Source organism: Emydura macquarii, unplaced genomic scaffold (genome assembly GCF_026122565.2).
Source record: "Emydura macquarii macquarii isolate MOO-44397 ecotype Brisbane River unplaced genomic scaffold, CSIRO-AGI_Emac_v2 contig_3390, whole genome shotgun sequence".
Lineage (NCBI taxonomy): Eukaryota > Metazoa > Chordata > Testudines > Chelidae > Emydura > Emydura macquarii.
The window spans coordinates 1147124-1219038 of NW_027133527.1; the positions used below are offsets into that span (position 1 = coordinate 1147124).

At 49.8% G+C, this 71915-nt stretch overlaps 1 protein-coding gene across 1 annotated transcript; it reads right to left on the bottom strand.

Moving 5' to 3' along the window:
- Window positions 1-10860: 10860 nt before the first annotated feature.
- LOC137144006 (ATP-sensitive inward rectifier potassium channel 12) lies at window positions 10861-13064 on the bottom strand. Its single transcript, XM_067534090.1, has one exon. It carries the CDS (start codon window positions 13062-13064, stop codon window positions 11754-11756), a length of 1311 nt encoding a protein of 436 aa, XP_067390191.1. The 3' UTR covers window positions 10861-11753.
- Between the last annotated feature and the right edge of the window lie 58851 nt (window positions 13065-71915).

Consider the following 71915-nt stretch of genomic DNA (forward strand, 5'->3'; position numbering starts at 1 on the left):
AATTAAAGCAGTCAGCATTTTATTATCATTGTAAAGAATTCTAATCACCTGCTTTGCATCTTAAATATGCCAATGCAAAACTGGAGTAACAGGAGAGTTATGCCAGAGTAAAACTAGCGTAAGGAACTGGAAACTCAAACCCCAGCTGTTTTGCTTGCCTTTAGTAGTGCAGGGAGAAGGGGAGGAGAGAGAGAGAGAAAAAAGAAAGACAGAGAGGTTCCACCTTAATGCAAGATGAAAAACAAAATTGACAGTAGAAGCAGAGAGAAGCTGATGATGCGTTACTATGGTTACCTCATGTGAGCCATGCCATGAACATCCCAAAGGTATCGTCCCCTAGGCAGGGTACAAAGATCCTCACACAACAGGTTGTCCGGCCTTCCCAGAAGGCATTGCAAATGCATAAACAAATAGGGCTGGGGCAAAAAGGAAAGCTCTGCTTTGTGTTCTCCTTGAAATGACTGTGCCCAGGAAATGAGAAACTTTTAACCCTTCTCCAGGCTGGACAGAGGGAGCAGATCTCAAGACAGGGAGAAATTTCATAAACCTCATTCCCTGGTCCTGCACCCCCACCCAAAGTGCAATGTTACTAATTATATTATTATTATTATTTAACTCAGGACCCTTTTGTCAGCGAAATGCTGTTGATCATATTGCACCATTCTGTGTGCCTGGGGGTTAGGCCAGATTCTCATCTCAGTCACACACTGGTGCACCAGAGGCATTCCCATGCGTGTCAGGGAGTCACACCAGGGTGACTGAGAGAAGCATCTGGCTCTTGCATCAGCTCCAACACCAGCTTCTCTTCTGTGAGGATGGGTGGTGGGAATTCAGTCATGGATTTCCCTAGTGGGGTTCCTCGCCCCCCCGCCTCCCTCCCCCAGTGACCTTGGACTAGCTGGAGACATTTCCTGGATGACTTTGGCTAGCACATTAACTCCAAGAGCCCCAGTACTGGCTTTGATTATCATTCACCCAGAAATGAGCAATTGGTTACAAAAACACAGGTTAAAGCAAAAAAATCTTCTCCCCTTGTTGCTGGACTCTGCCATCCTGCCCTACAGTTAACCATAGGATACCAAGCTCTCTTTGGTCATCCTGTTCACTTTAAACACAGCCACTTCTGCTGTCTAAGTCTTTCAGGAAAGTAGGCGTGAGAAAGAAGCACGTCAAGATCTGCTGCAGTTTATCCCTGCCCATGCCAGCCCCTGGTGTAAACCCAGGACCATAGGATAGGGACATGTCCTTGGGATGTGGGGACTGATCCTGGTGTCACATGAGTATCTTTCACTGGACCTAACCCTTCTGTCCTGGGAGTAATAGAAAATCCAGGGACTGAAATGCTTGGGAAAAAAAATACCAACTGCAGTTACAATATATTAGCAAGTAATGTCTGCCGGCCTGTCAGCCCTGCTATCTGAACTCCAGCCTGTCGAAAGCTGCCTGGGGATGAACTCAGTGGAAGACTCCCATCTCTGTAGCAGGGCCCTGGGATCCTCTGCTCTTATCTGCATCAAGAGCGGAGCATGGATAAAGAGCGCTAGACACTTGAAGCCGTGCTGTGATCTAGGTAGGAAGATATTTGGGCAGGGTAGTCGTTAACAGAAAATGAATAAAACTTCTCTGCCTAGTCAGCGTTAAAGCCGCCAGAGAAGCCTTGATTGCTAAAAAGTGTTTTCGTGCTGTAATAAATAGCCCCAAATGCCTCTACCTGCCATGTAACATTCATTTATAATTTGATCAGCAATGTAATTAGATTCGTAACCCTCAAAACTTGTTGAGAGTTCACTGGGTTGGACACAGATGCTGCCTATTAGCATATTTAAGACACCACAATATTTATAACGGTTAATTGACATTTAATTACTTGCTGGGGCCATGGCGCAGGGCACCTCGCAAGTTGGATGTGGTGATAGAAGCTCTTTTGGTCTATTAACTCATGGGTGACAATAGCAGACACAGGTTGTCTCCTACTGAACAAGGACCCAATCCTTCTTCAAAGGCTCAATCTCTTCCTTTCACCCATAGTCTCTGACATAGGCCATCTGGTCTCCCAGGAGTATCCGCTAACAGCTGTACTGAGAAAACAAAAAAGGACCAAACAAAAACTCAATGGATGTTGCTGCAAAAGATGCTTTGCATGGATTATTGTGGGTGTGACGCTGAACCTGTCACACGCACAATAACCCATGTGCCAAATGCACAGGCATACCCTGTCTGCTGGGGAAATTTGCAGCTGAACATGCAAAGCAGACGCCTCTCCAGTTGAACTAACTTCCCTGCCTTCTAGAATTCTAAACGAGTGGCTAGATGTGCAGCTACCCAGCGTTTGCAGCGGCTATAGGCACCTTCATTTTTTGACTGGTGCATCCTCCTTGGAAAAATGGGGTCTGTGTTTAACCCACCAGGATCCAGAAATGTAGAGTTAAAGTTAAATGCAACGTATGTCTTTGCAGCATATTTACTTCAATAAGGAAGTCACCTCCATGCTGCAGAAACACCTGCCACAACCAGACGCAAGGGGATGAGTTGCTTGCAAAGTGTGGGCTTTCTCTGAGGCTTTCCTGGCTTCTGTGCTATTAAGTCCGGTACTTACATATTAGGAGTTATGTTTTTATAGTGCAAGCCCCTTCGTTATTCCTTATTATTAAATAGAAAAACAAACGCCCAGAACACGGGCACAAGAGCTCTTTGGAGTGGCTGTTGGTGTTGTTGAAAGTTGCCAGATCAGAGGCTGAAGTCGTCTGTTTATCCACAACACAGGGACAGAACTGCCAAGAGCTCTACGAGTGTCTTCCCTTGGGGGCCATCGCCATTTCATCTACACAGATTCATTCATAGAGTTGAAGGCCAGAAGGGAGCATTAGATCATCAAGTCCGACCTCCTGTTATATTACAGGGCACTAAATTTCACCCATGTATTGAACCCAATAATTTGTCCTTAGCTAAAGCCTCTCTTCCAGAAAGGCATTCAGTCTTGAGGCAAAGACATCAAGAGATGGGACAAACTGGCCCCACTGATTAATCACCCCCACTGTTAAAAATGTTAAAAAATTTCTAGTTTGAATGTGTCTGGCTTCAACGTCCAGCCCTTGGTTCTCATTATGCTTTTTTCCACTAAATTAAAGAACCTTTTCGTATCCCGTATTTTCTCCCTATGACGTTCGTTAAACACTGTAATCAAGTCAACTCTCAGTCTTCTTTTTAATATGCCAAACAGTGTGAGTGCTTTAAGTCTCTCACTGCAAGGAATTTTCTCCAGCCCTTTGTGTTCTTGGTCTTTCTGCTGCGGTCATTGAAAGGATTGCTGATTAGAGCCAGCTGTTAGCCACAGGTTTTGTGATGCTGAGAGCTCTCTGCTAAGGAACGGGGCTGAAATCACCAGGCTACCAAAAAGCCATCTAAGGATGGCGACTTTTGGACACTACCAACCTGGCCTGGATTCAGATCTATGACGTATTTGTGAAAGGCTCCGGATCAGCTGAGCAACCCCTGAGCCATCCGGCCCCAAAACACTCATGTACAAGAGTTGAGAGGAAAACACACAATGGCTGACCGGGTGTCTTTGTGCCCAACGTGTAATAAATCTCTATGTAGATCTATGTATTGTTTACTTTCTAGCATATTTCCCATCTGTTGCTAAAAGATCTTTGGAGCTTTCCTATGAGTTCAAATCTATGCACAGTGTCATCTAACATCCTTTTGTGGCAACAGTGCACTATGAAAACAGTTTCCACTGGAATTCAATGGCATTTCGGACAAATGGTCCCTTGATGCTGCTATGTGGGACAGTGAATATTGTTGCTCTGGAGAAACTTTTGAATAGTGCCTTGGATTCAGCCATCTTCACTAAGCTATTTGTGTCCTCGCTCAATACACATTTCCTAGTCTCCTCTCTGCTTCCACACCTTTTCCTGTTAGTACAAGACCCAGTCTATTATAGGTTCTGTCCCGTGTGTTTCAACAGCGTCCCTTTGTTGGCATTGTGCTGCCCTTCTCGACTCTACGGATTCTTCCTGAGACCCCTTCCCTGTGTCTGCTGAAAGTGAGGGAGGTTTTTGCTGAACCTCCTTTCCCTATTGTTTTGTAGGGCCTGATGCTGATCTCACTTCACTTCTACAATGGTGTAATCTCATTGATGTCAATGAAGTTGCTCCTGATTTACACCAGCATAAATGAGATGATAATTGGCTCCTGTGACTCTAAAGGTACCTTAAGCAATGTCCTATTTGAATAGTCCTAAGAAGGTTTAAAAACATAGACACCAACCCCCCAAATATCTCAGTTTCCTGTCGTCAAAGCTTAACAACACTCCCCTCCACCCCAAACCTAGCCTCTTTAAACTCTGCTGTCTCAATCAAGCCAGCAAATGGCTAGATCTGTTCAGCTTGCGGGGAGTTCGTGTGTGTTTTGTTAGCACAAGCAAGCTTCTTTTAATCACTTAGCTGCTCCCCCATGTCGATCACCTCTAAATGCCAACTTTCCACTGAGAGCTCAGGTCTTCAGCATTCATCAGGCTTTCTACCACTACAGAGAGGATGCAGGGAAACCTAGCCACGAAGGGGTCGAGATATTTGCTTCCTTCTTTCCTCTACCTGGCTTGATGCTCTTTGTGTTAATGCCCTGCTGATCAGCATAGCTTGCCCAGATCTTTGCTCAATGTCTGATAAAGTTTGCTGCACATTTAAATTATATATGTGACAAATGACAATGTAATAAAATATATTTAAAATACAATACAACCAGACAATTTTTTTATGATCTTTAAAATATACAGCATGACTCAATATATTTTAAATAGATCAAAATACATTTATTACATATTTTAATTATTTGCTCTATTCTATTTATAGCTTTTGGATACTTTCATATTTATATATATTTAAAATAACATGAAAATTGGCCAGTTATATGTGCCATGAAACACATAACAAACAGTGGTGGTGGAAATGATACATATATGCCCAGAACACCCGTCAACTTCTCTACCCACTGTATGTGAAAACAATCCCCAAGAATGGACTCTGTCGCCACTTCATTTTGTTTTCCAGGAAGCCAATGCTCTCTGGCAACTGACCTGCCTGAGTATACAGTAACTGATTCTCTAGTACCTGGCACCTTGTCTACTTAGGGCCTGTCTACACAGTGCAACACTAAGCACTGCAGAGGTGTGAATTCTAAAGCGCACCAATGTGCTGCACACTAAGTGGCCTGTGTAGACGTTCTGGTGCGCACTGAAGGTTCCCTAGTGCGCATTACTAGAGTACTGTTGAAACTGTACTATCTTACTGTGACTTATGGAAGGTTTTACCGCGTGCCAGCAGGGTCCACACGGGCTAGCTAGTGCATAAACACGGTGGTGCTCTTTACAATTCAGATCCCTCTACTGTGGACAAGTCCCTGCACCTGCGCACAGTGAGCATTAAGTGCACCCAAGTCAGAATGGTGGGGTGGTTCACTCACTTTGCACAAGTGAGAGTGACTCCATAAGGTTCAAATGTGAATCAGGGCCCTGGAGAATCAGTTCCAGGTTCCGTTGTCAACTGGGAACCATTGAAGCACCAGCCAAAGGAATCGAGGTCTGAAGAAAACTTCCATTTTGCTTTTCCATGTACGCACACAGGCACACGCCCAGTGCAGCGGAGATACAGAGAGAGACAGAGAAGCCAAAGACAGCACAGCTCTTTTGAGAACAGAGAAGCATGAACGTCAACGAATTCTCTCTGTGCATTACCATCTGCTAACTGCACTCTTTATCCAAGTGAAACCTCCACAGAGAGGAGGAAAATGGTTCACGATGGACCAAATCAGGAAGTTCCTTACTCATTCCTTCCTCAAGCAATGCTCCCATGGGGGTCAGCTGGAGTTGGTATGAGTAAGGGCTTCAGGAGTTGGCCCTATGGCTCTGATCCGCCATAGCACTTACGCACATGCTTATCTTTAACCAGAGGATCAAGTCCCTCCCTGCTCAGCAAAGCACTTTAGCATGCATCTAACTTTTAGCATGCACTAAAGTGCTTTGCTGAACCTGGGACTCAGAGAGGATTCTGCACTAATGGTAGATATTAGAAGATGGGCCTAAAACGAATATCCAGATCTAAATACACCTTACATTCTGGAGAGTTTGGACTTCCCTAGATCCAAAGCCCAAACCATGTTTCACGGCTGGGCTTTAATTCTACCACCGGACGAGCCAAACCCCAGATCCCAGCATCCCTGAATTGTGAGAGGTCTGAGAGGTGGCACAAGATTGGAACTGTGAGGATTAGACCTCTCTATCCGTGCTCGATAAACTCGCCCCTCCAATCAGCTCTCCCTTGTGAAGTGCAAGGAAAAGAGGAGCAACTCTTTTGGTCTTCAGCACAAGTGAAAAGAAAAGAGCAGGAGAGTTTAAAAATAAACACATTTGTTCTGCCTTATTAAAGATAGAAAAGGTGGCTTTGGATTTCCTCTCCTACAAAAGGTTTGAAGGTCAAGCAGGCACCGAATCTCAAAAGGTTACAGGTAAGTGATTGTCCAGCCCTAAACACTAAGTGCACTAGAGTAAATAAGACGAGGCTAAGGCTTATCACGACAGTTTCCACTCCCTGTATGCGAGCAACAGCTGGATTATACTTTATACCCAATCATTTGGCGAGAGATGGGCTAAGAGTCACTCAGAAACTACCCAGGGAGGGAAGGGAGACCTTCTGCCAACCCCTGCACTTCGATTTCCCCAGTGCAGGTTGAGCAGCTGTTCTTTTGCAAAGCATCAGCGTGTATCTGTATTCAAGGAAGCAGGGATATGCTCTTGAACTAGGGATCTTAGAATAGAGACCAGTGTCTGCTTTCACTTATGCAACTTGATTGACTTCATAGCAGAAATGAGAACAGGATCTGGCCCAACAAAGTCCCAGCCCGCCAATCAAACTGATTCCTTTCAAAAGCAGCTGTTACTTATGTAGGTTTGCTTGCGCCCTGACTAAGGGAAATTTCGTTGTATACAGATGGGATGGCAGAGAGGATTTGGTGGGTCTTTTCCATCTGTGACATCAAAGATTCTCTGAGGACCAAGTGTGACGCCAGGGCGTTAACAAGATATAAACAGGGTTTTAAGCTTATAGGAGACGGCTGGCAGATGTTCAGACTAGCCACCACTTCATGTGCACTGCTCCAAAAGCCCTTTTCAGAAAGGTGTTGGTCTCCAGTTGGCTGTGAAGGTCTCCCACTTATATCTGAACTCAGGAAATTAAATGCAAACAAACAAACAATCCCACACACCGAACAAAGAAACACAAAGAGCTTGGCAGAGATTGGACAAAACTTTGTCCAGTCACACTGGCCTGCCTGGGAGAATCCTGTCTTGCTTGGCCTGCCAGGAAATCCCTGAGTCGGGCTGAGATTTGGGTGGAGTCTAGGGTGAAGACACCGGGACCGACGTTGTTAGAGTATTTCTTTACATTGTAAATTCTGCTCTAGTTACACCCGTGTAAATCCAGAGTAACTCCAACCAGTGACTCCTGACCTACTCCTCTTCAGCCCTTTGTTGTGGTGTCACATCCCTTTCGGAAGGCCACGCCTGTTAAAGACAAACCCCCCATTCATTAATGGCTCGGCCAGAGCCACCACCATCCCCAGGGCCACCCCTTTGAAAAGCAAAACACGTTTTCGTGCCTGGCTTGTCAAGAAGTACAACGTACACGAAGAGCGCTCTCAGCGTGCCTTGTTGTGGCCTGCTCATTGCATCGCAGGCTTCGGGACAGGTGGGAGATGGTCCTCTTTACAGACGTCAAATACACAGACTTTTTTGGCTTATTTTTGTTTTGATGCAATAATACTATTTGTTAGCCTAGAGGAAACTGTAGGGACATCCTTATATAGCTCCCTGATAGTTGTAAGAAGACTGATCAACTATAGCACTCACAGTTAGGCAAAAAACAAAACAAAACAACCCCCCCCCCCAAAAAAAAACCCCTATACATTATGTAACAGCATGTTCCATTTCTAGAACTATACATTATATATAACATGACTCTCCAGAGCTAGCTCTTCACTAGCGAGATGTTTGGGGTAGGGAGCATGTGAACAAGACCGAGGAAAAGTCTTTGAAATGCAATTCACTAAGTCTGCATGGGTTTTCCACACGCTAGTTCACAGACTCCTATGCAGTAGTTTAAAAATACATATGTATATATTATTCTATTCTCCCAGCTGGGACTGTACAATTATATACCTTTTTTTTTTTTAAAACCAATAATTTACTTAAAGACATCTCTATTTTTTTCTCTCTTTTCAGTTTTATATACAAATATTTACCGCGCTCTCCACTAAGAAACGGAACCCGACAGCAGCAAAGTTGTGCATCTTTTTCCAAAAGAACCTAAAACCACTGAAAAGCATTTTAGAAAACAATAAAAATAAATAAATAATACCCGCAAGAAATATCCTTGCCTGCCCTCCCCCCACAACTGTTGTTCAAGAAGCAGGCACCAAAACTGTCCCTCGAATCAAGGAAAGGAAGTTGTGGTGGTTGAGCTGGGACTGGGCGGGGAAACGGGGGTGGGATCACAGCGGCCTTTTCTGCCTTAGAAACACAAAAGAGTTATGCCTGTGCCATGGGGATTCGCAGGGCAGGTGCGACTACATTCAATGCAGCCATGCCCAGCTCTGATTGTGGGAACACGTGCACCGGTTACACAGGAAACAAATCCTTAGCTCTTAACCTTTTCGGGACACTGTGCACGCATCGCCCATCCTGCACGGCCACATACCGACGCAGAGTTCCCTTGACATCAGTGAATCGCAACGCAGGGGTTGCCAGGCCTCCAGGATTGTCGTGGGGTCTCCAGGAATTAAAGATTAACCTTTAATTAAAGATTACGTCATGCGATGAAACCTCCAGGAATACGGAACGAGGGAGACGTGTTAAGAGAGTTGCCCAAGGCCACGTGTCAAATCCTCTGCAGAGCTGGGATTAGAATTCAGGAGGCCCATGTGCTAGGCCAGCCAAAAATAGCCCCAGCCATGCTGACATTTGTCAAGGAGAAGCAGATGCTTTCTTCCCCCATCCCCCACAGAGCGGGACTGCACATCATTTAGAGGAAGCCAAAAATAAAGCAGCCCCTTGAATGAGCCGTGTGGAGTTTTCAGTTACTGATGGAAAGGCTAAAGGATGCTGGAAATGGTACCAAGACACCAGAGGGGGAACTCCCTGGAGAGGTAACCTCTGTAGATTGGTGACCCCTCCTGTTCTTTAGAGCTAATTGTTACCATCCAAGCTGCACTTTCCAGTCAGTGCTTACAACACCACGGTACAGGCGGGCAGGTGCAGCACTCTGGTTGGCAAAGAGGGTCTGCCGAGGAAAAGGTGGGAGCTCTCTCAAGAGACACAGGTGGTCTGAGCATAGGACTAATCCTATCTCTGACACCACCTCCCTCTATGGCCTTGAGCAAGTCATTTAACCTCTTGGCACCACAGGGGGATGACAAGACTTAACTCCCCCCCCCATGCATTTGAGGAGGAGATGTCCATTACTGTTTGCAATGCACTGGAAAGATAACAAGAGCCGAGTGTGGGTAATAAATGATTTGGGTGATGGCCACATCTCAGGGCGCCCAATTTCATTCCCTCTTTCACTGAGCTGGATGCTACAGTAAATGAACCGGTGCCCCACTCTCCTCTGTTGGGTAGAATAAAAGTTACGCGACTGCGTGTCATGGGCACTACGCTCCCGATAGATACTCGCATTTCTCCTTTAGCTGAAATGGCAGAAGTCTGTGTTTTTACAGCAGGCGTTTCTGAGCTCGACTAGAGCTGTCACTGAGAAGTTTAGAGTAGCTACGGGATGTAGGAAAGTGACAAATGGCCACATGAATCTTAGGCCACTGGGACACAACGATAGTCCCGGTAATGATTTCATCCTGATTTTAAATGGATCCTTTCTCTGCGCAGTGCCAGAGAGCACCTGATGTCCTTTCCCCATGGGAGCAAAAGCTCCCACGCAAGTACTGGCATGATCTTTTGTGCCTTTTGGAATAACAATCAATAATTGCCTGTAATGTGTGCAGTGTGGGCCCTGTTTATTGCATATGCTCTGTTCTGTGCTTTTGCTGCATGGCTGCTCCCATATGGAGTGACACATGACACGCCGTAAGGCTGAAGGAAGAGCGCTTGACTAGGAAACAACTCAGAGCAGGGATTCTGGCGCTGGGGGAGAGCTGTGGACAGCTGAACAATTTTGCATCTCTAAGGCATGGCCCCCCCGGTTTTGTGAGTAGAGGAGGTTTGAATCAGGGAAATGGTTGGTTTTCTTTTTTTGGCATTGGCACGTAGGGCTGTCCAGTGACGGGGCAACTCATCAGTTACAAACTTGCTCAAGAATAGAATAAACATGGGAGGTCAGCAAACTCCTTGTGAATTTCGCTCCGTGCAAAAATATCCCCCCCCCCAAAGTATTGCACATAGGTTTTCACGTTTAAAACAATGGAATTGTTCAAGGGGTGGGGAAGGGGGTTCACTGGAAAATGGACAATACTTGACTTCTAGCGCGTCCATTCAATTCTTTACCAAAAAATAAATACATTTTTTTTGAATGGTCCCACTGAAGATACAGAGCCAGATCTACAGCTGGTGTAAATCTGAAGTCAGGGAATGGATGGCAGCTCCATTTACACCATGAAAGGCTGGCCTATCAGGCCTAATTTGAGTCTCAGTAACAAACCCATTGACTGCAGTGTGACTTAGAAGAGAGTGCTAACTCCTTAGCTGCTCACTGGAGCAAAGCGGATTTACTCCAAATGAGAACCTGGCTCATTTTAGCCAAATGTGCAAAAGAAAAAAAATATCAGCGCTCAACTCAGTCCCACCCCAAAAATAAATATCTCCAGAGACACGTTAATTATTATTGTTATTAATTGTTTGTCTAGCACAGAGTCTAGCACTGTGCTGCCTGGAATTGGGCTCCTTGCTTTTGCTGTCCCTGGGATTCAGCCATTGAATGCTGCGTCCTGATTACAAAGCTTCGCCAGCCAGAAACCAGGAGGCAGTCCTGACTTCTGCGCGCCCGGGGAGTCATCCCTAAAACCAGCTCCTGCGGCTTCTTCCTGGCCTTGTTCGTTTTGAAAAAATATCGAATCGCATTTTCAATGTATTATTATTATATTATGATGAGGATCGGTAAACAACCTCCCGAGGACGAAGCTGACAAATTAAAACCTCATTGCCCTTCCCCCGAATTAAAAAGGAGTACTTTGCGTTGCGTGTTTTCGAGGGTTGTTCTTGTGGAACTGAATCACAGGTCCTGCCAGAAATATATATAATTTTTTGTGTTCAGTTAGGGGGAAAAAAAAAAAAAAAGGATTTGTTTCCTGATATTTCCTCCTTTTGAATCTCACAGAGCTCAGCTCCATGAAAACGCTTTCATTTTCACAGAGTGAAAGAAAACAAAACCGCCATCTCTCTGCGTGCAAGGAAGATACTCCCGCATTCACCACCCACAGCGTTCTCCCTTATCTGTGCCGCCATATTGAATCTGCCTCCAGTACATTTCCTAATAACTTTATCAACACTGGAAGTTCAAAACACTCTGTGGCCTGCTCTGGTTTCCTATCGCAGACCGCTCAGTGGTTATTGCAATGAAACTTAAAACTACAAACAATACTAATTTCTCAAGCATTCCTATGGCACTTGCATTGTTCTGCATAATTTGAGCGGGTGGTAGGGGAAGAGATGAGAGGAAAAATACCCTCAGAACAGTTAGTGAAGGGGCCATGGGTCATATTTCTGACTCCCTTCTATATGACCTCTGATCCAATGCTATTGTGGCCTGAAGCCTGTCAAATTCATGCCTGTTGTCCGGGTTCAAGTCATCCAGACCTCTGCTGTCATCGTCCTCCTCCTCCTCCTCCTCGTCGCGGCTCATGAAGGCAAGCTCATTCTCGTAGCAGAAGGAGTTGGTGCTAGGGAGTAGGAATTTGTTCTCCACCAAGTCTTTAGCACTGCAGCGCGGGGTCGATGGCACCTCGTAGGTTTTGTGAAAGTGCGAATAATCTACTTTGTACTGGTTTTTCTCCTCAAACAAGACGGGCTCAAAGCGGTGGCCCCACAGGATCTCGCTGGCCAAGTAGGAGCTTCGCGCTTGTGTCGTCATGGCCGTGGCTTCAACCATCCCTTCGAGGATCACCACAATTTCAAAGTCGTCGGTTTCCAGGTCCTGGTGGCTAATTCCAAACAGCGGGCTCTCCTCATTGATCTCATGAAGAATAGTGATTGGAGACACCAAGAAGATACGGTCCAAGCCTTTGTCAAACCCAACGTCAATATCTATTTGATCGAGGGGTATATACTCTCCCTCCTCGGTGATTCTAGGCTTAATTAATTGAGCTCTCACGTGGGCTTCCACTATGTGGCTCTTTCGAAGATTCCCAACCCTCCACATCAGGCAGAGTTTCCCATCTCTCATGGCCACTACAGCATTATGGCTGAAAAGTAACGTTTGGGCCCTTTTCTTGGGCCTCGCCATCTTTGCCATGATTGCACCAATCATGAATGAATCTATTATACACCCCACGATGGACTGCACAACCACCATGAAGACGGCCAGGGGGCATTCCTCCGTCACGCAGCGGAATCCATAGCCGATAGTCGTTTGGGTTTCGATGGAGAACAGAAATGCAGCCACAAAGCCGTTCACTTGAAGAACGCAAGGCTTGAAGTTGTCATCCCCCACTGGGTTTTCTAGGTCTCCATGGACAAGTGCAATGAGCCAGAAAATCAGCCCAAATAATAACCAGGAGACCAGAAAGGCAAGGCAGAAGAGCAACAACATGTACCGCCAGCGGATGTCGACGCAGGTTGTGAACATGTCCGCGATGTATCTCTGCGGCTTGTCGTCCATGTTGGTGAACTCGACGTTGCACTGGCCGTTCTTCCTCACGAACCGGTTCCGGCATTTCCTCCTGGTGTGGATCTTGCCATTCCCAAAGCCGTTGACTCCTGGCATGGTGGTCAACCTCAACCCGTCTTCCTCAGAGGACACTATGCTGTAAGGGTTGACTCTGCCTGTGCTCATCCCGGAGTCAAGCATGTAAAGAATGTGAAGGGTCTCCCGACTCCGTCTGATTTTCCCCTAGCCCTCCCTTGGCCCCCTCCCCCCAAATACTGCTGTCGGGGAAGAGAAGTCCAAGGATGCAAAGGCTTTGCTGCTTACTTCACCAAACAGATCCAATGAGAGACTCTGCAATGAGAAAACAAAGAGACGTGTTACCTTTCAGACACAGAACCCGAACGTGGCAAAATGGGAGCAAATATGCGTTCTGCCGTGTCGCTGTACCAAACAGCTGTGGGCTCCTCCCAAGAGGTGCTGCATTTCAGTGGTGGGTGATGTGATCAACCTCTTTATTTCCCTAGCTCTGCCTCCTAGGGCATTCTGGGCCTTGCCTAGTGAATTAAAAGAGAGAAATTAAGAGATCCAAAGGGCCGCTGCTTTGTACTGTATAAGTGAGCACTATAACTGGGAAGACTTTTGAGAACATAAGCCATGCAAACGGACAAAGACCTGTCAGCATGCACACAGGGTCAGGAGGACGGCTCTTTCAAAACTGCCTCTTCCCTCTGCTCTAATGCCCTCTGTTTTCACACAGGGCCCTTTGGGGGTTGGATACTGGAGAGAGGAAGAGGAGAGGGACGAACGAAGGCCAGCATGCATTCCTCCGTCAGTGCACACAGATATTAATAAATAATAACATCTCGCTCTTACATAATGCTGTTGATCAGTAGAGCTCAAAGTGCTCCAGAAAGGAGGTCAGGGTCATTCTCTCTATTTTACAGATGGGGAAACTGAGGCACAGGGTGGTGAAGCAACTTGCCCCAGGTCACCCAGCGGGACAGAGCCATGGGTAGACCCCAGATCTCCTGAGTCCTAATCTAGCGCACAAGACTCTGGACCATACTGCCTTCCCGAGGGGAGTCTGAAAAGCAATCCATCCATTCCCATCTCCTGTGCCAGACAGCTCTCTGCCCAGGCACGGCACAACAACAAAGCACCTGGCTTCACAAGCGTCATCTCTCTTGCGGTCAAAAGAATCCGCAGGGAGCTGTTGACTCCTGCCCCACTGTCCCAGCAATTGGAGAGGGAGGGTTTGCTGCCCACCGCGAACGTGCAAGTGGTTTGAGAAGGCCGGAGTGAGTCGGTGGGTCTCGGCGCTACGGAGCAAGGTCTAATCCTGCAAGAGGCTGAGCGCCTCAAGCACCCAGAAGCTCCCGGGGGAGGCAGTGACCGGCTCACACCCGGCAGAAGCTTGCAGAGGGTTAGTGTTCCCAACTCATCCACGGGGCATGTTAAAAATCAGAGAGGCAGCTGGCGACGGGGCAGCACCGTTCACATAATCCCTGGGTGTGCTATTTTGCAATCCTGCTACTCAACAACATGGATTTGCCATTTTGCATCAGATCATTGAGCCACCTGGCCCAGGACAGAGGAAGGGGATGATCCTGGTGGGGCATTAGCCTGCTGTGCAATACTGTGCATGGACAGAGGCGGAGGGGGGGAATCCTTCCTGACCCCTCCACTCCGTCCAGACACACCAGTGCTCAGCTGATGCTTGAGACATGACCAATGCCGTGCTGCTCAGCTGGCAAAGCTGTCTGTGCTAGTGTTTATCTCACAGGGCCAGCGAGAGCAATCCATCCAGTCGATTCCTGCAATCAGTGCTGGGGCCCGGGGATACAATGCAACAAGCACGCCCTTTTCCATCGCTTTGTAGGCTGGGGATTGGCTGGCTGGCCCGGCATCATAGCTAGAGGAGCAGTGCCAGGCACAAGCTGCCTGTGGCTAAATCAACCCATCGAACAATGATCCGATGATGGCCTTCGAAATGCATTCTGCGGGGTCCCGTTTTGGACCCCAACTTGGCCAAAGAAGCACGGCACCACTCATCTGCAAACTGCAGATCCTCAGCTGCACCCTCAGGGAATCCACTTGGGCTTTTCGGGTGTTGGGAGCAATTCAGAAATCAAAAGTGCCAATGAGAACCCTTGCAATGCAGACAGAGATAGACACGGAGTGTCAGCAAGATGCTTTAAAAAAAAAAAAGAAAGAAATCCTCCACCTAAACAACAACTAGAATTTTTCATCTTTGCAAACTTTAATGAATCCTTCCAGCAGGCCTGTTACATCACTATTATTATACCTTTGTACCACTGGGGAAACTGAGGCATCCAAGCCAAAGTCACAAAGGGAGCCTATGTCAGTGGCGGGGATTAAAGCTCAGGTTCTCCTGGTCTCCCATGTCTTACACTTATAACACACCGCTTCTAAGAGAAGAGGAAATCTGACTATACCACTAAAATAATTCCATACAATATAACAAGTGCCATTCTCCTCTCACTTATACCACTGTATCTCCATGGACTTGGCTGTAAATCCTGAGCTCTGATATAGCACTTTCCTTCCAGCCATCTCAAAACACTTTACCAAATATCATGCTCACCAGTTTACAGATGGGGAAAGTGAGAAGAGAAGAGAACTAACCAAGCGGCAAATCAGTGGACAAGCTGGGGCTAGAAGCCAGGTTTCCAACTCCCAGTCTAGCGTCCCATCCGCTGAATCGCAGAAGACAATGTGGCCATGTAACTGAGTGAAGAATCAGGCCCAATATTTTCCTCTCCCTCTTTCACACACTAAAATGCCACATTCCAGCTTCCATCAGACAGGGAACATATAATCCCACTTGCTATCTCCCTTCCCATCTATGCATTGGGCATGGTCTATGGAAAACTCTAGGGCTAGGAATGCCTAGTCAAGAATCCCTGTGTAGGGTCAGGTTAGTTACAGAGACAAGAGTGTTGCTTCCTGACAGATAAAGATATTTAATTACATTGTTACTGAAAAAGTCAATAGAGTGAGCCAGCATTTCCCAACCTTTTGAAAGCTGAGCCCCCAGCCAGGAAAATGAAACCCTTCACCTCCCCACAACATGCACCTTTAGCACCTGCATGTGTGGGTAAAGGCCTACCCCAATGGAGTGATCACTCATAGTCAATTGTGTAGATCTTCCTACTCTGAGCTGTCTTCTCCTTGCTTCCATGCGGTGATGAGCAGTGAAACAGTTAACAACGCTGACGTTTCAAGCAGCATCATTGGTATCTAAGTCAGTGCCCATTGAAATGAACATGGCAGATCACACGGCAGAGCTACTGTTTCAGGCTCTCTGCAGACTCAGGCAGACGTTGGGTCACGTTTTCAAATTTTTCTTCTCAACCATAATGGCTAGAGACTTTCTTTTTCCTAAATGAAAGCTGAGACCCCTGAGAACAAAGGAGAGGCTTGTTGGTGCCTCCCCTCCAACTAATCCGATACACCTCCTCCCCAGTGGGATGTTCCCCACACTTTAGGAAATGCTGGAGTAAATATTTTTCATATTAGGCAATAAAGATTTTTACCTAAAAGGAATGTCAGTTAGGCCACTACATTTCGCTCTTGCTGCTCTATTTACTAATTATTTATATATTTCAGAAGCTATTAAAATAATAGAAAAACTCCATGCTAAGACTAATAAAGAATAGTTAATTACATTTCAGAATGTGAGCCTGGTTCTCCACTGCTGGTTTTATGACAGTGTAACTATTCCATGGAAGTCCTGCAATGGAAAATCAGACCCTGTCTGTTGTCAGATTATTCTCAGAAAGAGAAATGGCCTCAAGACAAGCAGGGATAAGCCATTAAAAAATTAGTCAAAGATTCTCATAAAGGGAGGAAAAAACAACATCAGGCTGAACAATACCAAGCCTTCAGTACTGCATCTAGTGGTATTATTAAACCACAGCTAAATAAAGGAAAGGAAAATGGCTCTGAATTGGATTTATCATACAAAGTGCCCCACAATTTTGATTATCTGCGGTTAGTACTTTATTTAGCTTTGTTTTTTGTGTAAAGAAGATTGAACAAAATGTCACTGGAAAGTGGATCCCTTTTTACATTTTAACATGGGAGTCATAAATGAACATAAGAACAGTCAGACTGGGTCAGGCCAATGGTCCATCTAGCCCAGTATCCTGTCTTCCGACAGTGGCCAATGTCAGGTGCTTCAGAGGGAATGAACAGAACAGGTTATCATCAAGTGATTCATCCTGTTGGCCATTCCCAGCCTCTGGTAAACAGCCATCCCTGCCTATCCTGACTAATAGCCATTAATTGGTCCATCCTCCATGAACTTACAGAATCTAGTTCTTTTTTGAACCCTGTTATAGTCTTGGCCTTCACAATATCCTGTGGCAAGGAGTTCCACAGGAACTGTGGACTGTATGTTGTGTGCAAAAATACTTCCTTTTATTAGTTTTAAACCTGTTGCCTATTAATTTCATTTGGTGACTCCTAGTTCTTGTGTTATGAAAAGGAGTAAATAACACTTTCTTATTTACTTTCCCCACCTGTCATGATTTTATAGCCCTCTATCATATCCCCCGTTAGTCGTCTCTTTTCCAAGCTGAAAAGTCTCAGTCTTATTAATTTCTCCTCATATGGAAGCTTTTCCATACCCCTAATAATTTTTGTTGCCCTTTTCTGTACCTTTTCCAATTCAAATATATCTTTTTTGAGATAGGGCGACCAGATCTGCATGCGGCATTCAAGATATGGGTGTACCATGGACTTATAAAGAGACAATATGATATTTTCTGTCTTATTCTCTATCCCTTTCCTAATGATTCCCAACATTCTGTTAGCTTTTTTCAACTGCCGCTGCACATTGAGTGGCTGTTTTCAGAGAACTATCCACAGTGACACCAAGGGTCTCTTTCTTGAGTGGTAACAGCTAACTTAGATCCCATCCCATCCCATATGTCTAGTTGGGATGATGTTTTCCAGTGAGCATTACTTTGCATTTATCAACATTGAATTTCATCTGCCATTTTGTTGCCTAGTCACCCAGTTTTGTGAGATCACTTTGTAACCCTTCACAGTCTTCTTTGGACTGAACTATCTTGAGCAGTTTTGGATCATCTGCAAATTTTGCCACCTCACTGTTTACCCCTTTTTCCAGATCATTTATGAATATGTTGAATGGTACAAACCCGTGTGGGACACTATTTATCTCTCTCCATTCTAAAAACTGATCATTTAGTCCTATCCTTTGATTCTTATCTTTTAACCAGTTACTGATCCAGGAGAGGACCTTCCCTCTAATCCATGACAGCTTACTTTGCTTAAGAGCCTTTGGTGATGGACCTTGTCAAAGGCTTTCTGAAAAGCTAAGTACACTATATCCACTGGACCACCCTTGTCCACTTGCTTGTTGACCCACTCAAAGAATTCTAGTAGATTGGTGAGGCATGATTTCCCTTTACAAAAACCATCATATTCAAATCATATTCATCTATGTGTCTGATAATTCTGTTATTTACTATATTTTCAACCAATTTGCCTGGTACTGAAGTTAGGCTTACTGGCCTGTAATTGCCAGGATTGCCTCTGGAGTCTTTTTTAAAAATTGACGTCACATTAGCTATCCTCCAGTCATCTGATATGGAAGCTGATTTAAATGATAGGTTACATACCACAGACAGTAGTTCTGCAATTTCAATTTGAATTCCTTCAGAACTCTTGGATGGATGCCATCTGGTCCTGGTGACTTATTATTGTTTATCAATTTATTGCAAAACCTCCTCTAATGACACCTCAGACTGGGACAGTTCCTCAGCTTTGTCGCCAAAAAAGAATGGCTCAGGTCTGGGAATCTCCCTCACATCCTCAGCCATGACTGATGCAAATTCACTTAGATTCTCTACAATAGCATTATCTTCCTTGAGTGCTCCTTTAGCATCCTGATTGTCTGGTGGCCCCACTGGTTGTTTAGCAGGCTTCCTGCTTCTGACGAACTTAAACATTTTTTGCTGTTACTTTTTGAGTCTTTGGCTATCTGTTCTTCAGATTCTTTTTTGGCCTTCCTTAATTATATTTTTTCACTTCACTTACCAGAGTTTATGCTCCTTTCTATTTTCCTCAATAGGATTTAACTTCCACTTTTTAAAGGATGCCTTTTTGCCTCTAACTGCTTCTTTTACTTTGTTGGTTAGCCACGGTGGCACTTTTTTGGTCCTCTGACTGTTTTTTTAATTTGGGCTATGCATTTAAATTGAGCCTCTATTATGGTGTTTTAAAAAAGTTTCCATGCAGCTTGCAGGGATTTCTGTGCTTGTGCACACAGCTCAGAAAGGGAAATTGATTCTGGCCAGCATTTTTCTAAACAGCTCAATGCCTGCAATCAGGGCCAGGTGTTCAAATCAGCTCAGGCCATCAGAGACTGGTCTCTTTTGAAAATCTGGCCACAAATGTTACACTGGGAGCTGCTGGGTGCTGAACATGTTTGAAATCTGGCCACGTATTTTGGTGCCTAATTGGAAGCTGAATCACTAGGTTGCCACCTCTGTGGTGTAAAAAAAAAACAACCCAGGATACCCGGGATGATCCTGAGCCCATAAAACTGGACAGCTGGCAGTGTGTACTGAGCACCCTCGTAGATTTCCTGGGACAGCTACCTGAAAAAAGGATGAGCCTGGGAAAACCAGGACAGGTGGCAGCCTTAACTGTGTGTGATAAGTACCTGAAAATCTAGTCCTGATTTCTTTGGAAAATTTGCCCCTATAAGCAGAAAGTGAAACTGACCAGGTCTAGTTTCAAGCTAAGTAACGTGCAAAAACAGTCAGCCACGCACACGATGGGTGAAAAGCAAAACAGATTTCTCCAACTCTTGCCAGGGCTACCAATCAGAGGTGTCCTTATTTGGGTGGGCAAGGGAAGAGCATTTGCTGTGTTACTATTCTGAGACTGTCCCTTTAAGTGAAGCAAAGTTTGACCCTTGAAATGGAATATTGCTTCCTTCCTGGCCAGGCATTTCCAGGAGCATTCTGAACAATCCTGCCCATCTGCACCCATGTGAGCCCTGCGGGGCATGGGGGGCTCACGTCCCGTGTGTCGGATGGATGTGCTGGGGATGGGTGAATATGTGCCAAGCAGCAGGAATCTCATGCTTTTGGGGGAGCTGACTGTGGGATTTCCGAGTTGAATAAACTCACTGGATAAAACCCTAGTCGCTGGGCGGCACCTCAGTGTGCAATGCCAACAACGGGGACAGGGGCCTCTCCTGAGAAAGCAGGTAGCCTTCTGCCCAGATGATGTCATGACACGGAGGAGCGGCAGGATGTGAGCCTTACCACGCTGCTTCCCAACTACAGAAAAAGGGGAGCAGGCCAGCTGACCCCCGGTGTAGAGCCCTGTGATGGGAACGTGTGGGTTGGCAACCCCTAGAATGTAACTTGGTGGAAGGGGTAACAAGGGACCCAGGCAGGTAAGAGAGTAGGGGCCTGGGTTTGGTTGGGGAGATCGTTCAGGGGGACAAGGCATGAGCGGGTCTCTGATTTGGATGATATTTGTAGCTTTAGTGGATTGGACTGAAGTGCCCAGCACCTTGCAAGATCAATGCAATAGGAGACGCTAGTCACGTCTCTTTTGGTCAAAGCCCCATTCAGCCTGGTGCTGGCCACCGTTTTCCTTGAGGTGAAACCCAACATTTCCACTAGTAACTAGCAGTCATGTAGGACCTGACCCCACTAATCGTACGCTCGTGCTTAATTGTACTGCCACCAAGGGTGCCGCTGACTTCAGTGGGATTACTCTTGGGAGTAAAGGTAAGCAAATGAGCAGGTATTCGCAGGATCGGGGCCTTTGACTGTAAATTCCTCGAGGCAGGATCTTTTGCGCACTGCCAGCACTCAGGAAATAAAACAGAATCATAACATTAGTACCAAGAGAGAATTAGCATTAGCTCCCTCCCAGGGCTATTGATGTTGAATGCAGAAATGTTTGCTTACAGGCTTAAATCACGTTATAAACCTACCTTAAAGCTAATGACACCTGTCACTTTGTACCAAGCAAACCCCCCATGGCTGAGCTGTTTCCCACAGTGGATCAAAGTGTCTCAACCAACCTGCCACCTGTACTGCTAATTTTATATTTTTTTTAAACAGGCGTAAGTGTTACAATATATTGAACGCCCAGCATGCTACAGGAGAATGTGTTCGGTGCAGAGGAGGTCATTAGGTATAATTGGCTGAGCCTGCCTACAGGATTTACTGCCGTACCATGCACTGCATCTACGGGGAGTATCAAAGTGTTTCTACCTTTCTGAGGGCTGGGAGTTGGGAACCCTACGGTGAATTTGGCTTTTGCTGGGGACATGCTAGCCCTGAGTCTCCTCTCGCTGACGCAGATGAACAGTAAATCAGAGGAAACGCTGCTGCATCCAGTGATGCATAACTGACTCGCCATCCCAGTGCACCCCCTCTTGGCATGACACGGGGATGCAGCAGCTCTGCCTCAGTTTCCCCACATTCTCTTTAGCCCCCCTGAGCCATAGATGTAACTTAGTTCTTTGGCCAAGACACTTTAAGGAGGCCAATCAGGCTCAGCTTTCAGCCCCTTTCCTTACCAGCCAGCCCCCAGCTGCAGCAGTCTGTGTCAACATCCAACTACAGGTTTCTGGGCTTCAACCAAACCAACAATCCGGCCGGACTGGGCTGGGCCCAGCCTCCTACAAAGGGCATGGGCAGGCCCCCAGCCCCAGCCCAGCTCTGGCCCCACACAGGAACAGTCTGTCTGCTCTGCTCCCCAGTCAGCCCTGCCTTCCTTTCAAGTCCACCTCCCAGCCCAGGCCTCATCATCCAGCACTGCTGTCGCAGGATGGAGCTAACGGAGCCTGTGTTTGCTTCTTAACCCCTTCCTGTCCAGTATGGGGTGTGTACATCCTATCACATTGACGTAAACCTAGCGTAGGCAAGAATCGGGCCCATGGAGTGACCTTGATAATGTCACTTAACCCCCACCAGGTGCCTCATTTTCCTCATCTGTACAATAGGGATAACAAAGTGCCCCTTTTTTAAAGAGCTCTGAGTTCTACACATGAAGCATATGAGGTTGCGGAAGATGGAAAGTGCTGGTACTAAATCAACACGTCCTGCAGAAGAGTCCTTAATGCTGCAGCTCACAACAGTGACGCTGGGGGGGTCTAGTTTTGACGCACAGTCTAGGACATGGGAGATGCGCCTTATTTTAGACGTTCCCACAGAACCCTCATCCAGAGAGAGGGAAAGAAGAGCTGGAGACCGTCACCAGATGTTAGCACAGCTGCACAAGCAACGCAAATTCTGCCAGTGGACCAGTGCGGATGGTTGGTCTCATTAGCATGTCGATGAGAAAGGAGCTTTGATTGGACGGTTCATCTGCCCTTCATCTAACGCGCCCTATAGCAGTCCTAGGTAAAAGTCAGCTGAGCGCATGGAAACTCTTCCCGCAAATCCTCTCCCGGCCAGCCAGAAAAGTGCACTTGCCACTGGATTTTCAGCAGCAAAACAGCGCTCTCTCCTGGCCAGTGTAGCTAACCCAAAGGATGGCTTTTCCCATGGGGATTTCCCAGATGTATTTAGATTGTGAACTCTGGGCAGGGGCTGTCTCTTTGTTCCATGTCTGTGCAGCGCCTAACACAGTGGGGCCACTAGTCCATGAATGGGGCTGCTAGATCTCAGGACAGCGTGAGACAAAGAGCATTCATTTGCACCTCCGTTACGACGGTGCCCAGCCCAACTCTTTAGTGTCTCCGCACGGCCTAGTACTTCGATCACTCCTGGTGCCCAGCTGTCTGCGCTAAGTTCAACTCGACACCCCCGGGAGCCAAATCACTCCACCTCCTCCAGCCCATTCAGCCTAGGGCGCAAATCAGGGCCGTGGCCCGAAGCCGACGTGGAGTCTGAGTGGAGCTTTCCTGAGTCACTAAATGCGGGGAAGGGATGGAAGCCCCCAAACCACCCACGGACGGACGGGTGGAAGCAGAGGAGCTGAGAGACAGCGGCCAACCTTCCGCAGTTCAGATGTAATCCTGTTGCCCTGCCTTTGGCAGCCAGCCAGGGTCCTGTCTGCTCACTGCCGGGGGGGAGTACTTATACCTGAATAATTCACTCCCTCCACCACTCCGTGTTTTCACACTTACACTAAATTAATGGCAGATGGGAGGCAGGCCAGGCTCCGATGAGGAGCTCCGGAAGATAAATGACTCTCAGCAGGCCAAGGGGACAGGCAGGAGTGTGGAGGAAACTGTTCAATTGCAGCAGGAACGATGATAAAACATCATCCTGGGCATAAGCAACGGCTCACAGTTTGCTGCTGTGTGAGTTCCCTCCCCTCTCTCTATCGAAGGGCTTTGTACAGCCCTCACTGCCCTAGTAGCTACACAGCTCAGAACCTTGCGTGCGTTTATCTCCATGGCATCCCTGCGTGGAAGGGAAATGCAGAAGCACAGAGAGCCTAAAGATGTTTAGAGGTACTTAAACTCCCAGGAGGTAAGCGCTTTTGAAAATCCCATTAGGTGCCTATCTGGATCTTTAGGCACCTAAATAAATACCTTTAAAATCTGGGTCTAAATTGCTTGTCCAGGTCACAGAAGTCTGGCAAAAATAGACATTGGACCCAGGCTAACACCCCGACCACTGCACCCTCCTTCCCATCACGGCCCCCTCCTCCCCCCGCCTCTTGCAAAGACCCAGGAGTTTCACATCCAGCGCTACACACCCCCAGACAGACACAGAGCAGAATTGCTGCTGCGGGCCTGGACTGAGGTAGCCTCTGCCATAAAGACATTTGGAAACTTCCTGAATTGTCTGCTTCAGTGATGAGGTCAGCAGATAAGTTAGGCACCCAGAGGAGCTGGCTTTTGTTTCAAGGCCAGCTCGTTCTCCTTCTGCTCGGTCCTCACCGCTGCTCCCCAGCGCTTAGCTAGGGCCTTTCCATTGCTCGCTGTCCAAGATGGAGAGCATCACTAGCCTCATTTTCCAGGGAGGGCCACTGAAGAACGTGCCCCAGGTCATACTGCAAATCAGTGGCTGGGAAGAGATCCTAGGGCTCCTGCCTTCATGATCAAGCCTCTGACCACAGCGCCCCCCCTGCTGTCATCTGTTTTCCCCTGGGTGGGAAGGGAGGAGTGGTACACCTGAGATACCCCTGGTACATTAAAATTACCCATCATTTCCTACTCTCATGGATCTGTCTCCCACCTGCACTCCCCCCATCCATGTGAGTACAGGCTGCTGGGGACGTTTCCCTCGGGGGACAGAAGATCAACCAAAGTAGCCACTTTCATGGCCTGGATCACATGCAGGGGCAGGCCAGCAGCTGCCTTTACAACACCCCTGCCATTAACGGGCAATCAATTCCCATCAAGTACCAGAGTCTCCTATGGGCAGGCAGCAAGCCACCACCCTGGCTCCCTCCCTGCCTAGAGCAAAGGCGGTACCATTCTGCAGCCCAGCCTGGCGGGCTAAGAGTGGGATCGATTTCCCAGGGCCAGGCATCTCCTCTCCTTGCAGATACAGAGCAGGTGCTGGGTGGCTGGGGCTCTGTCCCTACCAGGCTCTTTGAAAAGTCTTTATGAGAGGGCAGGATGCCTGTCTGCCAGTGGCCCCACGGCTCTCTGCCCTGCAGCGGCCAGAGGCTGCATTCATATGCAAAAGCAGGGCAGCTGGCATGCAGGGAGCAGACACAGGCGGGAGAGCGTGCAGCGTGCACAGCGGTAGTCGGCTGGGGCAGGGCAAAGGGGGCACAGGCAGGGCTAGCAGGAACGGCTGGGCTCTCTGGACTAGCAGCAGATGGAGGGGGGTTGCTGAAGTGCAGGGAAAATGTTGCTAAATTCTCCTTTCGCTGGGATGTTCTCCCGAAAGAACAGGTCCCTGCGTGCGAGCTTACAGCGGTCCCCCTCTCCCACAAGGCCCGTCTAGCTCCCCCCAACTCCCTGCTATGATCTGACCCCAGCCAACTCTTGCTTACAGGTAGGTCCCCTCCCACCCCAGCTGTTCGGCTGCCTATGCCTGGAGCACACTTGGCTAATGCCCTATAGGATTCCATAGGAAGGACCAGGGGACTGAAAACAGCCAGAGCAGAAAGAGAACAGCTAAAGGCCGCTATGGGACCCCTGCTTCCTTTAAGAGCGAGGGTCTCCCTTCTCTGCCCTGCATCCCAGCATTTTGTAGCCATCGTTATCAGCCCCAGGGACCTCCTCCGCCCTGCGCGTGGGCCAGGAGAGGCACAGAGAGTTGTAATTGAATTTCTAGATTATCCCTCAGAGAAGTAATCTCCTTAAACCCAACCTCTTGTAAATTCCCTTGACCTACTGTCCTTGGGCAGGGGAAGAGATTTAGAGCGGAGGAGGGGAGATTTTCCAGCCTGGCAATGGCGTCAGTGACCAGTCTTCTGGGATTTGGGCCAGGGCTCAGCAAATGCCCAGAAGAATAGAGGGGCTCCTGCAGGTCCCAGATTTTAACATGCTGGGAGTTGAGGCTTTGCAGCTGTGTTTGCCCCAGGCGGGGTTAACAGCTGATTGTTCAGATCAGCTGAGCCCCTGAAGGTCCTGTTAATTTCACTGGCAAAGAAGGTTGCTCAACACCTGAAATTCAGACCATGAGAGAAGGGCACCTGGGAGAAGGGTTGCACTGATTTCAGGAGGCAATTGGTTACCTGGTCTTTGCTGTCCATAGAGCCCTTTGTGGTGTTCTCAGGCAGGGTAAAGGAGAAGTACCTGGCCTAGGCAGAGTTAGATGTTCTGGAAAGAGAAGGGTATCCCCTAAATGCAAGCACTTGGATTGGTTGCATTTGGTCTGTTCCATAACAAAATCAAAGAGGATTAAAAAAACCCCAAACAGGCCAGTTCTAGATAGATTGGCCCCTTTCCTGGATGGGAAGAAAACCTGATCACCCCAGAATCACTGCAAAGAGCAATACCTAGAATTGTAGTAAAGCACCAAATCTGCACTGGTTCCCTGTCCCAGAACAACTGCTGGGCTAGAACTCGGCTCCTCCTCCTCAGAAAACAGCCCCGCCCACATCAGGAGAATCTTTGCTGGCTTTAGCGATATTAGGGCTCTCATCTACCACCGGCCAGCCTCTAAGAGGCAGCAAAATCACTCATTTAGCAGACAGTGCCTTCCCTTAGCGACCGCCGTCTCACAGCAAGCGCGTGCCACATGCATATAACCAACACGGCTTCCGTGCAGATAGAACCCAGGGCTTTTAGTTCCAAAAGCACAAATCCCTTTCACTGGGGCTAACCGAGAGAGAATCTTTGCCTTTTACTGTAGGACCTACAGCAGACCATGGAGCACATCTGCTTCCAGTTCCAGCCAGCAGAAGGCAGAGGCGCCCATAGAGACAGGGGAGCCTAAGCAGCGCTTCTCAGCCTTTTCAGGCTGGAGAACCCCTCATTCAACGTCAAAAATGTTCCCGCCCTTCCCTTACATTTACTATAAAAGTAAAAGTGTCTCAGGGCTTCCAGAGCTGAGCCTGCACAATTGATTTGCGTGTGTGTTTCAGCGGGTTGACAGAGACCCCTTGGCCATGCAGGGGAAGGTAAATGAGGAGTGGGGGCGTCAGAGTTTCTTTGCTTTAGATTATATCAACATTTCCAGTGCCGCATCCATGACCTTCCTGCTTGCCATTCACGGCCCTCCTGGGGCTGCGACCCACCAGCTGAGAAACACTGCACGAACCAAGCTTACAGGTGAGGTTGTGTCTCTCTCTCTGTAAATGGGGCAGCCTTTCCCTTTCCAACTGATCACACAGGTAGTAAACCCTTCAGACGTTTCTGCTCCATGCCTCGGTTTCCCTGCCTGCATCTATGTCAGCGTTCGGGACCGATTCTCATTGATGGCCATTCTGCCTAGCTGCCTCATCTCTTGTGGCTTATCTGTGCCTGGTGACCTCAGGTGTGTCCACTCTCCACGACTGTGTGTTCCCGACCCTGCCCTCCTCTCCCTGGCGATCCCAGGTCTCATCAGCGACCCCCAGTAGCAAAAATCCCCAATTGCTGGAGACAGGACACTAGATGGGGTGGGTGCTGAGTTACTACAGAGAATTCTTTCCCAGCTGTCTGCCTGGTGGGTCTTGCCCACATGCTCAGGGTTTAGCTGATTGCTGTATTTGGGGTGGGGAAGGAAGTTTCCCCCAGGTCAAATTGGAGGAGAACCTGCGAGTTTTTTTTCGCCTTCCTCTGCAGCATGGGGCACAGGTCACTTGCCGGTTTAAACTAGTGTAAATGGTGGATTCTCCATAACTTGAAGTCTTTAAACCATGATTTGAGGACTTCAGTAACACAGCTAGAGGTTAGGGGTCTGTTACAGGAGTGGGTATGGTTCTGTGGCCTGCAACATGCAGGAGGTCAGGCTAGATGATCACGATGGTCTCTTCTGACCTTAAAGCCTATGAGTCTCCCCATGAGCATGACCCAGGCCTGGATAAGTGATGGGAGAATTGCATGCAATGCTGGGTGCAGGGGAAGCGTGGGACTGGCTCTGCCTTCTGGGGAATCGCTGACGGAGGAGCTGCAGCACCAAGCCTCCCCTGCTCTCTGCCCTGTATGGATAATACCTCTGCAGTGCCAGGCCATCACGTCCGCTCGTTGCCTCTACACCCTGCGTCTCGTTGGCCTCAGCTGGCATCCTCCATCTATGTGTTCCTCCCGGCCTGGGTCTGAAATAGCTGCCTGAGTTCCCTCTTTGCTCTCCGCCATAGCGCACCGCATTGGTTTGTGTCATTGCCCAAGGCCTTGGAAACACTCCCTGAATTGACGTGGGTTCTCATCAGGGGACAGTTTGTTCGGTTGCAGCACGTGGAGGGACTTCCCAGAGCCCAGCGGAGACTCACGCCCTCCCCTTTTAGCATCCCCACTTTCCCAGTGCTGGGGGGATCTGCTGGCAACGGAAAAGACAGGAGCAAAGGCCAAGTGTGTCCGTGCCAGTTTTATCACAGCAGAGAGCGGGATGCCCAGCACAGGGCCTGGCCCCAGGCTGGGGCTGCTCATGATGGCACAGGGCCGTGATGGAGTCAGCCATGCAATGACAGCACAAAATGACGGAGCAGCAGCAGCACCCTGCTCCCCGAGCCTCTGGATCCAAATAAAGCTGCAGGGTGACGGGGCTGAGCTCATTTGCAGACTTTCTGTGCAGTCAATATTCCAGCCCCTTGGACTGGATTCAATGGGGGAAGGGGGAAGTTCCAAACAGAAGTTGGGAGCCTGCTATTTCCACGCAGGGCTTCCTCAGGCAACAAAGCTCTGCTGTGGCACCCCACTCCCAAACTGCAGCACCTCCTGCTGTTCCAGTCCTGCCACTGCACCCCCACTCCAGAACTGCAGCACCTCCTGCTGTTCCAGTCCTGCCACTGCACCCCCACTCCAGAACTGCAGCACCTCCTGCTGTTCCAGTCCTGCCTGCTGCCACTAGTGAACTTTAATTGTCCGCTTTCCTTTTTCAAGGACAGCGAAGTGTAATATGAGGCAGTCCTATCTGACAGAGCGTGGTTAGACTTGTACTTAGAGGCAGGATAGTCAAGTGTCTTAGGCGCTAACTTTGGAGACCGGGCTCGGGTCTCAGTCAGCAACAGACTTCCTGTGTGACCTCAGGTAAGTCATGTTGCCACTCTGTGCCTCAGTTTCCCCATCTGTACAATAGGGATAATAGTCCTGCCCTGCCTCAGTTTCCCCATCTGTACAATAGGGATAATAGTCCTGCCCTGCCTCAGAGGGTTGTCGTGGGAATAAACACAGTCAAAGTTGGAAAGCCCTTTGGGATCTAATGAGGAAAACATGGCTTGACAGCTCGGTATTATTATTGTTGTTTGTTTCACGCCCATTCATGCCACATTTAAAAACATGGGAAGAATCTGGGCTTGTGTTTTATGCAAATGCCACCTGTGGGCAGAGACCAGGCCTCGAAAAATGTCATCTTGAACGCTGCGTGTGTCACGAAGTTCCAATGCGCGTCATGTGAACACACACATCTGTTGCTGAGAGCACTTGCCAGCTGCGGCAGGCAGACCGGCGAGCAGAACGTGGCTGGGTGAGATGGCGCAACATGCCACAGACACAAAATGCAGGTGCAGACAGCTAGGCATTTTCCTAGATGGAGGATGCTTATACCCAGGATCCAGAGTGAGTTAGCAGCAACAGGAAGGAGTAACAGCAATCTGCCCCAGCCTTGGGGGTCAAGCCTGTCCCAAGGTCCTGCTCCTGGAGTCCAACCCCCTCAAAAGCATTCTCACTACTCCATTGCCAATGTCCTTTCCCTCAGCAAGGATGGGGGGAAGCAGAAATGAAGTTAACCCTTTATTCACCCAGGACCAGGGAACACATCTGCTCCCTCTTTTAGGCCTCTGGACTCCCTCTGGCACTACAAGGAGATTCAGATCTCAGCACAGGTAGCTCACCACTTCATCCTTCTCTGGTGTCCCAAGATGCAGCGTAATGTGTGTGTGCGTTTAGGGGGCGGGGCCGCTGTTATGGGCTATGGAGGGAGCATCTTAAAAACCACTGTCAGATCTACTCAGCCTGCACTTTAAAAACCCTTTGGCACTTTGCTTAAGACTAGTGGTTTGTTCCCATTCCTTGCCAACATTTTCACTCCCCCCAGGCAGTGGTGTGTGGGATGCTGGGGGAGGCGGGGCTGTTGGTTGCCACCCCCTCCAGTTTGAGGGGGCTGCATTCCCACGGTGGTGCTGCACGTAAGCACTTTGTAAGGCACCTTGAGACCCTTGAGGACTGGAGTTGCTAGCACCGTACAGAACAGGATTCTGCCGTTAGACCAAAGGGTGCAAAAAGAAAAGGGTTGCTCTGCTTGGCCAGCAGCTTCTTATTCTGATGGCAAATAAGTTGAGTTAGCTCCTGCACCCACATGCCTCACAACACAGAGCTCAAGGACTCAGGCAGAACTTTATCCCACCTCTGCAGCTGGCCCTGGCAAAAAAGGGGACTTCCAGTGATCCCCCACAGCCGTAGCTCAGGATATATGTGATGACCTCAGCGCCTTGGTTACTTTTGCCAAGAGCCCTGGCAAATGGTTTCCAACTTAGGTTCCAAGCTGTTTGGGGTAGGGTTCATCTTTTGGTTCTGTGTTTGTACAGCACCTGGCACAATGGGGGTCTTGGTCCATGACTGGGTTTCCTGACTGCTTCTGTAACCCATGCCTGCTTGGTCTGGCATGCTATCCCCCTCTGGTAGTGTCTGGACCAGCTAGTGCTTGATAACCTGCTGCAGTAAAGGGGTTTTTATAGTAGAGGCTCATGCACAAAGGTCCCAGGTTTGAGCCCAGCCACCACTGAGTGGGGTGTGTTGGCGTTACAGTACAGATAAATAAGAAGGAGGGTTTTTTTAATTGGCAGCATGGGAGGGCGTCTGTGCCGAGCTGTCAGGACAGGGGACTACACAAGCCCTTGACAATATCCCCGCTCTCTCGTTTTTCTGAGGAAAGGCTGGCGTGCAAACACTGCTGCTAGCTCCCCCTCAAGGTGCACCCGAGAGGAATGCAGGAGGAGCACGGCCCTTTCAAAAACAGGATGAACCAACTCTGAACCGACCATCCCCTCGTTCGGAGGCTCTGCAGCCAAGACTCACAGCGGAAGAGTCCTGTCCAAGGGAGAAGTTCGGCTCCTGGAACGTCTGGCCTGGACTGAAGCAGGATGCACAGGGAATTCGGAGAGTCACAGATGTTAAAGCCAAAAGGGACCAAGCACAAGAGATGGGCCCCACAAGCCGAAGATCCGGGGAACTTTCTATCTCCCTCACCCAGGCTTCTCTGCGAGAATCACCTGCGACTTTGACCCAGTGATAGCAGGGTGGAAAAAACTCGCCCAGAAGACCTAAAACATGATGGCTGGATGGCATCAACAGACACTGGTCCTCCACAGGCATCCTACCCCGTAGCACGCCAGGTTTGGCTCAGGACAGAACATCATGGAGGCACCGCAGGTGACCTCTGTGCTATCCAAGAGACCTAACCACCCAGGCTTGGGCTGTGCACACCTGGGCCTTAGCTGAGGATCGGGCCCTTTGAACATGGGCTTTAAGGCCGTCTGGGCTGTGAACAGAGACAAAGCAGTGGGAATTTTCCCCAGCTTTGCACAGGGAAGGGGGTAACTCCAGCTCCACAGCCCTTTGGGGGGGGGGATCGCCATCATTTCCTGTTTAAAAATGGGGTGGCCAAAACAAAGAATGACGCCCGGTTTCCCGCAGACTGCTGATTGCAATGATGCTGCCCCTGCCGCCAGGGAAAGTCCAGGCACCTCGCAGACCCCCCCCCCCCCCACCTCCGTCCCACCCTTGGTACCTGCCCACCCTGGTTTGAGAACTTCTGTGCACCTGTAATGCTCCACGAGCTCCCTTCCTCTCACTCACCCCCGGCATAAGCTGAGCTCCCCTTGGACCAGATGAACCCTTCCTCCCCGAGCTAACCGACAGGAGACAAAGTCAGGCAGTCACCGCCTCGCTGCACCTGGTCGCAAGGGAAGGAGCTTTGCATTGTTTGACCTGGCCTGCCCCTGAGCTCATGCCTCAGAGATCTGGGCTCCATCCCGCCCCTGAATTGTATCCGCTTTGTTCCTTTTATTTACACAGACCAACATTTCCTGAACGAGGGGGCGGGGCTGGGTATTAACGAGTTCAGATCGAGAGGAGCTTCTTTAGCTGATGATTTTATTGCTTAACGCTGGGAGTTACATAACGCTGTGGTTGTGTCGCCCCTCCGGGGATCAGGCTACTGGTTCAATTAATCCTTCCTAATTCACTACCCTCGGGGACCTTCAGACAATGCAACTCACTGCCAGCTCCTCCAGGCCTGGCTTGTGGACCTGTCAGCACCCACCAGCAAGAAGAAGCAAGATCTCGACCCTTTCACACCTGCAGAGCCTGCTGCTGCCTAGCTAGACGCACTCCACACGCGGTCCAGTGTGTGCTGCAGACTGGGGTTCAAGTCACGGGTTGCATGTAGTAACCCGACAATAACAAACCTGCACAGGCCATCCAGGAGAGCAACCCTACAATAACAAACCTCGGTATGCCACCCACGAGAGCAGCCCTACAATAACAAACGTGCATGGGCCGCCCATGAGAGCAACCCTACAATAACAAACCAGTGTGCACAGCTCTTACTGCCCGTGAACAACCACTACTATACCAAAGCAAGCAGGCCCAGCCCAGCCCTCATGAGCCAATCTGCAACAAGCCGGTGTGTGTGCATGTGAGACAGAAGAGAACATTTCCAAGTGCTTATTAAGAGTGAGCAAAACTAAATGAGCGAACACACTTAATTGCCTGGCCCTTTTTAAGCGGGGTCCAGTGCTTCTATAACACAGGACTCCCAAGTGGTCTAAGAAAACTAAACACTTTGATGGACACTTCAGCTCTTTTATTCTTAGCATCTCCAGCTCTGATCCAGCAGCTGCTATTGGCATGCTCTTGAGAACGCTTTTCAGTAGGCTTTAGGCATGAAATGTACCAGAACAGGCAGTTACAGCAGCTCTCCTATTTTCAGGGTCTGAACCACTATCTGACACGGTTACGCTGTTTCGTAGCCTCCTCGAAATGGCTCTGGCGCTAAGGAGAGTAACGTCATCATGTCGGCACCCCCGTGGATTGCAGCATGTCACGGTGCCACTGCTTTTCATTCCAATGTGTGAACATTTACCTCAAAGGAGTTCCCAAACTCATGGTTACACAGGGCGGTCCAGGGGCTCTTCGCAGCTCCACGCTCGAGGCAGTGCTATAGCCCAGGGCTCCCTGCACACACAGCTATTGCAGCTGTGCCAATGCACAGCCCCTCCTCTAGTCCAGCCCTGAGCCAAGACTGGCCAGCGTCCCTACCAGCGTGGTGCTTTGGGATGCAAACTCCCTTTCATGCGTGACCCCAGGCCTGGTCTACACTGAAACGTTCGGTTGACCCAGCTCCACTGCTCAGGAGTAGGACAAATCCACACCCCGAAGTGACTCTGTTGAGCTGACCTATCCCCAGGTATAGACAGCGCTATGTCTTCATCGCCCTTGCTACCATCTCTCGGGGAAGTGGATTCCCTCCAGCGATGGAAGAAGCCCTCTGGTCGGCATAGGTGGCGTCTACACAGAAGCGCTAGAGCGGCGCAGCTGCAGCGTTTCAAGTGTAAACGAGCCGTGATTCAGACTGGAACCGAGGATGACGGGGTGGGGCATCGCCCTTGTCCCCTGCAACAAGCAGCCGCCGCCTCTGCACCCAATCCCGCTTGTGAAAATTGCGAGAAGAGAAGCACCTTCCCTGCTCTGAGCCATCGTGGCCCTTCATTCTCCGCTAGCAACGCCGAGTGACACCCCAGCAGCAGGGAGAGGGAGACAAGTTGACGCTGCTGCCTGCTGCTAATGACGGACCCTCGCCTCCATTCTGATGCAAACCAACTGCTCCCAGCAAGCTGAATGTAGATTCTTCCCCCAAGACAAATATAAATGCCAAGAACAGGAGGCAGCTGGGATCCCAGGAAGCAGACACATCGCCTGGGCCAGATCCTCAGCTGGCCTCCCTCGCAGACCGCGACGGAGCTGTGCTGATTTCCACCAGCAGCCGAGGGAGCCGGGTGTCAGCTGAGCGAGGGTATTGATGGATCGGCCTGTCACATGGGCAGCCTGAGGAAGCTCAGACACAAGATGCGTTCACGAGGTGAACGATGGGGGAAGTTTGGACCGGCACGCATGGGAGAGTTGTGTGTAGGGAGTTTCAGGACTGAAGCAGCAGGGGGACGAAGGTTGGGATTGGGGGGGCACCAGCAGACCTGTGCGTGGGGAACCCAGGACTGGAGTAGCAGGGAGCTCACTGCTGTGAGCTGGGATTAAGGGGCACCAGCAGAGCTCGACGGGAAATTTTAGAAGCTGCCCTGATGAAGGGCCCCATCCTGCCCGCACTGCAGTCTAAGAAGGCTTTGCTCCAGCCTCCCGGGGCCTGGCTGCAGTGGGGGTCTCAGACCCTCACTCTCACAAGCGCCAAGTTCAAGCCACACAAAAGCAGAACTGCCCCAGAGTCCCCATGGGGCATCAGCTACCTGCTGACGCTCCCCTTTCATTCTTTATGCTACCCCCATGGGCCAGCCCCAGGCCTTTGGGCATAATTCCCCAAAGCACTTCCCCCTAAGAGATGTTGATCACCTGACAGGTCAATGCACACACAGAGGTACCATTGGTTAGCCACGGTATGCCTCCATAGCACAGCAAGGGTTTACCCCTCACAGCCCCGCTGCAGGGAGGTAAGCATTATCATCCCCACTTAATAAAAGGGGAAACTGAGGCACGGGGCCTATTCAAGGTCACACAGCTAGTCGGTGACAGACTTAAGGATAGAACCCGGAGTCAGTAATAGTTTCCAAGCCCAGAAGGGACCATTGCGATCCTTTACTCTGACCTCCTGCATAACACAGGCCATGAAACCTCCCTGAAAAAATTCCTAGAGCAGATCGGTTAGAAAATCATCCCGTCTTGATCTAAAAATTGCCAGTGATGGAGAATCCACCACCCCTCTTGGTAAATTGTTCTACTGGTTAACCACCCACACTGTTAGAAATTTATGCCTGATTTCCAGTCTGAATTTGTCTACCTTCAGCTTCTAGCCATCGGACCATGTTATACCTGTCTCTGCTAGACTGAAGAGCCCATTATTAAACATTTGCTCCCCGTCTAGATACTTATAGGCTGTCATCAAGTCACCCCTTAACCATCTCTTTGTTAAACTAAATAGACTGAGTTCCTTGAGACCATCACCATAAGGCAGGTTTTCTAATCCATTAATCATTCTCGTGGCTTGTCTCTGAACCTTCTCCATTTATCAACAGCCTTTTTGAATTGTGGGCACCAGAACTGGACCCAGTATTCCAGCAGCGGTCGTACCAGTGCCAAATACTCTCTATTCCCACTTGAGATTCCATCCATCCAAGAATTACGCTAGCCCTTTTGACCACAGCATCGCACTGGGAGCTCATGTTCAGCTGATTATTCAGACACACACACACACCCTCTCAAATCTTTTTCAGAGTCACTGCTTCCCAGGATAGACTCCCCCATCCTTTAAGTATAGCCTACATTCTTTGTTCCTAGATGTATACATTTACAGTTACCCTAATTAAAACCTAAACAATTGGCTTGCACCCAGCTTCCCAAGCGAGCCAGATTGCTCTGCATCAGTGACTTGTCCTTTTAATTATTTACCGCTCCCCCAATTTTTGTGTCATCTGCACACCATATCACTGATGATTTCACATTTTCTTCCAGGGCATTGATTAAAAAAAGTTAAATAGCGTAGGGCCAAGAATTGGTCCTGGTAGGAACCCGCTAGAAACGCATCTGCCTGATGATGATTCCCCATTTACAATTACATTTTTGAGACCGATCAGTTAGTCAGCTTTTAATCAATTTCATGTGTGTCATGGTAATTTTATATTGTTCTAGTTTTTTACTCAAAATGTCGTGCGGTACGAAGTCAAACGCCTTTCAGGAGTCTAAGTACATTACATTAACATTATTACCTTTATCAACCAAACTTGTAATCTCCTCAAAAAAAAAAAAAATCAAGTTAGCTTGACAGGATCTATTTTCCATAAACCAATGTTGATTGGCATTAATTATTTTACCCTCCTTTACTTCTTTCTTAACCAAGTCGTGTGGCAGCTGTTCCATTATCTTGCCTGGAATTTATGTCAGACTGACAGGCCTATAGTTAGTCAGGTCATTCTGTTGGATGCAAGTTATCCAGAGCTGCTGATTTAAAGGTGTCTAAACTTAGCAGCTACTGTTTAACATCCTCCCAAGATACCAGTGGAATGGAAAGAGTGCGATCATACGATAGGATTACATCATCGGCCTTTTCCCCCAACACAGAACAGAAATATTTACTGAACTCATCAACCTTTCCTGCACGAGTATTGATCATTCTACCATTTCCATCTAGTCATAATGGACCATTGCCATGGTTAGGATTATTTTTGTTCTTTTGCCCTGACCCCCGGCTTGTGTGCAGGCCACTACATCACACAACCTCCCAAGTGGTGTCACTCACACACACACACACTGTCTCTAAAGCACAATGTGCCAGCACGCAGAGAGCTGACGCAAGTTGCCATAGAGATGATCAAACAGTAATGCTCTGAGGACTCACCCTAGAAATGTTTCGTTTAGCTCCTGACTCCACAAAAAAGTAACAATGCTTAAGAAGCCCAAGAGTGGACAAACTGCCACACTGTCCAGGCTGCTTATTGCTCCCCAGGCCCAGCCTCCCTTCTGACCACAGCCAGCCTGGCCAGGGCCTCTCTCCCAGCCGCCAACAGCATGCAACATCATTGCTGCAATGCCTCCCCGAGCAGTACCAATGGCCTCTTCTTCCCCCACTAACAAGCGTCCACCTCCATTGCCACCCACAGCCATAACACCAGCGATAGCGTCTTCCTCCTCTTCCTCCAACAACCTTGGGTCCCTCGCCCCATCCCGACGCCTCCGCTCTGCCCTGCAATGACCCCAAATTCTCTGAGAGAGCTCTGGCCCGCCCTCCACCTCAGGGCGGGTGCGCATTACTCACTTCCCCAACTTTGGCCCAACTGACCGCGGCTGAAGGTTCGATCGCCATGGCAACCTGAGGCACCCATCTCCAGGAGAACAGCTTTTTGCCTTTCACTCAGTTTGGTGATGCAGGGACTCATGGCTCTGCAACCGCAGTTCTCTGAAGACGCAAGAAGAGAAACAAAAAACAAAAGCAAGAGGAACTTTTGGTCGTGCTCTGAAGCTGCCGTCAAACCATCTCCTGTTCCTTCGGTAGTCCCGTCCAACTGGGAGTCAGCCAACCACACGGAAAGTTAGAAACCCCCACGCACGGTCATTTGCTCCCAGCCGTGTCTGGATCAGGCCTGCGAACCTTAACTCCCACTGCAGGACAGACGGCTTTGGAGCGGTGGTAAACTGAGCACCGACATAATCGTGTCACCAAATGCCAAACACCATTTGTAAAAATCGAACGCCGCTTGGTTGGTGGTGTCAGGCTCTGAGGTGCCGTTCCGATGAATTTCTCATTCTGCAAAAGGTTTTGGGGAAAAAATGGTTGAAGTGGCGGCCAGGTCCCATTTTGGCGTGTTCAGAAGCAAACATTCCTCTTTGGTTTGTGTGTTTGAAAGAACTTTGCAGACAGAAATCTCTGCTAGTTCCATTGTTTTTGCATGAAAAAGCTTGAAATCAAAACAAAACATCTCAAAATTCCAAAACGAAGCATTTCTTTTGGCCCGAACTGAATTTTTATTTATTTACTTCGAATTCTCTGTTGGCAAAAAAAGGTTTTCGGCCCGATTCAGGAAAGGAAATTCTTCTCAAAATCTCAAAAGTTTTCCCAGGATGAGGAAACCATTTCCCAGCCTGCTGCTGTCACGGAGAGTTCTGGGGGAGCTCATCCTGCCGCTGCCCTGCTCTGTGGAGGATGAGGCCACCGCTGCCGCCTTCTCCCCCAGCATCACGCTCACGAGTCCTTCCCTGTTAAGGGTGTTCTTCTCCACTTGCTGAGCCAGTGCAACAGAGACCGGGGGACCTGGCACCGCTTTGCTTTTCAACGAGACGGCCGCTGTCAGCAGGCGGCTCCGACCTGCCGCTTCCAATTTAAAACACTTTCTGCTCAATTACAAAGACAGTTTGCAGTTTGCATGTGGGCGAGACGCTGTCCTCACTGTGGGGGCACTCGGCAGGCTGCGCAGGAGAGGTGCAGGGATGCATGCATTTCACAGGGAGCGTGGGGCTGAACGGATCACTGCCCAGGGATGTGTGCAGGGAGGGAACTGGGCCCTGTAGAACACAGGAACTGCCCTGCGCTGGCTGGGGCATGGACTCTATGCCCTGCGTGAGACTTTTTCTTTTCTAACACCCCTGCCCTAGCTGAGGGATCATCTGTTCCCCTTGCTGTGGGCTCTCTGAAGCTGATTCTGCTCATCCCAGAGTGATATTGATTCTTCCATGGAGTGATTGATTTCCACTCCATTGATCTAGTAACTTATGCTACAGAAATATACTGTCAGGGCACAGCCTGAGTTCCAGAAGGGGCAGGAATCTCCCCAAGTTACTCTGGTTTCGCAGGGAAAAGCTTCCTGTCTCCCTTAGGATGTATGGATGAGATTTCCTCTATGACACAGAATGTGGGCAGAGCCCAGGACTGTGTGAGAAGGATAATCTGGTGGTTAGAGCATGGGGGAGAGTGGGGGAGACATGAAGCCTGGGTTCTATGCCTGGCTTTACTGGTGACTTTGAGCAAGTTACGTCCCTGCTCTGTGCCTCAGTTTCCCCAGAGCTGACCTGCCTCATGGAGTGCTGGGGGTTAACCCATTCATGTTTACACGGTGCTGTAGGTGGACGGCTGTCCTTAGGAAAGGCAGCTGGGTTTAGATCCAGCCCGGCCACTCTTTCTGAGGAGACCCCAGCCCTCTGTCATTTCTTCCTGTTAAAAATTCACATGGCAGAGCCCCACCCCCCACCTCCTCGGAGATTCGGGTCCCAGGCCAGGCTGCTGCTGCCGTTGCTCCATGAGAGTTGGTGCACACGGCTGGTGGGCGGCGGTAAAATGGTTATAGCAGCCATAAAGATGCCATTGCAGCTGGTAACATGGTGCCAGGGCATATGGCGACAGCCAGGGGCAGGGCGGGGCAGCAGGCCTCTAATAGGCAATGGTTCTCTTACAGCGCTCCCTGCTTCTCCTCCCTGGTATGCTGCTCCCCCCGCTGGAATTGTCACTGTGGGCAGATTTCACCCACCCAGCTCCAGCAGAAAACCTTCAAATGCTGCAGCTGCGCTAAGCAAAACGGGGGCCTCGCTGTAGTTCCCTGCACTGCCGGAGGCAGAGATCCCGCTTCAGTCTCAGTCTAGTTTCTTGCTCCATGGGCGAGGTGCTTTATAAAGCCAGTATGCTGCAAAGCCAGGCAAGGAGGCAGGGCTTAGCCAGGATGCTCCATAGCAAGTTTTCTAGCCAAATAAGCAGCAGAGCCCAGTCCATTCAGTTCCTCCTGGGCTGGATTGAGGCAGTACGACGGGGGACATTTAAACAGAGGAAGAAATGAGGAAAGTTATCAGCACGCCGTAAGAAAAGCAAAAGATGGGTGTGTACCTGAACTCCGCTGTAGCGTGCATTTTTTCTTCTCTCGCCTGCATGTCTACGTGCCTCCACTATTGACCGGCTATTGTTTGCATTGTACCTGTGCCATGCAGTTATAGGCTGCATGGATAGTTTCTTCCCTCTGTCTACTTAATCTATGCACTGCATAGCCACAGGCTGCTGTGATTTGCCGCAGGCTTGCGCTTCTGTACTGTGAATCCCTGAGCTTGGGGGGAGGATTCCTGTTCTTTTCTTATCAGGCTCCTCTGGGTCCTTTTCAGCTGTAGCTGAACAAAAAATGTCTCTTTCCCCACCTCGTAATCTACGTGTGACAAAATTAAACATTTTCACTCCAAAAATTGTTGCTGTGTGAGTCTCTGCAATTCCCCCATGCCTATGAACCACAGCGCTAGGCACACATGGTGACTATCCATACAGAAGGGCTTGTGGGGAGCATGTGAAAACAGCAATTGCATCCTGTCTGCCTGGCCAGCAGACGCAGAATTGCAATTGCCTGTGCTTTAAAACTCTCACTAGATGGCAACCCATAACAAAATAACTGCCTGGGGCTGTAATGATCCCCTGGCCACAGGGGACTTCATACTCCTCAGCTATCTGTATACCCTGACCACAAGCTGGGAGAGAACTCAGAGCTGCCTTCTCCAAACACATAGGCGGCAATCACTTGAGCTGAAGGGGAATCTCCAGTAGCGGTTCTAGTATGAGGGCTTACTGCCTATATAGGCTGCAGCCACTAGAGGGCGACATGAGCTCACACGCACTTGAGCAAGTCGACGTTCCATCTAGCAGAGGGCAGTGGCGATGCATACACACCAGCCAGTAGGTTACAGTGCCATGGGAGAGGTTAAAACCAGGCTCCATAAACCCCTGCCAAGGGGAGACATGTAACCTAAAGAGGGCAAGCTGAGCTCCAACCCGGCACTTTTGGGGAAAGTGGCATTACCACCTCCAAAGGGGCAGTTTTGAAGGGAGCCTCTCTAAGCAATGCAACATACAGCGCCCTCCCCCCCCTTGGCTAAGAGGTCCATAAAGGGCTGGACCCAGCCCCCAGCTCCTGCAGCTCCCCTGTGCACAGCTGGCCAGAAAGCACCCCAGGGAGTCAAATTAGCAGGAAGTTTCGAGGAGAGAGCCAGTATATTATTGTCCAAGCGGAGAGAATTCTAGGTCATTTCTGGTCCGCTCTCCCAACACGGATCAAGCCTTCATTTCAATTCCCAGGGAATACGAAAGTCGCAGACAGAATCACAGGCAATTCATAGGTCCCATAGCATGCAAATCAGAGTTAATTACAAAGTGTCCGTCTATCTCTGGAGCAGCAATAAACAAATTAAGGGCCAAATGCTGCTCTGGGATGGGTGGACACGGCTCTCGTTCCCCAGGGAGAACCGTGTGTGTGCACACAGAGGTAACATCTGGCCCCATGCAAAGATTAGACGCCAAATTCCACAGTCCTCACTGGAGCCTTCTGCTCAGCCTGAGGGTTTGGCCCTAAAAGCAGGTGTCACAGGCAGGGTAATACGCTTTGCAGCAAAGAAATGCCCAAGGGAGACCAAGAGAAAGGTACAGCGCTCGTGCAAATGTTTAGGGCTTTGCTGTGACTGTAGGTAAAGCAAGGGGTGATGTATGAAATGCACTGTCCCCAGGAAGCCCTGGGACTCAAATGTGCTCATCAGAGGCCCCTGCTTCCTCTAGGGGCGTCAGGAATTTGCTGCAGGCCTGAATCAGTTCAACTTCTCTGCCCGGCAAGTAAGGGGGAGAGTCAAGGCTCTGACCAGTCTCCACCCAGTTTCCTCCCTGTCCCAACCCACTCTTTGCCCATCTGCTTCTAGGAGAGCCCCATGTGCCCCTACCTGAATGTAGGCATAGACCCACCGACTCCTACTGGAACCCAATCTGGGTAGCCAGCATAGGGATATGGGTACATATAGTCCAAGTAATAATCTAACCCGGAGATGGAACACAGCCAGGGCAGTCAGGTAAATGCAGCTTCACGCCTAACAGAGACGGAAGAGGAGGAACTCTACAGCTCCCAGTTCCAGGCTCCTCTTTCAAAACATATTCCAATATCATAGCACCACAACAGGACCTGCATTCCTCAGCCACTTGCGTCCTTCTTGGGTGGTTGACAAATGAGACAAATGCAAATGGACTGAGAACCAATAGCACAAGCAGGCTTGCCTTCCAGTGGCTTATTGTGTAATCAATACCTAACATGCAGGAAACCTACCCTAATGCAATAGAAAATCATATATCAACCCACATTTAAAGCCAATGTTTTTCACAATCTGTAAACTCAGAGAAACGGCAGGAGGACAAAAAAAACGTTGCCCAGTTTCACTAAGAAATATAGATTTTCCCAATCTTAGCAGATATAACGGCCAGCAGATCATAACCCATAATGCTGGAATGATTCACCCTAATCAAGTAAGATTTATTCAAACTAGACTATTATAGCATAGAATAATAGAAAGCAAGCAGGCCAGAATTTTCTCCATCGATCAGCTGATAGATATTAACCCCACGGAAAGAGATTCCAAGGAGTAAGTGAGCAAAATAGCTCGCAGTGTTCCCAGATTAGACAGCAGGATTCTTCCGGGCCGTTCTTATAGCTCTGTCTCCAGACTAATGAATTAAAGTGACACCATCAATTTCTAACCCACTTCTTCTCTGACCATTTTTACCAGAGTTACTACAAGTAACACCCAAGACGATTGTAACTGGGAGGGATTCAAGAGAAAAGTAATTTCTTTCTGTTCTTTCAGATTGTACCTCTGACATCCCATAGTGTAGAGTCAGTTTCACTGGTTCTCTTGCATAATCAATCAATTAGTCAGTTTCCCTTTTTACTTGTGTGGAATTTATTATTAAAGATGAGTAAATAAGGTAGAGCAAATGATTCAAGTGACAAATTTTTTCTTCCTTTCTTTCTTTTTTTGTCTCCTCTTGAATTGCCCAGGTGCAAATCAGTATTTTCTCAAAATGTATTCTGAATTGAAAATTATTTACAGAATATCTCTGGACCTTTGGGGAATGTTTGCTGTAAGAGTTTGATCTTCAAAAGTCCAGCTGCACTGGTGAGCTGGGATTGGACATTTTAGGACAGCTGATATGTTTCTGATAGCTAATTGGATAAGCAGAAGTCTCAGAATTTGGTTTCTAGTGTGAATATTTGAGTTTTATTAGTATTATTTGTATGGCGGTATTCTAAGAGCACCTGTCATGGCCCAGGCCCCATTACGCTAGGTGCTGTACAAACACAGAACAAAAAGACACTTCCTGCCCCAAGATGCTCACGATCCAAGTTTATGAATTCAGGCCCCACTTTCCATGAATATTCTCCACTAGTCATTTAACATTCATCTTCCCTCTGAAGACTCCTGGCTGGGAACCCACTTGGTGGCATATTTGTAGATCACAAACACAGAAGGGGAGTGGGCAAGGCCCAAGCAAACTGGCTTTGAAATCCAAAGCAATATCTGTGGCAAATACTCTGATATTTGCCCCACTCTGAGGACCCTGCTCTAATAGTGGGGACTTGACATGGCACCTTAGCTTTTTTTCCCCCCTGAAGTTAAAACAACAAAGAGAGCAAAATTCACCCCTGTATAGAGAACAAGGTCCATGCACCACTTATGAATCACTTATGTCCTCTTTGGAAGACCGTCTGCTGGCTCTTTGCACAGGGGAGAATTTCACCCAGCAACATTTTTTCTCAGGACACAAGAAAAGCCAGACCTGTATCCAAAGGGAATGGCAAACCCAATAAGATTTGAATCAAACTTTGCAACAGGCAGCATTCAAGTGGTCTTGAACCTCTTGGCTCACCCCTGCCAGTGGGGTATGGTTCACAGTCATCAATTTGTTCCAGAGTTATAAGGCATGTGTCCTATGCCTGTTGCACACAGGCAAAGAACTCAAAAGTCTCATTCTTGCTACTGAATGCTCCAAACTCTTTGGGTTTCTCTGAAAGGCAAGTCAGACGCAGCTGATGAATGCAAGTCCTCACCTTTCCCCCTCACCTCCATTCAGCTTGCTAGGCTGGACTGTCCTTGTGTGCAGGAGAAAAACAATTAACTTGCATGACCCTGTAAGTGCCAGGAACAAGCTGATAAGTTAGTAGCAGTGGCCTGGGCTGTATTCACGACATCGCACCAGAAAGGACTCTGCGGTCTGCTCCTACCCCAGACTGTCAACTTTACCATGAACCTATGTGCTGCGGACAACAGACCACGTAAATTTGGGTAGCTGGGCCTGGACCCATGTTAATTCAGCTCCCGAAAGACAGGCTGCTGCTGCTTGAGCTAAAGGAGATCTTCCGCAAGCGGCAGCAGTAATAGACCCCTTATCCTCTGTGTGGGACAGCCCCCGGCAGGTGTCATGATCATACATATGCACATTGCAACTTCAGCTGCGGCAGGATCCAGCTCTTTGTATCCTGCTGCTTCCCCTTGTTCTTGGTCCCTGTCTCCCTCAGGCCCAAGAGGCTTTCAGTGAACAAGGAGAAGCTTACTGAGACCTGTCCAGGCTGCAGGCTATTTCCCCCACAGACTCATGACCCTTCGTCTGCCCCATATCTCCTCTGCTGGGATTGCTTTGACCTTGCAACTCCTCTTTGCCACAAATATCCCAGGCATGTGCTACCTCATTAGCTGAAAGGCTGAAGAGAAAGGAACTGCTCTCTGCAAGTTCCCTGAGGTGTTTGGTGCAAGTTCCCCAGCACAGGTCTTTAGCAGAGCAGCTTGTGTCCGTGCTTTGGGCACAGCCTGTGCGCTTGACCCCACCAAATACAGTTAGGCGCTCAGCCTTTCTGTCCCCACCCTTGGGAGAGGGCCAGAAGGCTCCCAGGGATGCTGGTCCTTGGCAGAGAACTCCTAAGGTGAAGTTCTCTCACCAGCCCTCGGGTCCCTCGCTTTTCTCCCGGGAGAAGAACTTGCAGCTGTGACGTGGAGCGAGACCAGTGGAGGAGAAATGGGAGTTGGGGGAGGGGAAGGGCAATGGCTGTGGACCTGAAGGGGGGAGAGCTAACAGGAGCTGCAGGCAGGGCTCCCTGGGTTTGAAGGTAGAGCAAGAGCAGGAGTCTGCTGTGCTGCTGCATTTCGAATGGGTCTGGGAGCGCGCTGAGCAAACCACCGTGCGTCCCCCTTCCCTGCCCTTCCTCTCTCTCCTTTCAGAGCTTCTTACTAACGTGACACCTTTCCATATTCAAACCCTAATTCATCCACAGTAAGGGGCTATCACCCCAATTTACAGATAGGGAAACTGAGGCATATGCCTCAGGCCACATGGCAACTCACTGGCAGAGCGAGGAATAAGACTCAGGAGTTCCTATCCCCCAATTGCTCTTCTCTTGCTGCTCTGTGATACGTATGAACACTGCCTATATCTGACGAGGCAGCTTCCCACAGGACCAGTTCAGAGCCCCAGGTGCACCAGAGAGGAAGGAAAGCTGGGCCGTCCCTGGATTTGGCTGGGGGGGGCGCTGCCAACACTTCAGCCCACACGTTAAGTCTCCGTTCAGTTACAAGTCTGCTTGGCCAGTCAGAATCCCGTGTTAGGGAATCGTCCAATCACTCTGTGGCTACCTAAGAACTTCCTAGGCCCCGCTGTAGTCTCCATCCATTAAAGGGCCCAGATGCTTGTGTCACAAAAAGCAAGCCACCATCACCACAAGCATTCGGCAGCGCCTTTGATAGCAAACTAAGCATGGATGCCACTGGGCCACAGGAACTGAAGTTCCCTCATCCTGATGGAGCAGGTGTTGTCATAACGGACACCCCCTTCGTAGCGGCGGCCGCCAGCTCATTAAAAATGCAAGATTCCTCGGTTTTGCAGGCGAAACGCCTTTGTCCAGTTCATTTGCTTTCGTAATGGAGCAAAATGGTCACGTGACCCTCGGGTTGCAAAGACTCCGGAGACAAACGCACACAAAGAACAAAAGGAAACATTTAATGCCCCAACGGAAGAAGAAAGGGCAGAGGAAGGGCCATTCTTAGAGGCGTTCCAGGTGACTGAGCCAAGAGCTCCATTAGTCTTTGTTGGAAACCCACCGACATCTCTTCTTGCACTGAATTGCTTTCTCCTTTCATCGCATTATTCCACTTTCTCTAGAGAACTGAGCCAGTGGCAACACATTTTCTCCAGCATTATAAATCTCCTTCAAAGGCTTACTTTTCTTTTTCTTTTCCTTTTTTTTTTTTTTTTAAAAGCCATCTGATGAGAGTCGCTGTATCCCTCACAAAAGGAGAGAGGAAGGGGGAAATAAAATCCAACCTCCGAACTCACCCCACTCCCAAAAGAAACCCAAAGCCTAATCTCAGGTGCCTCTCCCAAATTCATGAAGTCTCCCAATTTGCTTGTGGGTGTTTGACAGAGAGCTGCTTTTTGGCTGACAAAATGATTATAGGCTTTTGAGACAAGAAGTTGCATGCATATTCCTCCCTGCATTTCAAACAGGAGACAGATACAGCCGCTAAAACAGCTGCACTTTCAGGGGTTGCAGTGGTGTGTGGGGAGAATGGAAGGAGGAAAAAGAAGAAAGAAGCAATGTTATCTGCTTGAAAAGATTTGTGTGTGAGCCTGCATCCATGGTGAATGTGTAGGCAATTGAGAATGTGCATGTGAGTATATCAGTGTGTGTGTGGCTAGAGACGAGCAGGGCAATGCAATAATGTGTGGGGGGGCCACAGGAGAGGGTAGCGCTGTATTTGTGAAAGCATCAGTGTTAAGTGAGAATATGGGTGGGTGGGGCTGAGTGTCCCAGTGTGTGTGGCTATTGGAGAGTAAAGATCTGTGAGAGTGTGTGTGTGTTTGGGAGAGTTCAGTGTCTGCTGAGCATCTTGCTCCAAATATATGATTTGCTCTTTACATTCGTTTGACAAGGGATACACACACAAACGCCAGCAGGCAACAGGTGCTGGGAGAGGGGAGGATCATTTCGAATCCAAACTCAATCTGTTGGAGAAAATTTGGCCCACTGCTCAGTGAGCTGGAAATAGCACCCATGTGAGTGAGCGTGTGCAGTGCTGTCTGTGCCGTTGGGGAAAGAGCTTCCTTCCTGTCCTGTTGAAAGGGACATGCTCCGTTACGTGTTACATGGTTTGCCCCACTCCCCCTGCCCTTCACTGTTTGTAGGCCTGACCCATGGTGGTGTCAGAACAGTGCTAGCAACATCCAGCTTCAATCTGAGCAGTGATGGGTCCGGGATATGACATTTGGATGTAGAATTAGACTGACAGCCCCACGATATTGGGGTAGGGTTGGACATGGGAGGAGACTGATGAATTTCAGATCAGGAGGTGGGTTTGAATTCCAGAGAAACACAGATGTACACACACACGTACACACACACAGAGTTTGAGGTTGTTCAGCTCCTGGAGGCCCACCTCTAACCTGAAGCTGTTTTCCTGTGGGAAGGGAGGTGGAACAAAACACTCAAGCCAGCTCACAGATTTGAAAGGAGATCGGCTGATGCGGTCCAAACCTTTCACATCCCGTGCACTTAATCTGCCAATGCAGCTCCATACACGAGATGAAAACTGGACTGACCGTGGTGTGCACAGGCAGGTCTCAGAGACCTCACTGGTCTCTGCTCTCCCCGTGCAGAGCCTTAGCATGTTTCTTCCACCTTCAGCTGCTTCGTGAATCTTTGTGCCTTCACAGTGGGACTACAAAGTCCATTTTATGATACATGCTGCATATCTCTCCGTGCTGTTATCATCTGGAGTAAACCAACGCGAACACTGTTAGCTGCAGGGTTCAGGACTTTAGGAGACAGGCATCTACATGCTAACTCCAACCTTGGCTCAGACACAGGATCCAGCTGCACATCCAGCCAGACACCACTGCCATGCTGTTACTATTCCCAAGTGTTCACATGGCCACCGGCACATTCATGAAGATGTTTGTGAATCCCCAACGTTTCACAAACGTTATTGCCAAATGGTAACTGACCAGAGATCCATCCCAGAAAGGGAGCGATTCAACCTTCATTATCTAGCATTCATTAGTGGTTGTTCTCTGATTTAAAAAGATTCCCTCATCCTATCAGGAAGCGGACACACCACCATGTGACTTAGGGTAACTGACCAATCACACGCCGTGAATAACAAATAGCGAACAATTGAAGGGAACCGGCTGACAATGTGGTGAATACTCAGGACAAACAGAAAATTTTACTGCAGTCAAGATCAGCTCATGAATGGAACAAAGGACTGAATTCCCAGTGAATAAGTAAACACACTGGTCATCGAGACCTCCTGTCATGCCATCTGCTACATGCTAACAGGTACAGTCCAGAACACCTCACGCTTCTTCCTAAGAGGACCCACCAGCACACGAACCAGGCGTGTGTCTTTCAGCAGTGCTCCTGACCTGCACAAATTCACTATTTAATTCCATGGGAAGTATCACAAAGTGACAGGTGGTAAGAGAGGAAATGTGCTTATTCCTGCCTCCTGAAACTGAGTAACTGTGCACAGTTTACATGGCAACTGTTATTGGACCTACCATGGGTAACTTGCCAAATAATCCACAGGAGAATAGAATAGGAATGGGCAGTTGACGGCAACTCGGGAAAGCTGAATGGTGCTTTCCTGTTGAGGAAGACAAGCTAATGTCAACTCCACCAGCAGGATTTCTAACTACATGGCCAAGTGCAGGATTTCACAGTGCGGTTTGTTTTTTCAGTAGTGCTTTGTGAATATCTTATGGTGATGCTCACCTACCTACCCTTGACATACCAGTCAGACTTAGTAGGAACAGATGCAGCCATCATTTTATTGCTGAGAGGCAGGACAAGGAATTATTTCAAACTAGAGGTGGAATGGCATTGTTGTCCCTCAGAATAACCTTCTTACCCCAAATTTCAGCCCTGGTAAGATAACACTTTAGAGGGATGGCTCTTTAGGACCAGAATGTGCAGTAGACAATGGCTATAAACAACCATCTATTTCATACATCGATCAAATGTAATGCTAAAATGCATTGAAATACATAATGTGCAGAGAGTGCATCAGAGCAGGGTGCAAAGCTCATCTCTTCACCAAGGCCTTCTCTCTGGAACAAAACTAGAGACAGTGCAGTATCATTCTCCCTGGAAGAAAGCCACTGTGGCTTATTCAGTTGACCTATTAAGTCTTTTTTAGTTCTAATTTCCATGTTTTCACGGTTGATTCTCTCCGATGTCTTTTTTCATTCCCCAAGTTATCATTTGCCGGCCACCCCAACTCTTGGAATACAAAAAAGCCACAAGCGGTCAAGGCCTTGGTTGTACATTTCACCCAAAATATGCAGTAGTGTCCTGAGACTGACACACAGAACGGGAGCTCATTGTACTAGGTACTGCCCCCACTTAGTGAGAGACAGTCCTCACCCTGATGTGTTTCCAGGCTAAACAGACAAGGCAGACAAAAGGCAGCGTGGAGATCAGGGGCACAGAAAGATGAAGTGACCTGCCCACAGTCATTCGGCAGGTCAGAGCTGGGAATAAACCCCAAATCTCCTGACTCTCAGGGGCCACTGCCCTTGTCATTAGACCACACTGCCCCCTACGGGTGTCCCTCAAACATCTCCCAAACACTGCTTTCGTCTGACCCTGCTTGGCTTGTGAGTTCTGAATGATGGGATCATGGCTCAAGATGGAATGGCTGCATTCAGGAAAGGCAGGAGTAAAAAGTAGACAGTCGAATTCATCCTTACCCTCAGCACCGTGGAGAATTCCCTCCACACCAACTACCGTACATCTCAGATTTGTTTCCTATCACCCGCTCTATTCCACCAGTGATGCCAGCCTCATATCCCCGTCATTTCCTTCTCCCAACCTTCTTCCATGCTATCCCCGTAGAAGGACCTCCCACCCGTATTCAGTCAAATCCCTCCTAATGGCCCACAAACACTAACCTACTAATCAATCAACCCCCCCTCCACCCCAACATTAGTTTGCCTGCTAGTTAACCTTTACCCCCTGGTAAACCCAGCGTCTCTCACCTTATCTGTGCCTGCCAGACTAAATCACTGTTCGATGTGTATTACATTGTCCACTGTGCCTGGTCTACAGAGGAAACTGATGTACTACAGTGCCCAGCTAAGGGAATTAATCCTTTAGCTCCGGCTGTTGAGGTTCCTGCCCTGAGGTCCGAGGTTCAATCCCTAGTGATGACCAAGATGATGGTACGTTACATAAGCTTCCTGAGATCTGGGGCTATTTTCATTTGTGTCATCTACAGTGCAGAGCACATCAACATTGTTTAACAAATAATTAATAATAATTAATGAGCAGGAGAACAGTGCAAATTGCCAGATTTTGCTAATTAGGGAACAAACACAACTGAAGAAGCAAAAACAATGCATCACAAAAACGTACTTTGTTCATTGATTTTAACAATCATTGTTTGGCTTCGCTTACTGATGTGGATACTCCATATGCAGTGTTAGTAAATGGACTGCAGCATGTTTGGTGAAATAAGGGCAGCTTCGTCACAGGAGATCACACCACCACATTTGCTTCTAAACCCTCTTTGAGAGACAGGAAGACATCACCAACTTTTTGTAGGAATTAGAAGTGGGTAGATGAGCAACCCTAGCTAGGTTCTAGCTTTCATTAGCAAACGACGCCGGACCATCCCTGGAGCATGGGATAACAAAGTACATTCAGTTGTCCACACATTGATATTTCAGTCTCTCTCTCTCTCTCTCTCGCACGCACACACACTATACACTATCTTTACAGTGATGTATATGATAGCATAGAGTCAAACTCCGCAATTTTCTCCCTGCCCTTATTAGAATCCACCATCTGGGACAACGCTACTTATTTGTCTGATTATGGCACCGATCCATATAATTAACTACAAAAAAGGCAACAGCTCATTACACAACAGCCTTTTCTGTGACTCCTCTCCGCAGCTATGAGCGTGGCAGAATAACCGGGGGCGCTGGGGGTGGAGGGACGGATCCTGCTCGCCTCCTTTTGTAAGATCCACAGGGCTGGAGAGCTTTGGACAGTTGTCAATTTCCCCCTTTTCCCTTGGCAATTCAGGCTCCAGTCTGAGGGCACGGAGCACCATCATCATCTGTGTTGATGTCACTCAGTTGAGGGTTATCAGCACCAAATAGGTTTAGATCATCCTCTCCACACACACACACACACACACACACAAAGCTCCTCAAAGAAACAAGGATGTTTCTCCCATACTGCACCATATAGAACACATTTCTCTAAAAGAAAGAGAGTTCATTTTGTTCACATTTTCTCTCCCCGACACATTTCATTGTCGGAAAAACCAATTCAGTTTTTATCTATTTCTCTGTCGTAGGTTTTTTTCCTACCACCCATTACTGTAGTTCCTGAGCAGCTTCCATATAAACTAGATCAGCAATGGTGAAGTCCCCAGAGGGATTCATAGTCTCTGGGTCTTCTCCATTTCTGGGTTATAGACACTCCTGGGGGAAGAGTTATTTCCTGTGTCAGAGATTCAAAGAGTTTAAGGCCAGCAGGGACCATTAGATCATCTAGTTTGACCTCCTGGATATCCCAGTCCACTAAATTTCACCAAGTTACCCATGTATTTAGACCAATAACTTTGTGTTTAACTAAAGCATCTCTTTGGAAAAAGCATCCAGTCTTGATCTGAAGATGCCAAGAGCTAAGGAACCCACCACTTCCCTTGGTACATATAATCTCTCCTTCCATTTCATACTTAATACATTGCCCTGAGGTTTTACTTTTTGATACACAGACCTGTTGCAGAATCCTACAACTGGGCGGTTACGTCCATGGGTTACACTCTATATTTTCTCTTTAATGTCTCTCCCTGAGAAATTATAGGGTGACCACAGTCTCCGATGGGAAATGCGACCTTTAATGAAGGGATTCCAATCTGACAGATGTCCGAAGGCCCCGGTGTTGCAGGAGTCACTGGCCAGCAGTGGACAGGTACCCTAGCAAAACCTCCAGCCACACCTCTGGAGACTGAACGCCACTGTCATTGTTAAACCTTAATGGCAGGGCAGCATGGGTTAGCTCGCACTGTACCCGCTCTGTGGACATCATCCTTCCGGCTGATCCCGACCCTTTCATCAGCCCTTCTGAATCTGCTGACATCTGAGCCGCATTTAATGGGTGGAGGGGGGGTTTCGGGAGAGAGGGGCTGGGTTTAGTTCTGGCTGCTGTGTCTTTTGGACTGGTTTCTTTTAGCGGGAAGAAACTGCAGCCCCTCCATCAGACTTGGCTGCCGGGCCTCTGGGTGGGCGGAGAGTGTTATCATGGCACAGAAGACCCTGTTAGAAACAAACCCGCTCTGGGCTGGGAGAGCCACACTCGAGAGCCTTGCAAAGCCCTGAGCTGGCTTGGAAAAGGAAGCTTATTTTCCTGGCGTTTGTTTTGCTGGCTTATTTCTAGCACCGTCTCAGAGAAGAACCAAAGTCCCCAGAGCCTTTCACGGCGCGGACAATGTAATGATTTTCCACACCAGCCGAGTGGAGATTAGATCATGGGAGCCTTTGTTCCTTGTCTGTTCGGGGTAGAGAATGCTTGCTTGATAAGAAGACAGCAGCACAGTCCACATGAGGCTAGAGGTGGGTGAGAAGGAGCCTGGCTTGTTCCTCTCTGGAGCTTTGGTAGTGTCGCTCTCCAGGGGGGCAGCAGGGGGCTAATCTAACAGCGGTTCCTGCTGGCCAGCTCCTGCGAGAGGAGCAGCCATTACGCTGGAGGAGAAAAGATTCTTGCCAGAAGAGAAGGGGAAGGACTAGCAATACAGAGGAGGAGAAATAGCTATAGCATTTGGAGAGCTGTGTGAGGAGGTGTGTGTGTGTGTGCCGGTAACGGGGGTTTCACTTCCAGGCATTGATTCCCCTTCTCTGGGATGCTGTCCTCTTCCATTCTCCGTGCGTGAAAAGCAGGGACCGAGCGAGACATAAAGCAGGCAGGCATTGAGCAAGCTACTCAGCACCACCCCCAGAACCCTGCCAGTGTGACTCAACAGCCACCTGAAACACGCCCACTTATGCCATTCCTGACCTTTCCGTCCCCTCCCACACCTGTGCCAAATTACCTCCATCTTGATGTGCAAGGCCCTGTGCTATTCCAGTTCTGGTGTAACGGGCTGGCTCCGGGTTTGTGACCGTCACTTCCTAATGGCTGACCCGCTAAAGAGAGGATAAGGCACCCACTGCTACTTCCAGCTGGGGGAGCTTTCCTCTAGCTCACGGGGTAGCAGCCTGCGTCTCTGGAGCCATGGGTTCTATCCTGATATCCCGTGCATTTGCTCTGTGTACCTCTATGCAGACAATACATGGATTTATAATGCTGAGTCCCACGCAGCTCAGCCCAGGCGCTTTTCATTTGACTGCCAGCGAGTGAAATGAATTGCAGAACACAGCTCTGATCTGCACAGGGGGGAAAAGATTGAAGGGAAAGGTGGGGTTGCCCGACACATGGTGTCAGGGGAACGTTGGTGGTGTGTCACGCAGCTACGGGAGGCTGGGTGTGCATTGCTCCACAGGGCAAACCAGCTGCTTGGCTTTTCACGTTTCGATTAATGTTAGCATATATCAGAGTGAGAGACTTGACAGGGCTGGCTAGAACCAGGAGTAGCAAAAGCAGGCAGGGTTACGCAAGAGTCCCACACTCCACCCGTGCATTTCCGCCCCGCCCCAGAGAACACCGGGCTATCCCCATCCTGGGCCCATGCATAGCTCTGCCAGTGCTCCTGTGTCCTCCTGTCCCACGGGGCCCCCTCTGTCCCAACCTGCACAGTGCTAAAGGTGTGGTGAGCAGCCGAGCCAGCAGGCTAAGATACATAGTGGTGTGGCCACCCAACAGCTTTCACTCTTGATCTGAGACCAGTTGGAAGGCAGGTTGGCAGACAGGAAAGGGGTCAAGATGAGCCAAAGCCTGGTGGCTCATCAGATCTGTATCTTTTCCAAGAGCCCGCCATCTTGTGCTATTGCATCTCAGCTTTCATTTAAAATTAAATCTAAGGCCCTGGCCTTGGTGGGGGCAAAGAAAACCTTGAACATGGGCACTGAGAGTAACTGATGGGGTGATGTTTGCCTGAGTCTGCAGCCTGCCTGAAACCATAGCTCTGACCAGCCCCCTCTCCATTTCACGTGGAGTTGATTCTGACATCTAATGGAAAAGAGTTAAATGCCAGTGTTGATTATAACATGTAATTTATAATAGATGTAATTAATAACATTGGTACCTAGGTCCCTGCTGATCAAAGCGTAGCAGAAAGGAGAGTTGCACTTACACAATGGAGAGCAAGTGTGAACAGACTCTCATTTTGGCATAGGTTGGAGCTTGTGGACAAAGCTTGAGAGATGTCCATTTTCCTTTTTTTCCTCCCTCCTTGACTTCTGGCCTGGTGTATGAACTCCCTGGACCCCTTAGCGCAGAAGCTGGAGTTTCATAGCAACAAATAAATACGTAGCGTCATTCTAACTCCGTACTAGAGACCAGCGGGAGTCCAGCGAATGGACAGAAGTGCAAGCCAGGTGTTATTGGGTTGGATACTCTTCTCTCTTCCAGCCAGCTTCCACTATTCTAATTCCATTGGACCTGGGTCTCTGTTGCCCTGCACTTTGTGTAAACTTCGACACCGATGCCAAGTGAGTGTGCAATGCTAGCATCTTACCCCATGCACTCCCCCAGAGCACTGGTGCACTTGACTACACAGGGGCAGAGCAATGCAGAAGTAGACCCATTGATGTTGGTGGAGTAACTCCTGATTTACACAGGGGTCAGTGAGAGGAGAACCAGACCTGTTTAATGGGTTCCGTCTGGGCTGTCCTCCTCCCCTGAGCACACAAGAAATGGGACTCACATTCTGCTGCCTGCAGCACTGAATATTAGAAAGAAAAATCTTCAGGCCCCTCGCAGCTGCCATGATAATTTGGGCCTTCACCACTTGGCAGCACGTCGTCACTTACACCTGTGCAAAGCCCACCTGCAATGACAACTTCCTGATCGGGGGGCATTTCCTGCCCCCTGCGCCCAGGCCTTAGTGACAAGACAAGGTGCCAGGCAGGGGAGAATCATCCCCTAGGTCTGTCCCACCTGGGCGCCAGCCCAATGCATGTCCATTCCCATCTGTGTTGCTGCACGGCCCATGACAGGCCTCCATAAAGTTCTGATCGAAAAAAACAAAACAAAAACGTTACTGGTGTAAGTGCCAGTCACTTTAATGTCTCCAGGTTCACCCACCCCTTGTCTTGGGAGGACTAAAAAATACAGAGGTGGGGAGATGCAGTTGGGGGGTGGGAGGGGAACAATTCTTCAGGTTTCTGGGAAGCTTTGCTGAGCAGCAAAGTTCAGTTTTTCAAGGTGTCATCTGCTTTTTAGCCAATTTTCCAGTCGGGCTGATGCAGGCACAAGAAGTCACATGACTTGCCTGCGGTCACATGGGAGCTCAGCATTCCCATAATGATGCAGAGGAGAATTTGGTTTCACTTCGGTGGGGGATGAGCCTGAACCGGCGCTCACGATCCAAACATCCCCTGAGCCCAGGTCGCCAGTCCCGAAGCACCCACCTGAACTTCAGATTGTCAGATAAAACAGAACCCTGCGCATCCCAAGCATTCCTGCTTTGGGGGTTGCCTTGTCTCACCCTATTTCTAATTCATTCATAGTCTTTAATCCTCTACTTCCTGTCGATCCTGGGGGTGCCATAGACTATGAGAAGAATCTCAGTAATGGTAGCACTGGGGCCTGATTCGTCACTGCCCCGTGCATTCATCTGCAGCAGTGCAAAGCAAACATCAAATACCGTCAGATCCAAATTCTTCCCTCCCGCCGGTGGCGGCATTTTACTACATAAAGCGACTGCGAATGGCAATACAAAGCAGTGGCAAACCAGAGAGCTAGAGCTGCGCAAATCTTTCATGACAAACCCCAGACCTGGTCTAGTTTTGGCAAGACGCTGGTTGAATCTGGGGTGTGGAATCATCCGAAGCCTTGTTCTTTGTCATGGTTTGGAGCCCTGAAGCCCGGTCAAACGTGGCAATTGCAGTCACTTTGACTTTGCGGTTTTGCCCGAACAGAGGGGACGTTTGGGGGGAAGGAACCGAAACTAAACAAAGTTTGCATTAAAACCATGAGAGAGGGGAGGGTGGCCAGGACACCTGGGTTCGCTGCTACTCATCTTAAAACAGCCCCGTGGCACGGGGTTCCATGTCTCGCCCGGCAGCCGTCACTTCTGACTGAGCTGCTCAGCTCGGCCTCTCCTGCCAAGGGACAGGAGCCCACGTCTACGCATGATTTGAGCTCTTGGGTATGAGCTCAAGTCATCGTAAGATACTCGTCCTCCCAGCCTGCCAGGCAGGCCAGAGTGAGAGCAGGCCTGATTCTCCTTTCACTTACACCAGTTTTATAGCGGTGCTGTCCCACTGTCTTCACTGCAGTCACTCCTGATTTACACCAGCGTGAGAGAAGAATTGGCTGCAGCGTCCTTCAGGAAGGAACATTAAAGAAAAGCAGGGAGCCTGGAGTCTGCGGAGATAGGAAGGGAAAGGTGTTGAGGACTGGGGCTGCTCAGTGCTTGTGGGCTGGGCCCCATAAACCAGGCAAGGACGTTCTAGCAACATGTCCTGGCTTTTGAGGGTGATGCACGCTGACAAACCAACCAGTGCCTGCACCCCTGCTCTAGGCTCTGCTAGACTGTGACCCCTTGACTCTCTCCCCGGCACATGCATTCGACCGGCGCTTCTCTCCCTTTTTGATACCTGGGACCAGCTTGCTGCCTTCCGAGACCGTGTCAGGGAGATCTCAGGGAGCGGCACCGGTCCACGAAGCTGTCACTGCCTTAGACCTCCCCCTCCCCCCGTCCCAGCATGCCTTTTTTCACTCCCCTCTCTGCCCCACTTTCCGTCCTGCATGGCCCTTTCCCAGCCCCGCACAGCCTGGCCAGGCCGCAGTCTGGGAAGGGTCACAGGTGTGTACCAACCACTTAATTTAGATCATTCAGAATTACTCCCCTGGCGCCCGCCCAGGCCGCAGGCATCAGCTAGATCTGGCAAGGGAGTCCCTGCCGTTCTCTCGTGCCTGATCAGCGCTGGCTCCTTCCCGGGCACAGCACAAGGCAACCTGTGGAGGAAGCTGGCTGTGCCGCCTCCTCCTCGCTGCCTCTGGGGCAGGCTGCTGCTGCAGTTTCAGGCCCCCGCGTAACCCAGGTCACAAACCATACAGCAAAGACCAAGACCTGCATTTCCTTCCAGGCCAACCTGCTGTGGCGTCTCAGATCTTCTGCCAGGGAGAGGGCTCCGCTGCTGCAGACGCACACACCCGGGAATGGGTGCTCCTGGGGGAGCGAGAGAGAGAGCCAAGGCCCCATGGCTCTTAATTCTTGACTCTGCCCCTGGCCGGGGTGCAACGCCCTGAGCCACCTTCTGCCTCCGTTTCTCTCTCTGTAGAAGGGGGATCAGTCCCACCTACCTCACAGGGCTGTGGGGAGGGTTAACTCATGTTTAGTAACTACAGCGAGGTCCTAGTACGAAGCTCTGCCCTGTACTAATGAGCGTTACGCTGCACGCAGCTAGCACCTGCCGGTGAGGATCTCAAAGCACTTTTTACGCCCAGTTTCAAAGGGGCTCCCAGAGCTGAAGTGATTTCTTTTCCCGAGGTCACGGAGCAGGCGAGTGGCAGGGCCGGGAGCAGAACTCAGGCGCTCTAGCTCTTGCCTAGCTACTCCAATCGCTAGATAACAGTCCCTGCAAGCGCACAGGGCTCCCCCAAGCCCACTCTACCTTTAACACGCTCAGCATGCATGCAGCAGATGCTGTGGCGTGTGCATTATGTAAGATTAGCTGGCTTCCTAGGGTCTGGGGGACACACGTTGCCTCCCATCCCGGAACTGGGGAGGCAGCCTGGTTTTCAGGGGCTGAGCCAAGCCCTTGTCGAGTTTGCAGGCCAGCGTTGAGTCCCGGATTCTTTCGGAGTATGCAACCTCTCCGTGTCGTGCTGCAGGCGTCCCTGTGTGAATCCGGGACGCTGCAGGCAGGAGACATTTGGATCTCTAGGCTGCACCGCTGTGACCCCAGGCGACGGCTTTTCCCCTGAGAGAGCAGAGTCTTAAAGGCGACATTTGCAATGCTTAGAAGAGGATTTTATTGGCGTGCACTGTGGGCAGCTACCACCTCACCCAGGTCCTCTCTGTCCATTTGAGCCAGCTAAACCCTCACTTTACCATTGCACCAATGCCCTAACACAACCAAACACCAGTGCTCTCTCCTGGGTTTCCAGAACTCTATACTTGAGGTGACTCATGAAGCTGGGAGCAACTAGCCCATGGGGTCAGGGCACAGTCAGCACCCCCACCCCAGCAAATGGCTAGCATACAGTCAGGATGCTGCAAGGCAGCAAGAGGAGTGCGGTGTAGTGGCCCGAACACAGTTCTGGGCACTAGGAACTGCCGAGTCCTACTCCAGACGCTTGCTGCAGCCCTGGCCAAGTTACTTCACTCGTCTGTGCTAAGCAGGACTGCAGCCGAGCCGGAGGAAGTAGCGGGTCTGACATTCAGTGCTCAAGGACCAAAAGGTGGGGGATGCTTCAAAGCGGCCTCTGACAGTTGCCCAGACGGACGCAGGGCGGGTGGTTCGGTTTGGAATCAAGGACTCATGCTCCCACCCCCAGTGCCACAGAACCCGGCTCACTCCGCCGTCAGGCTGCAGTACCATGGGCTGCCATCCCTCTGCACCCTCCAGCCCACAGAAAGGAAGATGCAGGGGGCCTTTCACGGCAAGAGGAAGATCTGTCAGTGCCCTGCATTCCTGCCTGAGGTTACGCCACGCAGGCAGAGGAATGCCCCCGCAGGGTGGGAACAGCTGGCAGACACCTTCCTGCAGCACACTCCTCCTCAGCGCAGCCCACACCTGGAAGGTGGAGACAGAGCAATGAAATGCAGTGCGGGGGGGGTGTCTTCATTTGCAAATAGGAGCCTCCTATCTTAAAGGAGTGCAAAGGCCAAGGGCCAGATTTCAGGCCTGGTGTCACTCCACTGACTCCAGTGGGGTTGTGCCAGCCTGCATCAAGCCTGAATGGGGCTCCAGGTATGTACCAGGGCTTGTAAGAGCTAAAAGCATGACAAAAATAATCCCTCCAAAGCGCTAGAAGGGGAGACACACACACTTCCTTTCTGGACCTACCCCTAGGCCAGCTTTGGTCTGTATCTGCTCATTTCTGTTCTGGGGGTCAAGAAGGTCAAAATATGAATCCAGGGATGTTTATTTATAAATCGATAACTAAAGGAGCAATAATAATCATTCAGCATAGAGCGGAAACATTCATTCTTGGCACTTCCATAGTGACTCCCGCTGGGGGATCTCAGAGCACTTTACAAATGGTAACTCGCTGGGCAGCCCCGCCCGGCTAGGAGGTGAATATAATCACCCCCATTTTTACCAGTGGGGAAACTGAGGCACAGGGAGGCGATGTGACATTCCCAAGATCACCAAGAGAATTGGTGGCAGAGCTGAGTATAAAATGCAGATGCCCTGACAGACTGGCCCCTGCTCTAACCACTACACCACACTGCCTCTCTTTCCCCATCTGCTCGGTGCTCCTAGTGGATTTCAATTTGGGAAGAGGTAGGTGGGTTTGAAGCCTAGAAATGGTGTCACCATCCCCACAGGCTGGGCGCTGACTTGCTAGGGGCTGGGCAGGTTCCCTTTAGCCCAGCCAGCTCTCTTTGCGCCTCAGCTTTCTGCTGGGACCTGTTTCCTTCGCTCTGTAATTAAAACAGCTGGGTCCACAAACGCTGTGAAGTGTTTCCTCTTCTAGTGCAGGGAACCCGCAGCTTTTGGCAGGGACAGGGCAGAGAAAGGACACATAGGGAGGAGCTGGAGCAGGGCAACCAAGGCTCCAGGCCAGGGAAAGGGACATTTGCAGAGACAGGAGGCTCTGCTCTTGCTAGAATAAACCCTGCCCTGTCCCAGCCGACTGCCACTGAAGTCATTAAGAGTCAAAGGAGCTCCCGCCACCCAGGAGACACCCAGAGCCACCCAGCTCAGGGCCCAGTCACTGATAAGGATGCCGGGATGGATCACCTTTGCACTTGTTATAGGGCCGGTGGTGTGTTGCAGGCCACAGTAGACACTGCTCAGCAAAAACCAGCTAATGCAGCCAGCCGCACCACGCTCTCAACTGCTCAGCTTCCCAGAGGGCATTTTGGGACCCAGACCATCTCCCCACCTCATCTTGGAGCCAGGAGAACTGTAGGCACAACCACATACACAGACCAAGCTGTTTTCTTCCTTCCCTTCATACCCAACCAGAGATCCTGGACACTAGAAATGGGCAAGACAGGTTAGCTCATGCAGTCGCGGGGCAGGATGTGAGGAGCATCACATACACGGTTAAACTGATATCAGGCAGGAGAATCTAGAGATGGGCCTGAACTCCAGCCCGCTGGGTCTGAACATCCTGGCACTTTGGGAGAAATGAGAGCTGGATTAAAACAGCAGATTCATTCCCCCCGATCCAGAATCCTTTCTTGTCTGTGATTTCTTTTCCTGCCGCACCAGACAAGCTCCCAGCAATGTCCACAATCACAGACAGCCACCAGGCTCGGAGAGGTGAAGGATTCCAGACCTGGATCCATTCCCTTGGAGAAAGATGTCACCTCCATCTCCTCATTTAGCTCCAAAGTCTGGCATTATGCTGATACTGCACAGCACTTACACAACACCTGTCATTCAGATGGGATACCTCAAAGCGCTCCACAAAACTGGGTCAGCATCACCAACCCTGCTCTATAGATGGGGAAACTGAGGGAGAAAGAGGTAAAGTGATTTTCCCAAGGTCACACCCAGCGAGTCGCTGGCAGAGCGGGGGTCTTAGAACAGATGCTGAGCCTTAGCCATTGGACCATGCTACCTTTGTGGCTTATGTAATGACAGCTATGCACTCAAACCTGTGAAGATTTCACTGAGGAGAGAGAAGAAATAAGGGGATTGAATATTCACTCCAAAAACTGCCCTTCCTAATGGCAAAACTTTTCCTTGATGTCTCCAGATACATGCTATATACACAGGCTTGGTATCTACAGTGCCCAACTATATATACACACACACACACTATACCCACACACTAGTCAGCCTGACAACATGTCATTCTTAAACTTTACATATAGTTTCTTTACATTTACTTACAAGTTTATCTGCAGAGGGCCACCTTTTAATATAGACTCTGCTAAAGGAGCTGCCAGCTGTTTATGCATCAGCCGGCCAGCTAAAGTGACAAAACCAAACCTAAAGTTGAATCTCTAATTCCTTTGCATGTGTCTGATTACAAAACATTTTTAGACACAATTGAAGTGTGTTGCAGTGCACTTATTAAAGCGGACACCTTTGTTCCCAGGAACTGCTAACGTGCCCATCATATTCTGTAAGGGGACGGAGACAGCAGGGCCCTAGGTGGAATTTGTCATATTCCTGCCGGATTATTTCAAAAAACAAAGTTGCTGAGTTCCTAGGTAAGCGACTCACTTGGAAAAAGAGCGACAGAGATCACATTATATTTCAGAATGTGTCATAGCACTGGAGGCAAAAAAAAAAGCATGACATTAATGCACCTGCCTAAGAGGATACAATATTTTATTAATCACATATGTATATTTAATGTATATTTTGTTGATCTTTCTAACCTAGGCCTAAGGAGAATGGAATGGGATTTTTGTGAGTGTGTGTGTGTGTGTGTGTGTGTGTGTGTGATATCAAAATGAGGGGGCACTCACCCATTGCTGAGGACTTAAAGGAGCTGCACAAGTGGAAAGTTTTCAAAGTGGGGGGAAGGAGTTTAAAAGGAACAAAATTAGCACTTATACCTTGTGATGGTGTAATCTCTATAGCTGCATTTCTTAGGTATCTGTAAAACACCCATTACCGTAGCATCTAACTATTAACATCTCATCTGGACTATTCCATCACTCAAACTGGGAGGTGGTGTTTACATTGTGATATAATCAAACACGGGGGTTTTTTTGGGGGGGAGGCACGTGTGGAAGTATTATGTGATGATTTTTGATCCAGGAATGACTGTCCCATCTGAACAGTAGACTATTCAAGATCCAAATCTCATCGCCAAGTAGCCCCCAGACTTTGAGGACAGGGAGGTAAGAATCAAAATCCAAGCTTCCCAGCTCTGGGCACCTGTGCTAAGTCCTTCTACAAGCCAGAACTAAATAATAGGAGCAAAGCTATCACCACTTTCTAAGAACTGAAATCAAAAATAGATACTTAATCTGCAGATACATCAGCAAAACAGGTGGTTTGAAATCAGAATGGAGGGGGAAAGAAACTGTTTTGTGATCACACTCACACTGCATAACAGTCCCGGAATTAATGCTGATAAATACACTCCATTTTCTTTCTAGTGTTGTTTGGGCTATAATTAAGAGTGACTTCTAAAAATATAAGTATTCTAATCCACTGAGAGCGAAAGATGTGAGGGTGCTAATTGAAGACACTTTATAATATCCCATTTTCAGAATAATTCACTACCTTGGTTCTCACGGCCAGATGCTACTATTTGAGTGGCACAATGGCTTTTTCTTTTCTTTTGAATGCGGCTGTGGCTTAATATACTCTTTAGAAGTCACTCCTGTTGTCAGAATTGAATCCCAAACTTGCCACCCTCTCGGGAAACCGATTCCGGGGGCTTTGTGCCCAGCAGGCCAACTGGCTGAGGGTGCATCGCACCTAGACCCACGCATAACAACGCATTTTACAAACAGAGGCTACCTGGAAAGTTTCAAAGCGGAAGCAAAGGCAAAGTTTCCAAGCAGAAGGTCAGGACCACACACACGGAACGAGAGCTGGGAGTAGCAGAGAGCAAACAAACCCGGGAATGGGAGCGAACCCGAGTCCTGCGACCCACAGGCAGCGTTTCTCTGTGCTGGGCGAGGGGGGGACGAGCAATCCGCACAGCGTTGTACCGTCTCAGTCCGCCTTGGCCACGCAATTTTAGGAGCCCAGATCTGGCCCTAGAGAGGTTGTTGCTGCTGCAAACTTCCCTCTGCCCTCCTGGTTGTCGTTTTCCCATGCCCAGGAGGGCTGGAAGGGACCGAGGCACGAGGAGAGAGCTCTTCCCCCCCCTGCTTGCGGACGAGGCAGGTCGACAGGAGCCCCGCAGCTGTCTCTCTCCGGCTCTGTCGGGCCGTCTGTCGCTTACCTCTCCGTGCACGGGCGGCCCCGCATCCCCGCTCCGGCGCTGGAAGTCCCGGGCAGTCAGCTGGCAAGGACCCCCCGATCCGCGCGGCTCTGGGCCGGGATTCGCGCAGGCAGGGAACCAATCCCTCCATGCCAGCCACAAAAATCTTCTTCTCCCCCCCCCCCAATAAAATATTAACTCCCCCCCCCCACACCACCAATAAATGCGGCTGGTTTTGGCCCCAAACCAACCCCAAGAGACCCAGGCTCAGGTGAATTTAGCTGCCCACGCTGGGCTGCCCCCGGGGAGCTCTCGCCCTCGGCCGGGCTCCCGGGGCAAATCTCATCCCAGCCCGGCTCCGCCTGGAGGGCGGGTGAGGGCCGGGACCGGGGCCGGGGCCGGGTCCCCCCCTTCTCGCCTCCGCTGGGCTGTCCTGGCTAGCGCCGCCCGCCCAGCGCTCGCCCCGGCTCGGAGCCGCTCGCCAGAGAGAGGAGCCGAGACTCCGGCTCCCGCATCGCTCCACTCCCTCCTACTGCCGCCGGCCGGGAACAGCAGCGACTCCAGCTCCGCCGCCGCCGCCGCCGCCCTGCCCCCGGCTCTGCTCCTCTGCGTTCCCCTCGCTCTCCTCCTCCACCCGGCTGCCTTCCGTCGGCCTCTCATCCCGCTGCCCTCCGCCACCGCCGCTCCCCGTTCCGCCCGCCGAGCTGGGCCGCCCATCACCGCGGCATCTGGGCGCCGGCCGCCCACCCTCCCCAGCGAGAGCAAGAGCAGAAGTGCCGAGGGGCTGCCCGGGAGTCCCTCGGGTTCTGCCCCAGGGGAAGGTGGATGGTAGTGATTTCTTGCTACTGGCTGGGCGGGGGGGGGTTAGGTTGAGTTTTTACAGGCTTTATTTGGGGCAGGGGGGGGGGGGGGGTTGCTCGGCCGAGCGGGGATTTGGGCAGGCGAGGTGGTGAGTGTCCTTATGGGGGAAAGGAGCCCCAGAGGGTCTGGGGGCGAGCAGTGGGGCTGGAAGCAGGGGAAATAAGAAACACCAAACGCCTGGTTTCCATCCGCTATACAAATTGTTCAAGCACCCTTAGGCTGGAGGTGAAATGTCCACAAGAGGATGCCTTCTACCTGGGAGTCAGGGCCCATGCGGCCACTCCGGGCTGGGTTTTCCCACACGTGCCTGTCTGGAGCCAAAGGGGACTTTGACAGACCAAAAATGTCTCTTTTACTTTGTTTGACCTGCTTTGGGCCCAGTCTCTTCCCCTCCCGAGCCGCCTGGCTTTTAGGGACGACTTCTGACATTTTACAGGTCGCTTTGCAAAATTAGACTATACTGAAAAATCCAAAATGAAGCGGGGACTCCTCCACCTTTAATGTCCTTGCCTGGCACCCGGGGGTGCTGGAACCATTTGTATAGTGCGGGTGCTGAGCACCATTGAAACAAAATGGAAACCACTGTAAACAGAAACCACTTCAAGCCAGGGGGTGCAGCATCCCTAGTTCCAGCACCCATGCTGGCATCCCTTCACCTATGCTGAAATCTGCATCATCTTGGCCTGTTTCATAGACTTTAAAACCAGGAGGGAGGGACCAGTCTAACCCACTGGACCTGTTGTCCAACACCTAGGAATAGATCCAGGCCATAGAATTTCACCCAGAAATTCCTGCCCTGAGCCCACTGAGTTTCCTTCCCTCTCCCTCCCATTTCCACCTGCTTTCTGATTTCACTTTCCTTGGCTTTGTGCTCCCCCCAGATACAGACATCATTTCCCACCCCACCCCCCTACTTTTCCACCACCCACCACTGCGTGCCGGGTCAAAATTACATTCTGTATTGGTTGTGGCACCCTGCTCAGCACCAGAATACCAGCATGCCGTCCAGCCATGCATTAAGCATGGTGACTACTCATCTGTGTCACGAGTTGTTTGTTCTCTCATCCTCTCCCCAGGAAGGAGCCTGTGCGGTGGAGAGGCTTGTTTTGGTAGGGTTTTTTTTTTGTTTTTTGTTTTTGGTTTATTTTTAATGTCCAGGTTGTACTTACGTAAGAGAAGGCAGAGTCACAGAAATGCACCTTGCACTTGGAGCAGAAGGTGGTGAGCTCCCCAATGTCCTCTTTATTGCTCTTCCCTTTTATTTCTCCTCTCTCTCTCCAGTGGACTTTCCCCCCTACTCTACAGCGGCTTATTTACCTTCCCCATTTAATAAGAGACGGGGCATTATTAACCTACACAAGCTCAAAACACTCTATGACTCTGGAACAGTTCAAAGGCAGCGCCACGCTTCACATGGCCAGCTCAGCTCTGATCTCCCTCCACCCCAGCCTGCCTCTGTTTCTCTCTCTTTTCTCTGCTGATACATTCCCAAGGACTAACCCTGAAGTCAGATCATGAGAAGGGTTTCCTATGTGAAGCACTTGGAGAGCTATCGACCAAAAGCTCTGTATAGGCTTGATCCAAAGTTAATTGAAGTCAATGGGAGTCTTTCTGCTGATTTTAATGGGCTGTAGTTTAGTCCTTTGGGATCTAAATATCATTAAGTGACTGAATTCAACAGGAGTTTAGCGTAAGTGAGGACAGTAGGTTTTGCTGCATAATAATTTGCAGGAATAGATCTGAAATAACATAATACAACTGGATGACATGAACTCTATGATGGCCTTATGTCCATTTTATGTGCCTTAGGGTGTACGTGCAATTTCGGTCCTAGAAGGACTGATAATTGCTAAGTAACCTAAATGGAAGCACTGATAATGATTATTAATTGTTGTGAATGATGAATTATTATTGTTAGAGGGCTTGGATGCAAATAGTTCTGAACTAGGAGGATTTTCAAAATCCAGACCCAGCTGTGCTTCCCAGTCGCACCTTTGGAGCATGTCTCTGTGCTAGATTCTGTCCTGAAACCTGTTCCTCACATAGTTTTTGTATTCATTTATCTATCTCAGCTAAGGGGATGATTTTCTGCCGACACAGTTAAATCGATATCAGCCCAAGTCTGAATGCAGTTATACCGGCATAAAGGTTCCTTATGCCCTTACATCTTATTCCCCTACCCTGTGGGAATAAACTATACTGTTGTAAACAGCTTTATACCCATATAACTGCACCCACGCTAGGGAGGATTGGACCGCTTTAATGATCCTGCAGTACAACTTGTGTGTGTAGACAAGGCCTTAGTGATACAGACAACAATGCAGAGCAGCCCCACTGAAGTCAGTGGGGTAGAATCAGGAGCACAATCTGGCTCAGGTCCTTTAATCTGGAGTCGGAGTGGGAACCTATTCCCTACAGTAAAAACTTAATTAAATAAACCAACATCTCCCCCAGACCAATTACTCTTTCCCCCATTTCCCTGGTCATGTTGATTTTACCCCGGCCCCTGTCCCCCGCCAAGGGGTGGGTACTAGATGGGTACTAGGGGGTTGGACTAGATGACCTCCTGAGGTCCCTTCCAATCCTAATCTTCTGTGATTCTAAGATACAATGCAGAGGTTCCCGCCCGTTTGCCAGCTGGTTATTTTACTCTCTCACTTTAACAATAAATATAATTATGTGGCTGGACAGCATGGAAATTGGCTACTGGACTCTAAACGATTAGGCCGGAGAGCTGGCTGCAGCCCAAGACCTGGCAGAGAGAAATCTAGAGATGGGGGGGGGAGAAAAAAAAAAACCCACAACCCATGGCTCCATATTACCCAACCCTTTTTAGATTTCATTCTCTGCTCTCATCATATTATTACTTCCCGCTCCCTGCAACAAGCCCAGCCAGGCTCTTGGCTGGGTCTCTCGACGGCACTTTAGTGCTGTTAGACCAGGACATTTCTCCAGCTGAACGACAATCAATAGACTCCTTGGACTTTTCTCTTATGTAATGAGATGCACTTTCAGCATGGAGAGCGCTCAGCTGACACACAAAGCCCCTGGTGGCCTCAAGTCGCCACCTGTCTGTGGGGCCCCTTGTATCGAACCGGGGTGCTGGGGAGTGGCTGATAGACATCTTCCAGGGACGGGAGGACAGCAGGCTCCCGTTCTGCGGGACTCAGCGCACAGGATTAAAGGCACAGGGCAAAGCCAGCAGGAGGCATCCGAGTGGGAACACACCCGACATTCCCTCTTTCTTCCTTGCCCTGGCACAGGAGTGTGGCCTCGCTTTCTGCTCTGGCAGTGGAAAAGGAAGGAAAGGTCCCGGATTCAGCTCCCCGGACCTGATCCAAAGCCTTCCGATGAGAGTCTGTCCATTGACTTCAGTGGGCTTTGCTTCAGGCCTTCTCTGTGAGCAGTGTCAGGGTGCCACTGCCCCTGGGATCTGCCCTCCGGCTCTCAAGATCACCCGCTCCCTCCTCCTGGTGCCGGGACACAGCTTCTGGGAACTCCTGCTCCGCCTGGGTGTTGGGATGCAGCTTTCAGAAGTTCCCACTCCCCGGGGTGCTGGGGGGTGCCTGCTCTGAGTTCTGCGCCAGGACTGGTTTCCTACGTGCTCCCACTCCTCAGAGAGGCCGCGCCAGGCACAGGGTCCACTGGTCCCCGAAGCTCTCCCTCGGAGCTGCAGCGCCCTGAATCGACGCGAATACCAACCGATCGGCTGCACGCTGAGATTTGCTCCTGTTCCTGGGCCTTAACGATCCCTCCCGTCGGCCACAGAAATGTATCTTAGCCCATCTTAGCCCCAGGAATCTAAGCTGCAGATACCAGCAGGTAAAATCAGCCACCCCAATTCTGGTTAAAGGAATTGTGGCTGACCATGGCAACGGCCCAATGGTTCTGCAGCCAACAAACTCCTGAGTGGCTAGCACCCTCCATCTTCATCAGTGCAGGAGGACTCAGCAGTGAAACCGGGTGGAGCTCTGTGTCTCCCTCTTCCTCATCGCCATGGCCCAGGGCACAGCAACGCACGCTCCGACCCCTCCTACCATCAACCACACACTAGCACTCAGGTGCGGCCTGGGAGGCTGGATCTCCTGGGTACCGCCTGGTGATGGGGCAGGCGAGTTAATGCACTGGCCTGAAATCCAGTTCCTGGGAGGGAAGGGTCACAAGTGTCACACGTTTGGTGGGACTCAGCCACACTGACAGCGTGTAATTGGTGGGTTGATGGGGCAGGCTCCAGGCTGGGACAGGCGGATGCAGAGGTGGAGCTGGCTGGGCAAATGACAGCCGCCTTGCTGCAGACAAGCCCAGCCGTAGACCCTGAGCCCCCTGAATCTGGGAATAGCTTGGATCTGGATCAGCTGGCCTGGCTTTAGCCAGTACTGTCTCCTCTCCCTGCCAGGAGCAGGGAAAGCCACCCACAGTAAGGGAGGGAGAGAGCATGACAGGTGTCATCAGGCCATAATGTTCTTTATTGCCCAGTGCTGAGCTTGTAGGAGTTCGGTCTCTGCTGTGAGAGGCTCGGGAGGGCCACATCTGGTCTCATCAAGGGGTGAACGATGCCTTGCGCTGGCCTCCTTTCACAGGCAGTCTGTGCTAGGAGCGGAGCAAGTCAGCACCTGGCTATTACTGCTAATTTATTGAAGACGGATGGCCTGATTGGAGGGCTGCTGCCTATAAATCCAGGGCCGGCACTGCATTAGCGTCACAGAGCTCAGGGCAGGGATCGGAAGAAAAATGTGACAAGTTACTCAGGCTACTGAGGCCCAAAGGGTTGTGGGTTTACAGAGGGGGGACAGCCGCTAATCAGGGGGATGGCTAGACTAGGCTGACAGCTTCATGCGCTGCAGGAGGCGTGAGTGGGCGAGCCCACACCAGGAATTCCAGATCATCTTTCACTGTCTTTCGTGAGGTGTCCCTTGCAGATGGTCATTTCCGTCCCCCTCCCCTCGCTGAAGGGGGCATCGGAGCCACCTGAGGACACTGCTGTGGTGTCATGCCAGTTGCTCCCTCCCCCCACTCAGGGGCTGAGTCCAGGGTGCCCCCGAGGGCCGATGGCATGGACTCTCACTCGCATGGGAGCACAGAGCACTAGCCACACGGCCGCTGGGCCAGCCCTAATGCAGCGCTCTCCTGTAGATCCCAGCAGCGCTGTCCCAGGCACAGCATGACAGAATGAGGAGGAGACGGGCCAGTCGCTGCCACCCAGAACCCGGCCCTCGCTGGGCCATCAAAGAGAGCAAGCTGCGTGCTCACTGGGCTTTTCCGCCCACCCTGGAGCTGCTGACACCCACTGCTGGGTGCAGCCCAGATTAAAATCATTTTTAGAAGGTGAATGCACTGGAGACCAAGCATGGAATGGGTGGGGGAATAGCAGGCTACCACAAGACACCCCTGGTAAAGGTGTCAGCAGCAGGGATCAAACCTGGCACCACTAGAGTATAAAGCACAAGTCGCTAACACCCGAACTCAAGCACCCACTTCTGCTGACCACGCCTGAAGCAGGCTCTTCCACCGCTACGCCTGACCCAGTCACCACTAGCAGGGGCCAGCACACCACACGGAGTGGGTGTGGGGTACCGCTCCCAGTGTGGCCAGCTCTCGTGATGTCTCGGTGAGCGATGGGATTTCAGGCCAGGCGGGAGCCTGGCTGGTGATGACCAAGAATCTCCAGCCCTGCTGGGGATTTCAACCCTGCCTGGCGGGGAGAAACCCCCTCTGGTTAGTCGCCTTCCTATTGCCCTGCTGTACGGGGCCAGGCGGCCACTCAGGGCTGCTGCAGGAGGCAGGCAGGGCTCCCCTCAGGGCCCTCCCCCCGCCCATCCTGCAGCACCCGCCTGTTTGCCCTGACTCCCCGGATGGCGGGGCAACCAGGCCAAGTTTGAATGAGTGGCACTGCAATCCCTTGGGCCAGGGGCCAGATTGCAACGCCCGGAGCAGGGAGCCAAGCCTGGCCACCGCCATGGCCCAGGAGCCTCTTCAGTCAGGACAGGGGATTTGGGGGCGATCAAAGTAAGACAGTCCTGCGAAGTCATGACTGTTGGGAGGCATGGCACATGACTGATGTGGGGGCTGGGGGAGAGGCTCCTGCACTGGGGGGTGACACTGATTATCACACGCACACGTGGGGGCAATCGACAATCAAAAGTCAGACCAAACACCACAGTATAGTCTTTAAAAAAACAACTCCTGATTTTCAAGGTCTGATTCATGATTTTCGAGCCTTTGAGGATGAATAATGAGCGTCCTCCAGAAGCCCTGGTAACATGCCCTGACCAGAGGGTCCCCTGCTAGATGTGCCATGCAGTTTCCATGGTCTGGGCAATGCTCAGCCTCTCTGCTGCAAGGGCCAACAATGGGGCCAGGTAATGACACTTGGGACTTCTGTCCACAGGGAACTGGGCTGAGACCCACCAAACTCATTGCACATTGGCCACCAAAGAGCCCTCTGATGGTAACAAGTGGGTCAGCCCCTGCTCACTTGGAAGGTTTCTGTGCCATTCCTCACCCCCAAGCCATCCAGGTCCCCTCTCAAGAGGCTTTGCGATTCCCCCACCTGCTCCCAGTTTCCATTGCCTTCCACTGTACCCGAGGGTTTCTGAGACTGGTTGTCTCTGATGGGGCCTGGACTCACTTTGGTGCAGGGAGCGGGAGCCTTGGGGGCTGACACAGCTTCACTGCACAATCAGAATAATGAACATTACAAGAGAGGGGAAATAAGCTCTCATCTATCACAGTTAAAAATAGATTCTATCTGGGCTATTAATGCTCACAGCACTAACTCGACAGCCAAGCTGCCTCCATCACACAGGCGTTCCATGCACCGAGGTGAAGGTGATGCCTGCTGGATGGGTGGCGATGCTCATTTTTGCTCCTGACCTCTGTCCAAAGACAAACACCATGGAATGGAAAAGATCATCCCACCATCTGCTGCTGCCTCCTCCTCCTAAGGCTGCCATTGTGTAGTGAGCTGTGCGTGCCACCAGGTGGCCCAGCACATTGACTGCCTCTCGGAGTGCTAGGATCTTACAGGAATCGGGAGGGCAGCCAGGAGAACCTGGACTGCATAGTTTTACACAATAAGAGGAGAGCATCAGTGCTTACCTCTGGGTGTGGCAGTTCATAGCCCTGGCACCTCTGGGCTTGCATCATCAGTATTGGAAGTAAAATAACTGCTTGAGCCCCGGCACCACTTTCATTACAAATTAAGCACGGGAGAGCATCTTGTGTCCCAGGTCTCTGTCCCAGCACGCACTGGGTCTGGCTTCACACAGAGCTTTCAGGGGCTGTCTCTGCTTTGGTTGTGCTCCAGCACATGGAGATGGTCTTCCGTGGTGAAGAGATAAAACAAACAGGATTTCTAGGAGCAGGGCAGCAGTGGACAGGAAAAGTGCAGTGCTGAGGTCATTTCCTGTGGTTCTTTTCTGGTCATCCTAAGGAAACTGGCCACTGGAGATTAAAGTGCTGATGGGGCTTGATTCAAACTCCCATTGCATTTACAGTGAGTGGGGGAGAGGAAAGGTAGGACTAGACCTTCCACACACAGGGAGCACACCTGTGCTGTGCCACCTGGTTAAAACTACATCAGACTAAGGGCCAGCTCTTAGCACCGTTACTCACCCTGAGCAGAATCTGCATCCAGCAGGAGAATCATTCAGTTTAACGGAGAGGTTTCCTACTTGGGAAGTACAAAACACTCATTGGGGAGGGGCAAAGCCAGGCCCTAAGGAACCACATTATTCAAAGTGTAATTAAACCCTCCTCCCCAGCAGATGTCATCCCATTGCTCCTGAGGCTTGAAATAATCACAGAACCATATGGCAGATTGTGAACCTTTTAGCCCCATTAGTGAGCAGGAACAGTCAGATGGGGGTGAGGGAGAAATACTGGTACTTTCCTGAACACCAAAAAGAAATGCCACAAACAGCCAGCTGCACAGATCTTCCTAATACATTCCTCTTGCTTCTAGCCTGTTTTGATCACCAGTGGAACAGTTAACAATGCTGACATTTAAATGATCATTGCTGGGCATTCAAGTTAAGACCCATTGGAATGAATGGGGTAGTTCGCACCTCTCAGAGTTATTAGTTCAGGCTCTCTGCACACTCAGGCAGATGCCTCTGCACCAGTTATACTCATGTTGGGAAGGTTTTCTTCCCAACCAGAACAGCTAGAGACTATGTTTGTTTTTTTTAGATGAAAGCTGAGATTCTGGAGAACAAGATAGCACCCTTAAAGAAAATTCCATGTTGCCAACTTGGTGCCACCCAGCCTTGGGGAGCAGTTACTCATTTGAGCAGCTCTAACTGAAGTCTCTTGTGGACTCCAGTGGGAGTCAGGAGTTGCCTGGCTTATATGAAAACTGGAAAAAACTTACTATTAATGGTCTTTTTGGTCCCTATGGTATAGTCTAGTCAGTGCTTTGTTGTGTCCAGTTTTAAATGACTGAAGTGACAGGGTTTCCACAATTTCTCTCGGGAGACAGGGCTACAGTCTAACAGATTTTGCAGTTAGGAATTTTCCCTGATATTCAGCCTAAATTTATCTGTCTTAATTTCATCCTATTACGTCTCGTTATGACATGTCCCCTTGGGTACATCATTCCCCGTCATCATTTGCCACAGTGAAGAAGACGTATTCAACGTGCTTTTCTCATGCGTTTCTGGCACAGATATACATAGCATTTCAAAGCATTTAGCTAGTGGAAGGCCCCTTGCCTGAGCCACATACAAACAGAACGGTCAAAACACTTTGACATAGTTTTGTGGGACTCAGTCCCGGGCTGGCCCAGGGAATGGATCTGGGGACTCATCAGGGGTTTTCCAGGTGGCTGAGGAGTTTTTATATTATTTAAAATTGTCTCCACTTGGTACAAGCCAGACTTATGGCACTGATGTGGGCTCAGTCCAAGGCCCATCCAGGCCAATGGGAATTTTGCCA

Bases quoted from the DNA above. Each gene is read 5' to 3' on its own strand.
- LOC137144006 (XM_067534090.1), bottom strand. From the start codon at position 13,064: ATGCTTGACTCCGGGATGAGCACAGGCAGAGTCAACCCTTACAGCATA.